Consider the following 72089-nt stretch of genomic DNA (forward strand, 5'->3'; position numbering starts at 1 on the left):
CTCGATGGGAAAGGAAGTGATGACGTGAGACCAAAGGAGAGGTTATATGAGGCACAGAGAAAGGAGAAAGAGAAGGAGTTAAGAGACGAAAGGATAAGAAGGAAAGACAGACTAAGGCCAGAACAGCTATATCGCGAAGAGCAAGAAAAACAGCTCGATCGCAACCCGAGAGCAGCCTATGATCAAGACAGACAGAAACAGCAAAGGTTAGAAGAAGAGCAAAAAGTATGTGAAAAAAGGATAAGGAGGCAAAGAGATGAGGAAATTCGAAGGGCAGATGAACGTAGAAATGAAAAGAGAAGGGAAGAAGATAGGGTCAGAGAAGAGGCGAGGAAGCGCAAATAATTTTATGACGATATTGACAGTAAATGGAGACAGAGGGCACACAATCCAGAATATTTGGAGAGGGAAGTCAAAAAACCTGATCCAGTTGTAGACTGGGAAGACATTGAAGAATTCTTTCCTGCATACGATTCAGTACCAGGCACGTCTAGGGCAAATATTGAAGATGACTTTGACACCAGAAGCATCGGGGAAATGATCAATAGAGTATATGATGAAATCAGGCTAGAACAAATACCCCAAGGAGAGGGGGAGGACGAGCACTTCGAAAGCACTCAGATGTATGATACTGAGTATGTCACCCGAAGTAGTGGAAGTAGGAAACTGTCCCTGGACAGATTAGAAATCAGTAGAAACGATGAAGACACAAGAAGTGTGTGAATTGGGGACAAACAATGTCCGACTCCGAAGGGGAGGAGCACGAGGCAAACGAGGAAGGGAGACGGCACAAAAGACGACTCCCTAGGGAAAGAGGGATACGATGGTCAGACACTAGGGAGTCAGCACCGAGGACATCAGAGTCAGCCGCACAGTCTGACCGACATGAAGGAGTACCTCATGGTCAGAGGGGGGTGTCGTCACCGCCCTATGTAGACAGACTAAGGATATTGCCAGGTAGTCGGCGATGCAGGAATATTACCCCTGCGATAGAAAGGAGAACTATGAGAGAAGAGAAAGAGGGCTGCGCATTCCAATTTCCGCTACTAGAAAAGGGGGGAGCAAGACCACAATATATTCCATGGCTACAGATGGATCGAGAGAACTTGAAAAACAAGCTTCCAATGCTGACATTGGGAGCCGGAAAATGGATACACGAGCTATAAAAAAAATGACAGGAGGAAACACGCTAGCTATACGGGACATTAAAAGTCTCCTGATCGCCATACTTGGTGAGAGAGCAGACGATGTGTGGACACGGGCAGGGTACCTCAGCCTCAGCTTCTCCAGGAGGAAGAGCATCAGCAGGAATGCGACGGTGGAGCGGAAGAACCTTATCACTGTGTGCAGAATTTACAATAAGTGGTATGGTTAACGCCCTGAAGAAGGAGTTACGCTCCGAAATGCATTGGCATTAAAATAACCGTACACAAAATGAAACAAGTCTGCTTCTTATTTAGCAAAACACCCAGCTGTTGATGCTCCTCAGATTTAGGATTATACTCTTAAAATATTTGTAAAGTGGCTCTAAATACGATTTTAGACATCCATGAGCGATGAACTCTAAGTTTATTAAACATTAAAACAAACACAATCTGAACAGTGAGTTCCAGAAGAGCTCCAACGGAGAGCGCCAGACTTAGCTGGATGTGTTCATCCAACTTTTTCTCATAAAGGGTACCCTGGTGTAACCACAATCAAGACCGCGTATGACGGATCTCCATTTAACAATTGCAGAGTAGCAGTATGGAAAGCGCTACGGGTGCTTTACCCAGACACTTCCTATATGGGCGCTATAATGACTCGAAAAATGAAGGAGTCGGAAGATCCGTTAATTTATACACAAAATTTCCAAGACACGTGGTTGCTCGAAACGCATGAATCTTGGACTAAATCAATACCTGTGTTTTACCACATATTGTGCCAAGGGTTGCCAGAACCAGTGCAGAAACAACTCAAAAAATTGGTAGGAGTTGAGGCTAAGCCTTGGGCTGAAATACAGTTGACTATCGCACATTACTGTAGACTGTTGGAAGAAAAGAATCACAAAAAGGAGGCAACTCGAAAGGTTGAGGAAGCGAAGCTGGTGCAATGAAATTATCAAAGTATGCTCTTGAAGGAGTTATGCTAACTAACACAGCTGAACAAAACATGCAGCAGGTGGCTAATCCACAACAGAATAACCAGGGTAACATAGGGTTTTACCCTCGGGGAAGAGGATTTAGAGGAAGAGGATGGCAGAGCAATCAGGGAGGTTGCCAAAATAATCAAGGAGGCTTTCAAAATGTGCAAAATGGTAACCCAGATATGTCAAACGGGCAAATCATCCAACCACCGCCAGTATGTTGGCTGTGCGCAGTGACAGGGCATTTGCCTCGCACGTGTAGAAGTCAAGGCATGATGCAGAATGGCCAAGGAATGGAAGCAGGCACGGCGAATCCACCTGCAGTTTTACAACAGGGTGTTGCACAGAATCACATAGGGCACAACCACAAAACATGGGGAACTTTCCACAAGGACAATCCCAACAGGCACCACCGCAACTACCAAAGACCCAGAACCCTGGAAGGGGAAGCAACACTAGGAATGGGGAAAAGCCGCAAGTGCACAGTGGGCCAACCTTATATATAAACTAGGACAGCTCACTGGGAACCCTGATGTGCTCTATCCTATCAGTGACAACAGACCCTCATAGGGAACCTAGGGTGGATGTCGTTATAGGGGTAAAGAATATTCCTTCCTAGTGGACACGGGTGCAACAAGCTCGTGCATACGTGAAGGCAAGTTTTCATTGTCCGGCGCGGCCATAGATACTCAGAGTTTTAGAGGAGCTCACAGTCGAGTTCCCTTTACAGACGCACTCTCAGTCTCCATAGGAGAGTGCGAAATGAATGTACCTTTATTACATTCACTTCAGGCCCCAGTAAACATTTTGGGTAGAGACTTAATGACAAAGTTGAACATGGCAATTTTGTTCACGGAGGAGGGCATAGTATGCTCCACTCCAGGAATGCACTATTCAAATGTATGCGAAATGATTGGAGCATACTCAGGACACATAGCCACGAGGGCCATACCATTGGAGGCAGAAATGTTCGCATATGGCATGCGTGTGTTTATGGCAGGATTGCCAGGCTTTGCAGACAGAACCATGAGAACCCCTGATGAGTTTTTATTTAGACCACAGATACCTATGCATGAGGAGGAGGGACAAGTATTTCCCTTGAGGACACACACAGCAACAGTGCGAGGGAAAGTAGCATTGGTTGATGGGTACGATGATGAAGACAGACAATGGTGTGTGATTATCACCATTGAATAGGGTTATCGAGTGACTGACGTCACTGATGACGATCTATTTGAAGAACAATCAGACACGGAAGAGACAAGGGTGAAAGTGAGTCTCATCTTTTGGATAAAAATGATCAAAAGAGAAGTGCCTCAGAGAATGATGTTGGCACTGAAGCGTCCGGAATATTTTAGTTTAGTTTAGTTTAGTTTATTCATTTGTATTGCGCACCAAACCTGAGGGTATGAGGGCGCAGGAGCAACAAGGTTATTCACAGCTTGGTTACACGTTACAAAGCATTACAGTAATTACAGTAGTTACAATCGGATCAAAGATAGTTACAGCAGTCACGATAAAGACAAAAAGGTTTGCAGATTTGCAAGTATACATATTTACAAAGTGGGTACCGGGGATGAGTAGGATGGGATTAGCGGTCATTGTTCTTAATCCAGTGTATGTAGTTGCGTCTAAAGTGTGACTAGGTTTGGGGTGTCCTTAGAAGGGGTGGTAGGGAGTTCCAGTGCTGGGCTGCTTTCACTTGGAAGCTGTTGCCCCCCATTTTGGTGCGTTTGAATCTGGGAACTGTGAGTAGGTTGGCGTTGGAGGTTCTAGTAGGTCTGTTGGACGAGTGTTTACTTATTCTGTCGACTAAGTAGCGGGGGGCAGCGTTGTTGAGGCACTTGTGTGTTAGTGAGGCTACTTTGAGCAGGATTTTGTCTGTAGTGTTGAGCCAGTTATGGGCTCTCCTAATGTTGAAGATGTGTTCTTTCTTGGGGATGCTAAGCGCTGTTCTGAGAGCATTGTTTTGTAGCGTCTGTATTTTGTTGGTAACCTGTTTGCTAGGTCCTACGTAAAGGGCATTACAGTAGTCCAGTTTTGATAATATAAGGGCTCTGGCTAATGTAATGCATCTCTGGGTGGATAAGAAAGGTTTGGCTGCTCTTATGAGCTTACATGTGTAGGCAGTGGAGGATGCCATAGAGCTGACCTGTTTATGGAAGGAGAGGGAGGAGTCAATGTATATTCCTAAGGTTTTCACTTCCTTGGCTACTTTAATCAGGTTCCCGTCTATTATTAAGCTGGTGTACTTGTGGTCCAGTTTGGTTAGATTTGCAGTGGATCCAAGTATGATGAGTTCAGTCTTGTCATCATTCAGGCATAGACTGTGAGATGCCATCCATGCCTGGATGATGAGGTACACCTTGTTCACCAAGGCCAAATCATGGTTGTAATCTCCCGTCAACGGGATGAGGATCTGGGTATCATCGGCATAATTAGTGTAGGTGATACCCAGACCATCTAGATCATCAAACAGGGGCTTCGTGAACACGTTGTACAGTGTAGGTGAGACGCATGAGCCCTGGGGTACTCCGCATGTAATGGGAATGGGGTCGGCGGCAACTGTGGTGGAGAAGACACGCATGGATCTGTTGCTGAGCAATGACTCAATCCAGCCGATGGCTTCTTGGGAGAAGTGGGCAGCAGAGTCTAGGTGATTGCATAAGATTTTGTGATTAACTAGATCAAATGCTGCGGAGAGGTCTAGGAGGAGCAATAAGGCAGTTTTCCCATTGTCTCTCAGAGTGTCAATTTGAGCCTTCAGGTTGATAAGGGCTGTTTCTGTCCCGTGTTGGGGTCTGAAGCCTGATTGCCGAATACAGAGGAGGTGGTTTGTTTCAAGGAATTTTTGGATTTGTTGGTAGGCTGTCTTGTCTAAAATCTTGAGCAGAAAGGGGACGGTGGTAATGGGTCTGTAGTTGGTGGGAATGGGGGGGTCAAGAGAGGAATTTTTGAGAAGGGGGAGGACCCAGGACTCTTTGAGGTTTCTGGGGACAGTACCTGAGGAGAAGGAGGCGTTGATAAGTCTTGTGATGAATGGCGAGAGGTCTCTTGCCGCATCTTTAATGATTTGTGGGGGGCAAAGGTCGCCCTGACAGTTGGATGGTTTTAGACTGAGGATGATTTTTTCCACTTCTAGAGTGGAGACTTTTGAGAAGCTAAAGCGAGAGGGGTTGGGCAACAGGAGTTGAGGCGTGAGGTGCAGGGTCGTGTTGGTGGGTTGGTCGGTTTAGCTATGGACTCTTTCTTGTTTTTAATTTTAGTTTGAAGGTTTGTGACTTTATTGTTTAGGGCATTTTGGACACTAGTGCACCATTGTTTGTCCTTCACGCAGGTGTCTGGAATAAGCACTGGTGTTTCCAATTCTTTAATTATCGTAAATAGCTCTTTGGTGCTGGAGTTAAATTGTGCAATTCTCAGGTTGTAGGACTCTTGTTTGGCAGCTATGATTTCTTTTTTGTAGTTGGACCTTATTTTATTGAGCAATGTTTTATTTTGGTCTGTGGGAGATTGTCTCCAGGCTTGTTCCTTTTTGCATTTTTCTAATCTAAGAGTTTTAAGGTGATTAGAGAACCAATGGTTGAGATGCTTTTTGGGTTTACATTTTCTTAGTTTTAAAGGTGCAATGGAGTCTAAGGCTGTGCGCATGATTTTGTTATAGCCTTCAATGAGGTCGTGGGAGTTGGAGGTGGCAGGCAGTTGGTTAAGTGTGGGGAGGATAAGAGGGATCAGATTTTCCACTGTGATCTTTTTCTTACTTCTCGTGGGAATGGCGGAGGCTATCTCGTTGTTGGTGATGGGGCTCGAGGCTTCGAGGGTGAAGGAGATGAGGTGGTGGTCGGACCATGGTTGGGGGGAGTTGTCAGTGATGGAGGCGCAGTTGAAGTCTGCAACCCAGTCGAGGGTTCTCCCTTTGTTATGGGTGGGGTCAGATACTTTTTGGGTAAAGCCTAATTCAGATAGAGTATTGTTGATGAGGGTAGCGTAGTGATCTTTGGGGTCTTTAAAACCTAGGTTGAAATCCCCTAAGAGAAGGCTCTGGAAGAGTTTTTTAGGTTGTTGGTGAGGATGGTGCTAAGGTCTTCCTCGAAGGATCCTAGAGGTCCGGGCGGTCTGTAGAGTAGGTGGATGGATATTGTTTGGGAGTTAGTAGTAGGCATCTTGGCTGTAAGTGATTCGCATGATGGGAGGTGGGTTGAGGAGTCAAGTCTGATGTTGAGATGTGTTTTGGCAATTATAGCCAGGCCACCGCCTGTAGATTCTGTCCTGTCTGCTCGGAGGATGGTCTAGTCATTTGGGATGGCTAAGAATAGGGCTGGTCCAGCGGCTGCGTGGAGCCAGGACTCAGTTATGGTTAGGAAATCTAGATCTGCTGCTAGAATGAGGTCCGCTATATCTGTCGCATGGGCTATTATAGAGCGTGCGTTAATGAGGGCGCCTTTTATAGGTGTGTCAGTAGTCTTCGTGGGGGTGGGGATGGTGGCTATGTTGTAGGTTTTGTGTTTGGGCGTAATATTTGGTGGGGTGGACTTGGGTCTTTCCAGCGTAAGGTTGGCGCAGGTGCTAATGATAGTGGAGCAGTTAGTGAGTTTGGGTTGGGTCAAGTCCCTGGCTCGCGGCTCGTACAGTTTAGGCAGGTTGGACCGTAATCTGGTGTTTCTTTTGGAGAAGCTGCATGGTATGGATGATTGAAGCAGCATGGTTGTGGCGTGAGGATCTATGTTACTCACCACTCCGAATAGGTCAAAGATGCGGTGAACACGACCTTGGAGATGTTGGTAGTATAGAATTCCGAATTCAGCCTTCCATCCCAGCTCCCCTGAGTACAAGACTCAGGCTTCCTCAAAGAGGGGCTCTTTTCCACAATGTACCTCTCTGCTGTTTCAGTAGAACAGACAGAGATGTCAATTGAATAAAAGAGCGGGGAGAACACACACTGCCAATACCAATGCTGCAAAAGAATACCAAGATATTAGACAGTGTTAATGTGTTGATGTTATAAACAAGTGATTAGAACAGTAAATGATTGAACAACTACCTATATGAATATTGGAGTGGAATTGCGTTTCCCCGGGATAATCTACAAAGAATAACACGAATGAGTGGAATAAATCTAAATCAGTATCGTTTCCCACTTTAGCTATAGTATTGATAACAACTGACCTGAGTAAAGAATATTGGAGTAGGAGGAGTCCAGGATAAGGAGTTCAGAATTCTGGAGACAACGACAGGAGAAAATAACAAACAGGGAAGTTAGTATAGGTAAGTAACCCCGGACGGCACGAGGGACGCACTAGGGTCGAGTTGGTGCAGGTCAGGAAAGCGTTCATATGCACTGAAGAATAATCTCACAGGAAAGTCACTCAATGTCCCAGAATCCAACAGAAAACAATGTCCATGGAAGACAATAGATATGTACCTGAGTACACGATTATGGTTGAGTAGTTGTCGAGATGATCCGGATGAAAAAACAGCCAAAATTGATGTGCAGAGGGGCAACCAGGAAAGAACCGCAAGACACTGAAGAGAGCCGTATCCAGAAGCGTTCCGAGTCCAACAACCAGACGATCACAACAAGAACAAGGGAAGAGACGAAGCAATCCAATTTCAGGCAGAAGGTCAAAACCAGGAGTTCAGATAAAGATTTGTGTAGGGATACACGAAGAAGAAACGGATGAAACCGCGTGTAGCTGGTAACGCTAATTAGCAGCAACGAGCCCCTTGGAAGACGGTGGTTTTATAGTCTTCGTAAGAGGGGCGTGGCTTGCTGTACGTCTTCCACGTACAAGGCGTGTCAGGTGACCTGGAGTACGTCGACGTTTGTACAGACGCCATGGTAGCTTGTACCTGGACCATAGAGGAGCCTGTAACGAAGATGAATTCTGCAAGGATGCGGACGGGGAAGTCTGAAGTGTAACAATCTATGGATGGTGGTGGGGTGGTGCTAATGGTGGCCAGGCTCACGGTGGAGCTAGGCAGGCATGAAAGATTAATGAGGTGGAGAATAATTCTCAGCAGTATTTAATAGATCCCTGGTAGGAACATTATATAGATGGTGAGTGCTGACACAGTGGCTAGGTTCAAGATGCAAGGTAAGCTGACACAATGCCTAGGTTCAAGATGCAGGTAAGCTGACACAATGCCTAGGTTCAAGATGCAAGATAAGCTGACAAAGCCTAGGTTCAAGATGCAGGTAAGCTGACACAATGGCTTAGTTCAAGATGCCAGGTAAGCTGACAAATCCTAGGTTCAAGATGCAGGTAAGCTGACACAATGCCTAGGTTCAAGATACAGGTAGGCTGACACAATGCATGGGTTTAAGAGGCAAGGTAAGCTGACAAAGCCTAGGTTCAAGATGCAAGGTAAACTGACACAATGCCTAGGTTCAAGATGCAAGGTAAGCTGACATAGGTTCAAGATGCAAAGTAAGCTGACACAATGCCTAGGTTCAAGATGCAAGGTAAGCTGACACAGTGGCTAGGTTCAAGATGCAAGGTAAGCTGACAATGCCTGGGTTCAAGATGCAAGGTAAGCTGACAAAGCCTAGGTTCAAGATGAAAGGTAAGCTGACACAATGCCTAGGTTCAAGATGAAAGGTAAGCTGACATAGGTTCAAGATGAAAATTAAGCTGACACAATGCCTAGGTTCAAGATGCAAGGTAAACTGACACAGTGGCTATGTTCAAGATGCAAGGTAAGCTGACAATGCCTAGGTTCAAGATGCAAGGTAAGCTGACAATGCCTGGGTTCAAGATGCAAGGTAAGCTGACAAAGCCTAGGTTCAAGATGAAAGGTAAGCTGACACAATGCCTAGGTTCAAGATGAAAGGTAAGCTGACATAGGTTCAAGATGAAAATTAAGCTGACACAATGCCTAGGTTCAAGATGCAAGGTAAACTGACACAGTGGCTACGTTCAAGATGCAAGGTAAGCTGACAATGCCTAGGTTCAAGATGCAAGATAAGCTGACAAAGCCTCGGTTCAAGATGCAAGGTAAGCTGACACAATGCCTAGGTTCAAGAGGCAAGGTAAGCTGACATAGGTTCAAGATGCAAAGTAAGCTGACACAATGTCTAGGTTCAAGATGTAAGGTAAGCTGACAAAGCCTAGGTTCAAGATACAAGTTAAGCTGGCACAACACCTAGGTTCAAGATGCAAGGTAAGCTGACATAGGTTCAAGATGTAAGGTAAACTGACAAAGTCTAGGTTCAAGATGCAAGGTAAGCTGACACAATGCCTAGGTTCAAGATGCAAGGTAAGCTGACATAGGTTCAAGATGCAAAATAAGCTGACACAATGCCTAGGTTCAAGATGCAAGGTAAGCTGACAATGCCTGGGTTCAAGATGCAAGGTAAGCTGACAAAGCCTAGGTTCAAGATGAAAGGTAAGCTGACACAATGCCTAGGTTCAAGATGAAAGGTAAGCTGACATAGGTTCAAGATGAAAATTAAGCTGACACAATGCCTAGGTTCAAGATGCAAGGTAAACTGACACAGTGGCTACGTTCAAGATGCAAAGTAAGCTGACACAGTGGCTAGGTTCAAGATGCAAGGTAAGCTGACAATGCCTGGGTTCAAGATGCAAGGTAAGCTGACAAAGCCTAGGTTCAATATGAAAGGTAAGCTGACACAATGCCTAGGTTCAAGATGAAAGGTAAGCTGACATAGGTTCAAGATGAAAATTAAGCTGACACAATGCCTAGGTTCAAGATGCAAGGTAAACTGACACAGTGGCTACGTTCAAGATGCAAGGTAAGCTGACAATGCCTAGGTTCAAGATGCAAGGTAAGCTGACAAAGCCTAGGTTCAAGATGCAAGGTAAGCTGACACAATGCCTAGGTTCAAGAGGCAAGGTAAGATGACATAGGTTCAAGATGCAAAGTAAGCTGACACAATGCCTAGGTTCAAGATGTAAGGTAAGCTGACAAAGCCTAGGTTCAAGATACAAGTTAAGCTGGCACAACACCTAGGTTCAAGATGCAAGGTAAGCTGACATAGGTTCAAGATGTAAGGTAAACTGACAAAGCCTAGGTTCAAGATGCAAGGTAAGCTGACACAATGCCTAGGTTCAAGATGCAAGGTAAGCTGACATAGGTTCAAGATGCAAAGTAAGCTGACACAATGCCTAGGTTCAAGATGCAAGGTAAGCTGACACAGTGTCTAGGTTCAAGATGCAAGGTAAGCTGACAATGCCTAGGTTGATGAGGATATAGCTAAAGTGCCTGTCTCAGTGTGGACTACAGGACCCTATGACGTAGGCCTCTTGAATGGGGTGGGAGAAGTGAAAATTAAACTAAAACCAGGAGCAATTTTACAGAGAGTCTGACAATATCCCATGTCCAGTGAGGCAGAATAAGGGATTTTTAAGATAATCTATGCTATGATGGACCAGGGCATCTTAGTGATGTCAGAACCACCATGTAATACGGCAGTTTATCCTGTCAAGAAATCAAAGGGGGGGTCTTGGCATTTAATTCAGGATTTACGAGCAATAAACGATATTGTTGAAGCCGAGTTCCCTTTATTCCCTAACCCATCTACTATTCTATGTAATATACTCGTTGAGGCAAAATATTTCACGGTGATTGACTTGAAAAATGCCTTTTTCTCAATCCTGTTACACCGTGACTCACAAGATCTGATGTCATTCACGTTCAGACAAATGCATCTGAAAAGCACGAGGCTGCCACAGGGGTACTGTGAGTATCTGTCTATTTTCAACAGAGTCCTGAAGATGGATTTAAGCAATATTGCATTACAAAGTATCATCTTGCAGTATGTGGATGACATCCTAATCTGCAGCACCACAGAAGAACAATGCAGGCACGATTCTGTGCAGCTACTGACTATACTGGCTGAGAAAGGTTATAAGATTGACAAGGAAAAGTTACAATATTGTCAACAGGAAGTGCTGTACATAGGCCAGCTAATCTCACATGAAGGCAAGAAAGTGACCCCAGAAAGGGCTGAAGCCATACTGAACGCGGCTAAGCCACACACGATAAAGCAAATGCAGAGCTTTCTAGGCTTGTGCAACTATGTTAGGGCATGGGTTTTCCATTACAGCTCTTATACTAAGCCTTTTCTTCAGGCCCGAAAGGAGGCCCAGGTGACAAAAGAAAAGATTGAATGGTCTGAGACAATGGAGAAAGGGTTTACTGAACTCAAGAGAGCGATTTGTACAGCTCCAGTTCTCGGAATTCCCAATTATGCAGAGGAATTTAACCTGTTTTCGCACACAGATGGCAACGTTATGACGGCAGTGCTCGCTCAAAGAACCTCGGTGGGGTACAAGCCCTTAGCATATTTCAGCAGGAACCTGGACCCAGTAATGAAAGGCCACGTCCCATGCGAACAAAGTTTAGCTGCCGCAGCGTTCACCATAGAGAAAGCGGCAACCATTGTAAATGGGATGCTCCATGACGTTATACGTCGAGCACTCATTATTTGCCATTTTAGAGAAACCAAAGGGCACACTGACATCTCAGAGAGCTTCTGCCTATGAAGTGATCATATCAAACCCATCGATTAAAATAGTCCGATGTAAGATAGTGAACCCAACTATGTTTATAGCAGAACCGGTCACCGAAGGAGAACCGATACATGACTACACGAATTATGAAGAATTCTATGATGAAATCCCCAGGGTAAAAAGAAAATGCCTTGGCAGGAGGCAAGATCGTCTTTATTGACCGGTCTTTGAGAATCGACCAAAGTGATGGGCAAAGATACATAGCCGTCGCTGTGATGAAACACATAGCAAATGGAGAATTTCGAGTACTTGTTAGTGCGCGAAAACCATCCCATTACTCAGCACAGGCTGTGCAGAATTATTGGCATTGATACTCGCCATTGAGAATCACGCAGACCAGGAAGTAACGGTGTATAGGGACTCCGCCTATGTGATGTCAACGGTGCATGCAGGCTTAGCGTGCTGGAAAAGGAGGGGCTACCTCTGAGCGGATGGCACGCCAGTACAGCATGCAGCCTTATTGGACAGGCTGACAAAGGCACCACAGTTCCCAGTGGGCATAGCGGTCTTAAAATGCGCCGCTCACATGAAAGGGACAGATTTTGTCTCATGGGGAAATTACGCAGCAGACACGGAAGCCAAGCATATGGCATCCAAAAGTGAGATGGTTATGGAAGTGGAAGTGGCAAGCACCCATGAAAGAACTATGGTTGCACGAACCACACCAGAAGCCTATAACGATCTTTGGCAAACACAATTTATGGAGCTCCAAGGGGAGGCACCACAGGAAAACCCCTCTGACAGCTTGTGGCAACAAACCAGCACTGGTAAACCAGTAATGTCTGTAGCCCTACTAAAAATAGCGCTGGAACAGTTGCATTACCCGACGCACTTGACAAAGGAGAATCTAGCAGCAACGCTTGCAGAAGACTAGTTCATACGAATTTAGCTGAGCATGATGCATTCTTTATGGTGAACTGCATAATCTGCCAGCAATTCACCGCTGGGCACACATTAAAAGTAATGAGAGGAGTCATCCCCAGGACAAATGGGCTTTTTCAGCATTTGCATGTCGATTACGTCGACATGATTCAAGTATGCAATGGGTACAGATATTTAATTGTCGTGGTGTGTCCATTTTCTAGATGGATAGAAGCAGGTCCATGTACACACCCAAACTCTACCTGTGCGGCCAAATTCTTAGTGAGGGAAGTGTTCCCCAGGTGGGGGGTGTGTGAAGTCATGAGATCAGATAATGCATTTTGTAAATGCAGTGTTTGGGCAGATCAGCTTGTTGCTTGGTATAAAGCACAAGTTCTCATCGGTCATCCAGAAGGTGATGGGATCTGCGAGAGGCTCAACGGCTTGCTAAAGGAAAGCATAGCCAAGTTGAAGCTTACTTTAAAGAGGCGATGGTTACACTGCATTCCTCTGGCACTGTATGCTCTTCGGAAACAACCTGGCTCCGACCATCATCTTACACCACACGAGATAGCCACAGGAAGAAGAATGAGAACTCCTCTCACACCCCGAGATAGAGCTAGATGTGACGCCCAGTCAACAGGAGAGGTTCTAGGATCTGAAATGCAAAATTATCTGAACTGCATGACATCTTGCCTTACTGTAATTTCAGACCAGCTGCAACAACGACGAACAGGGTGCAGTGCAGCTCAGAACACAGAAACATACACTACACCAGACTCAGCTCAAGGTCTAAGCGTTGTGACTTCAGTGCACCCACCTGATGATACATGCATGAAACCCACAAAAGCACCCAGACAGTATATAGTCATTCCAGTCCCTAGAAAATCTGATGGTAGAGTAAATGAACTTGAAATGAACATGATTAATAGTGATATGCACACCCTTATGGTAACAAACAAGCAAGAAAGCCGGAGACAGGGTCAGCATGAAATAAATGAAGGCAAAACACTGACATGCACACACACACTGAATGCACACGAACCAGGCCTAGTGTCAATGACTACAGAACCTCAAACGAAAACAGCAGAGAAGATGAGAGTGCCTACCGGAAAAACTTTCACAGGTGATAGTGAGAAAAAACGAGAAGAATTAAGAGAAAGGCCAACAAACGCAATCATATCAGAAGCCCTCAAGAAACAGAAGCGGCCTCAGAAAAACTCTCTGCAAGGACACAAATGTTAGCAGACCTTCTATTTCCACACATAGCCAGAGGAAGAAAACGACAAGAGGAGCTGAAGAACAAAACAACAACAGAGGCTGTATTACCCAGCACGTATATTCCAACACAAGGGACAAGTACCAGGCCTACCATACAGCCATATACCAGACCAATGTTAGGCTGGTTAGCATGGGCACTTGCATGCAGCAGAGATAAGATGCACAAGGACCAGGAAAGAGCAGCCAGACTCTTGTCCATTCAAATTGCGCAGATGAAGAAGCCTGCACCATGGTTCAGGATACCTGAGAACCCTCCAGCAAGAAAAAGCCATACAGAGGCACTCAGAGATATAGTTATAGCAAACTACAGGAAAACATTAAGAATCAAGAGAAGCCTACATGAAGATAATAATGAACTAAACGATTACCTGGACAGTACAGCACATCCAGGGAACAACATTTGGTACCAGCACATGAAAGAAGTTGGAAGACGAAACTCAGAAGGAGAATGCTTTGTGTGTGCACTTCTACCGTACAGCATGGGGAAATCCAAGATCTTTGTGGCTGTAGAAATTGATGTCCCCACTGCACTCTCTATGTCTCACATAGCAATGTGCAACACCAGAGGCCAGTTCATGGGAAGAGATGCCTCATTGATATGGGCGACTGAAACAGATTATCCCGATGAAGATGATTATGTTCAGGACACTAAGACGAGAAATAGAGCCCCTACTAGAAATCACGTGATCAGGTACGAGAAACCTGAAGTAAAAGGAGCAGGCATAAGATGGGAAGTAAACCTGAGACTCAATGTCCAATGAAAAACTCCAGAAGAGGCTCAAATTTGGAAAAACAGAGGCCATTTGGGGAACATTACTTTCACCAAACTGATGGGAAGAAGGAGTAGTGATCTGCCGAACATGGATGGTCCTTGGAGCCTGCAAGGAAGCAATAGAAAACTCACAGATACTGTGCAAACCACTATGGCCAAAGCTTACAAGATTACTGACATGGGTCGAAGACAGAGGAGGACCCTTGCAAATAGTGCCACTAGAAAGCCCGAAATTGTGCTTCAGGAACAATGGCACAAGGAAGATGGGGGAGAACCAGAACTGCGGACGAATTTTTGAAGCTCCAGGAATGACTCATGGGACTGCAGTTATCATGGATCATTATTGGGCATGTGGATCCAAAGCATACATCAGACTGCCGATGAACTGGGGAAGCATATGCACAATAATGAATGTCCATGTTCCAGCACTAGGGATCCCGAAAAGGGACCTGAATATAGATAGTTTCCTGAAAGCAGATGCACATCCTGTCACTTTACCAGAAACATTTACCAGTGCCAGAAAATTCTTTATATAGTGCTTTAGCAGAAGTCATGGAACATTCACAGGTATCTACATTAGAGGACTATGCTGAGCGCTGTAAGCAATTGCTGTTAGAGTATGGCTTTTTGGATGAAGACTTGGTGAATGAGCCAATCAGTGTTAAATAAAAGCGCTATTAAAACAAGACTGGTGTCAAACTATCCCATCTTTACATGGTTATATTAGTCTGAATCACTTACAGTTGGAACACAAGTCTAGCGGTTCCATAGCCCACTGTTTAGCAAGATTTCCGAGTGCAAAGATTACAATGGATATTATATGCTTCTGCTGGAATCTCTTTTCAATGAGAGAAGTATTGTTTTGATTTCAATTGGTGGATGAGACCAGGATGTATTGTCGATTCTGCAAACAATAGAAAAAAGAAGAAAACCTGAGGCATCTATTGGTGGAATATACTACTCTCAGATCTCTGATGTACTTGCAATTCCAAACATTTTTTCATGTATGCATTAATATGGATCAGGATTCGTTTTGGGAAAAATGTGTTAATGGATGTCAGAAATCGATTGTAGTATAAGTGTTGAATTTTCTTGATAGTCTGAAGCTGAATGAAGTTGCCTCTTAGGGACCCTTTTATGGGGGGGTGTCAAACACTTGTATACTGTTATGGATATTAACATTTGTATACTTTATGACTATTAGAATTGTTGTGTGATCGAATTCTTAACATTTGTATATGAAATTCTTTTAATATGTATTTGAATCTTTTTATGAATTGAATATTTTGTTGAGGTTGAATGTATTTTAACCAAACAAAAAGAAATTGCCCGTCATTCTTTTGAGGACCTGACTTCGAAGAGGAGTGTTTTGGACCTTTGTCCTTCTCATTATTGTTATATTTTTTGTCCGAAGATTTCTCTTCTAGTTCAGGTATGCTCATCTGAGCCTGTTTCTGGACTCGAGTTCTTACAAACCTTTTGGCAGCATTTGCAAGCTCTTTAGGGTCTGTAATAGTCTTGTCCACAAAATGCTAGTGTATGTCAACCTCACAGTTCTTCAAACATGCTCACCCACAATCAAATTGTACATCCCTTTAAATGTGTCAACTTTGTTACCAGAAACCCACCCGCTCAGATATTTCAATGAAAAGTGTGTGACGCTTCAAATGTCTGCACACTTTTGTTTCTGAGCTCTCTGAAGCTCTTGAGATGCTGTTCTGGGGTTCTACAGAACTTCATGAGGAGGACCGCCTTCATGCTCTCATATACAGGCCTTTCCATGGGAGTTAACTGAAAAATTGCATCAGTCTCTGGTGTCGGTAAGCGACTCATAAGGACAGCACCCCACAGTACCTCGTCCACCTCCTGTAGCTGAAAAGCGAACTCAAGTGCTTCAAACCAGTCAAAAATATCCTTCCCCACTTTGTAAGCATTCACTAAGTCTTTGGGGATGTGGTGCCGGGGCTTATCCCGGGAACCCTGTTTTGAGCCACTTCTGCTGTTTTGGCTAGAGGTCGATCTGTTGGCCTCCTTCCTCTCTTGATGTGCCAGCTTGCACAGCTGTATGGTGACCTTGTCCTGCTGTTTTTGTTCCTCCAGCGCTAGTCTCATCTCCTCCAGCAGGAGCTTTCTAGCCGCTACCTTGTTAACAGCCATAACAATTACACGGCCATGTAGAGACTGTGCCGAGGCCTAGGGGATTGTTGGCGAGAAACACTGCTCATATTATCTTCCTCGTCATCTTTCACTATCCCTCCCGGAAGGTCTTCTTCATTCAGATTGAAGACGGGGGTCCAGATATGGCCCTCATGACCCCCACACAACTCTCAGCCCAAAGACAGAGAAATGACAGATGCACATCACTTCTAGGCCCTTCATCGCCATCGTCAATGTATCACAGGTGTGAGAAATGTTACACTCTCAGCAGCCATTCAAATCATACCCAGTCGATGATATGGAGGAGATGGAGATGTCATCAATCGAACATGTCGACTGACCGCAAAACGAGAAATCAATAATGTCATCACTGACATCACGACGTAGGTGCACTTAGACATGAAGTACACAGCCATCCACTCACAAAGCTACACAAACATGCATACATATCGCTATATATATATGGGTCCTTCGACTACCTGGTTTGCACACGCTTGATTGCCACTAACATGGAAAGCCGTAAGGATGAATATGGAAGCTATAGGCACATTGAGGTAAATGAGGAAGGGCAGGCATGCTTCAAATACATGGAAGGGCTGACAAGATTGCTGCAGCCAGAGGCAGGCAGACATGATGAACCCCGGCCAAGGATGAGTGGAGATAGAAAGTTCCTGGTTACCAAGACGATAAGCCACCTGCAAGAAATTCATGCTAGAATCCTCACAATTACAAGCAGAGAGCTCCATTTTGGGGTCCGAATACACGTGACCTAGCAGAGAAAGACAATGTCCATTCAATTGAGGTAAACAGAGAGGAGCTGTTCCCATCGAACCAGAGGTGGAAAGATACAAATGTTGCTCACGAGTTAACAACTGAATGCACTCTCCCAGGCTTAGGTGATCAGAGATGGCAACATTAGGGAACATACAGCACCTCCATGTTCATTCCCATTGCCTTGAGAAGGTACTTCCAGCCTGGCAACCTTCCAGGGTCCCAGGGCTGTGAATGCACATTCTGCCCAATTCAGAGTCGCCTTTCACATGAAGGCATAATATGTTGCAGGAGCCAATTGCTTACCCATGACCCTGCAACTTTGTATTCTTTGTATGTAGATGTGGTCTCAGGAGGAGCCACCAGATACGGCTATCCAATAGTAGAATTAACCTGTATAGAATGTGCATATGGCTCACCTAAACTGACCAATCTGCATGTCTGATAGGTTTCAGGTACAGAACTTGGTTTTGTGACATCACTCTCGAATAAAACCGGGTGACATACGTTCGGAAGACGAGAGCTCTGGAGACTGTATGTTTTTTTAATGTGATCCCTGTCATTTTGTTAGATACTCTTTCCTAAAAGACAGAGCAATGAAAGTCTTCACTGACTCTTCATGCGCTGACCCCGGCACCCTCAAGTGGGGGTCCCGCAAGGCTCATGCACGGCCTCCACTCTCTACAACCTCTTCATGAGACCACTGTTTAAAATCCTGGACTCCCTGGGCATCTCATATACAAACTATGCAGATGATACCCAAGTACTCATCCCCCTCTCGGGTGACTACCTGTCTGACCAGAACACTCTGAATTCCATCTACTCAACAATCCAATCTTGGGTGGCAGAAAACTGGTTAAGCCTCAACAGTGAGAAAACCAAGCTCCTGCTGGTTGGCTCCCCCTCCACATTGAGCAAATTGGACAACCAATACTCATCCTTCACCATTGACAATATTCCCATCACTGTGTCACCATCCATCAAAACTCTAGGTGTCTACCTTGAACCTGACTTGACCATGAACAAGCAGGTTAGCGCCATCGCCTCTACCTCCGCCTACCACTCTAAACTCATCAACTCAGTAAGACCCTTCCTGTCACAAAAAAACTGTCTCACCATTGCAAGGGCCATAATCGGCTCTAGGCTTGATTGCTGTAACGCTCTGTTCATAGGCATGTCTGCCAAGAATGTGGCCAAGCTGCAAACTGTACAAAACAATGCACTCAGAGCCGCCACTGGATTTTTGTGGAGAGAACACATCTCAGAAATTAGAAGACATGTCCACTGGCTCCCAGTCAAGGAAAGGATCATCTTTAAAGCCCTCTCCCTGTCCCACAAGTGTCTACATGACCTTGCCCCACCTTATCTGGCACAAAGGATCACTAAACCCACCACCCTTAGACCATCCAGATCCCTCAACTCCAACCTGTTATCTGTTCCCAGATCACGCAAGGCCCGTGCAGGAGGCTCCAGCTTCCCGACGGTGGCCCCCACACTATGGAACGCCCTACCACCCCACATCAGGCTTATTGAGTCCCACTCGGGATTTCGCAAGGCCATCAAAACAAACCTCTTTGTCCGACTTTATAAACCTGTTTCTGTGATACCATGTAACCCTTGACTCTGCAATGTAAACAGGTTTTTCACTGGGCGGCTTCTTTGTAACCCTTAATCAAGCCCATCTTAAGCTCTGATACAGCGCCTAGATGCCTGTGGGCTGTAGTGCGCTCTACAAATCCAAATAAATAAAATAAAGACAGTCAACTTTGCCCTATGGCTGTGTCTTCCGTTCTTATGACAGGGAGTTGTTTATGGGCCTGAGTGTCTCTCTGCTGGTAATCAGGGTGACTGCTAGAGAGCCCCTGCCACTCCTTGTCAGGGTACACAGGGCCTAGCCCATCCCCTGGGGTCTTCTCCCTAGCCAGCCTCACTTCTACCAAAGCTTGGGCACTGTCAGCATCTCAGGTTTATTAACCTTGGTGCTGCGGAAGTCCAATTTCTTGACATAGGACACACAGGACATCCTTGGTCATGCCTTTCACAGTCTCTATGTCACGATCCATGATTATAACAAATACCTAGCAGTGTCTAAACGTTACTTGCAACAGCACTATTATTGTTGGGTGACTCAGCTGTGTGCAAGGCTCCAACTAGATCCAACCATCTGCCTCCAATGTGACAAATCAAAGTCCGTGGTAGCAGTGGTCCAGGGGTGAATATTGTGTTCTAAACCATCAAACAGCCCCACATGTCTGATACATCAGAAGGGATCCAAACAGATTGGAATAAGAATCAAATTATAAACCTCCTTGTCCAATCTTGGTAGCGTGGATGGAACAGCAGCCCTATGTAAGGAAGGCATGGTATCAAAGTAAGACAGACACAGTGATTACAGTTCAAGGGTTTTTATCAATCTGTAAAATGGGTGAGATAAACGCCTAATCTAAACCTAGATCTAAGATGAGAGCAAGCTACGACCATCCAATAATAATAATACTGTCCTGGTGGAGTCTATTCAAATAAAAAGGACCTATACTAAGAAAACCTATTGCCAATCCTTACCACTATGCTACAAAATAGTGTGGGATAGTGTTCACAAGAAAAGAAAGTAGTCTTCACAAAATTATAAGTGAGTATGTTATGGCCGGGGTCTCCCTTCTCTGCGTTTTTAGCATGGTCCAAGGGGGGCTCTTGAGTACAGCACACTCCTGGGCTTTTCCAGCACAAGGTGACAGTACAATATCAGGACCTTCTGTGTCCAAGTCTCTTTCATGCAAAGTCTCTTGCTTCAGAGGGCCTGATGTATCATAAACAACAAAACAAAAGTTACTTCTCTTTATCTTCACATTGGGTGATTACTCTTTACCCTTGGATCCCCCTCAGCCGGGCTACGATCCTTCTCTTAATCATCAGCCTCCCTCAGTCGGGCTCAGACCAACCACTCGCTGTGGACATTCCTCGGTCAGGGTCATACTTGTCGTCTCAATGTAGTTCACTTAGCTTCTTCACAAAGTGGGATTCACTTCCCTATGCTTTTCTCTTGACGTTCCTTTGGTCGGGTTCACTAAAGCCTTCAATCATATCTTCATTTGTAATATTCAAAAGTCTCAATGTCTTTTTAAACAACCTCACAATGTTCAAGTTAGGTCCCCCTCATCCGGGCTCAGACCTTCCAAAGCCCATGCCAATTTTAAATAGGGACTTCCGAAGGGTGATCACGTCTCACCGGGTAACTCTGTTAGCCTATGGCAAATGCGGGCTTCACAAAAACACAGTTTGCACAGCGTTCCCCTCAGCCGGACGCAAATGCCTGTTTCACAACTCCCTCAGTTGGGTTCAAAATTTAATAATCGTTCAAACTTCTACAACGTGTCGAGGACTTTCGATTGTACAAGGGGTTTGGCTTGACCCTTGTATGACCACATTGACACCTCACCCAGGCCTTCCCTATGGCCTCTTGGTACTTGTTGTTTAATCACTTTTGTACTTTCACATTCTCTTCATTCAGCAGAGGGGTACAAGCTTAGACCTTCCGACGACCGCCCATGTGGCACCGGGCCACTCTATCACTGGTACCAAGTTCATTTACAACAAAGACCTCTGTCTATTTATCTTCTTAGTGTTGCCACTGCAACCTTGAGCCTAACACAGTCCGGTCCACTATCAAGTTCTTCCGACTCACATGCTGTGCTGAGCTTGTTGGAGTTTATTTTGCCGCTGGAGTCAAGGACGGTACCACAATGGCAACCGTGTCTCCCCGCCCTGGCTATCGGTGCGGGAGGGTTCCATGTACCGGTGACATTCGTCACACCATTCGCCAACTGCGATTCCTGGTCTTATGTTTCCTTTGTCGGAGGCTTTGCAGGTCTGGTTTGAAAAGGGCAAGGGCAACTCCCTCCTTGACGTCCTTTCAGGTCTCGCCACCTTTTCTCCTCCATTTAAACTGCCGTACTGGAATAGCTGTTCCCTCATGCATTTGGCCTTGCTCAGAGTGTGCTTTTGTGCTCCGTCTTTTATCCCTATGTGGAAGGGGGAGGGAAGTCAGCTGTGTGTAATTCTCGGCAATTACCTGACTCTGCCCGACCCTTGTGTTGGGACATGTCAGGTATACGGCTCTGGTGTTAGTCCGTCGTCTTTTGTGGTAATCAGTCTGTGAGAAAGTGTGTGTGTCAAGAAAGGGGTGAGGTTCAGTTTTTAGATATCCTACGGGGTAGGATGGGGAAAAGTTGTAATAAGGAAGGGGGTACCGTGTCTCACCCTTCAGCGTCCCACTTCCACTCCCTGAAGACCCCTCACCCAGGTGATCCTCCCGCACTGGTCCACTACCAGGAACTGGATCCAATAGCGATGCCCGTGTCCTGACCACCAGGATGACAGATCTCTGGGGACTAGTGAGTGAGACACCTTCAGGTTTCTCACACTTATCTCTGAAAGGACATGGATTGTTGGTTAATTGCAACAAAGCGAAATACAATTATTACCCAATGATAAAAGGGACTGTCCAGTCAAGTTTGTATAAAAATATCTGCTTCATTATTATCACAACAGACAGTTCTAGCAAGACTATGAAATACAACCCACCCTGTAAAGGAATGCAGAAGACAGACAGTTTCAAAGAAGGAAAAGGGATGCACTCTGGATACTGACAGGATGGTGGTCAGTATAATAAATAATTGCAACAGTTGCAGTCGATTGCAGCTTGAGGGACTCAATTGGCCTGACAATGTCCTTTAAAGCAGACGTTGGTAAATGCTTGTTGATGTACTTCTCCTAGCTTCTTCACTGGGCTTGTGTCACCCTTTAAGGTGGACAAGCCAAAGCTGGGGAGTGTGTTGCAGGCAGCTGCCTTGTTCTTGGTTTCGGTTTCCTGGCATTCCTTCACTGGCGGAAGATGTAAGGCAGACTGTACCTTCAGCCAGGGTCCAATGATGATTTATTTCCTCTGCCTCTGCTGAAGCCTTCAGATGATCTTCCAAAAGAGGGGCTCAGACCTCTTTTAAAGCCGAAATGGACCAACGGAATTGGTGTAAGCTAAGCCTACCTTAAAGAACCAATCCTTGATCCCCGCCAACAATCTCCTGTATGCGTGAGGTCCTAAACGGAGTGCTTTGCAACAGGAAAGGCAAAGGGGTGAAAACATGTAATACTAAGTCCCACCCATCTTCACGTCTGTTGTGGATCAAAGGGTATCTGTGGTTAATGGAGTTCTTTGTGGTTACTGATTAAAGCGGCAGGTGTCCCATTAAGCTGCAGCAAGGTCAGACTCTCTGGCTCCTGTAAATCACATTCTTGTACCTTATGAATGGGGTCCCCCTGCAGCGTGAACTACTGTAAACACGCAGTCCCAGACATGACAGGTCACTGTCAATCGATATTGAGGGTGGGAGCTGGTTTCAGGTTGACACGGTTTGATATGAAAGGTTGTTGGGGTTTCCTGTCTCCTTTTTTAGCCTCTGCAGCCGGGCCCCATGTGGGCCCGTTTGAAGTGCACTCTATCAGTATGTTATTATGTTAATCGCTGCCATCAGCTGCAGGGCCCAACAAAAGAGCAGGGCGTATCAATGGATCCTCTGATAGTTAATCAGGCTGGCCATGGCAGGGGTAAGCTTGGTCCTCCCACTTTCTGGAGATAACATGGTGTACTCCTGACTGTCATATCCCAACTAAATATGACAGGGTGGACTGTGCTTGTAGGCTGTGTCCACCAAGAATACACGGGTCTATGCGTTTGTCGTGGTGTGAGCACATGAAAATGTGTGTGGATTAGCCCCACACATTTTCCAGAGGTTGGTCATCATTCCATTTAATTAAACATTTCAAAAAAGCCCAGGGGAGCGCACACCCACCGTGGGGATGGTCGAATTCCCCACAGCGTGTCAGATGCAGTCACTGGCACACTGGCATGGCTATCTTTCATCATTCATGCACAAGGCCTGTCCACCAAATTTTGCATACTGAGGAGTAGAATCTTGCAACTACCTCAGCGTGTATGATGGCTCAGCAAGCATCTGGCCCCCAACTGCATCATGCAAGATGGGTTATGGTTGCTGCACATCTGGGCACATCACAATCTGCAATCCATGTATCAATGCTTTACTATGTAGCACAGCACATGCAACCCCCCAATGTTAGATGGTCAAGTAGCCATACAGTAACACCACTCCCCGAGTGGTCCAGGCACCTTAATCGTGACTTCCTAATCCCAAATGTATGCTCAATTGGATTTCCAGTAGGTATGTGTTCTGCATTTTCCTGTTGCTGTCCTCTAGTCAGTGGGTTCCTATAAGGGGTGAGTAGATGTGTTCTCTGAGTGTAACCCTTGTCACCTGTAGATTAGAAGATAATCATGTAATATGTAATTCCATATGTACCTATGGATGTGTGTGGGAAGTTGTAGGTTCTGACTTTCCAAGCCCACTGCTATAGCAGTAGTTTCCACCTTCAAATTTCTGTGTGATGTCAGAGTGCTGGTAGATATAGCTGTCATGTGTTGCTTCAGGAAAGTTGGCATTAACATCCAGGACAATGTTGACGGCATCACAAGCCATCTGTATGTTCTCAGGATGTCAGTGTCTTATGTTTCTATTGTTCGAAGCCGCCAGTATTTCATTTTCGATAAGCCCCGGATGTACATGAGCCACTAGAAGAGCAAAACTACAACCACAGTAGGGAGGATGGTACGGCGACCGCACCCATGTTTGGGGACTAATTGCTTGTCACGTACACAATAGCCCATAAAGCAACCAGGGCTGTCGGGATTCCAGCACAGTCACTCGAGCACTCGCTAGCACTAGGCAGCAGCATCATGGACAATTGTTGAATTATGCAGACCTCCCTGCCATCCGGCGCAAACATATTTAACAGGACTTTATCCTCCCCTGATATCTTACCTGTCTTGAGAAAGACCATTTTTGGGTTGAAACACGTGTCGGCGGACCACACTCTCTAGACAAAACATCTACACTATAACAATTGTAATACACTCTGAAAACACAGCAACACGCGTCAGATCCTCTATTTTAAGGGTTGTTCAATTATTTTCTCATTGCAAGGTAACCAGCACTTTTTCTGCACTTTGTCTACAAGAGGTAATGGGTTTACTTCTTCTTACCTGTGACCCTGCAGAGATAAAACCTTATGCAACACATAAATACAGAGCCCAGCACTGGAGTGTTAATTTTTTAGACCCCCCCTCTACACCATCTTCCGGATGTCACATTAGCCCTTGCTGAGGTCACAAATTTATCCCCTAAGGCAAAATACGTCACTAATGAATGCTTGTTTCTAATTGGGACATTCCTTCCGCAGATCGCTCATGTTCTGAAATATCCCTCCTGATGCAATCAACACTGGAAATCTTTTTCTTAGTCACGTTGTGGCACTGTGCATCTTCCGCCCAGGTCCCCTAATTTGCACCATCTCATGCTGGGATAACATCAGAGGTATATATGATTGGGCCATCAGTGTCATTTTCCCTTAGTTTCTTTTGTTCTGCAGCAAAGTTCATGAACGTTTGAGGTCAGGCCTATGGCCATACCATCCTCAATGCACCCAATCTCATCTGATCTCAGAAGCTAAGCAGGTGTGGGCCTGGTTAGTACTTGGATAGATCTTTTGCATTTGTTGTCTAGGTAAAGAGTATGACACAAAGGAGTGTAGATCCATTCAGCCAGTGACCCCTGAGGCAGTTGGAGAATGGGTGGCTAGACTATTTTTGGCCTCCACTTAGACTGCTTCCAAAAAGATTTCTAAGAAAGACTCCAGCGCCAAGCTTGCCTTTTCCGGACCACCATGGCAGGTCAGAAGAAAGAGAAAAAAGAAAGAAGAAAAAGAAGAGACATCACCTCTCTAGAATGGATTAATCTTCCTCCCGAGCACATTCATCACCCTCTTCTAAATACATAAGATGCACTGTTCAAGATCAGAAGGATTGCACAATAAATTCCCCATTTCATCTTCAAATGCAGCAGAATGGGAGGTTTTTAGGGAATAAATGTTAAAAATGTTTAAGCAGGCTCTGGAAGAGTGAACAAAGTCTCTTCCACGGAAAGGTACAGATAATAAAAGCCCACAACACTCCTGCATGCCTCCAAGGGCCTTCGCAGGTGATGCCATCAGCACTGGATCATTCAGAGCCAGGGTTGTCATCTGGGTCCGTTGGAGCCAACTGTGCTGGGATGCTTGATGGTGATGGAGATAGTGTCAGATCCGCAGATATTGTTTTCTGATCCATTGGTTCTGGACAACTTCACGTATCAGCCTATTGATAAGATGATTCACTTTAAAAGATTTTCAGAAATGTTTTATAAATCTTCTGAAAAAGGGCAAGAATAGGAAGTAACCTCTGGTTTACAATTATCAGACATGCCTAGAACTTTATGGCCAGAAGAGAGACTTCTTGCTGCAAGTGAAAAAAGACCTTCAGGAGGCAAGTGAGCTTGACACCTCTGCTGATTTGGAGATTGAATAGGACCCTATTACTGAGTTAGGACCAAACCTCAGCTCTTATAGATCCGTGGTATCCAGATCTATTGACACATTAAATCTTGTATCTGCTGAACAAGTAGTTCTATTACTATTATGCTTATTATTATTACTGCTTACTATTATGAATATCCTGAGGCCAACGACCCCAACATTTCCTTTTTTGCAGGGCTTTGATTGGTAATTAGAATTTGTTTGGGACAGACATGCATCTACTCCCATTGTAGTTAAAATCATTGCACAGAAACACATGACTGGAATGGGAGATCCTCAGTTTCTTATTCTTCATCCCCCAACAGTTAGTCTTTCAATCCAGGCAGTAACCGTAGTTTCTTATTCTTCATCCCCCAACAGTTAGTCTTTCAATCCAGGCAGTAACCATAGACTCTCTCCTGACAGGAAATAAGAAAACAAGAAGCACAGCGGTACGGATTATTTGCCCCTGGAATTCTAGCAATGAGGACTATTAATGCATCATGTACTCTGGCAAGATATACCCATTCTCTATGGGAGTCATCTGAGGCTGCATGCACGCATTTATCTCATGAGCTTCAGGGTCCATACGTGAAACTAATACAGGCTGGAAAGGACACCACAAGGAATATCCTCGGAGACACAGCAGACTGTGCTGGAAGATTGAATGGCACAGCAGTGACTATTATCAGGCAGCCCGAGCTATGCCCTTCCACCTTTACCCAGAATGTGCAAAATAAACTGTTAGACAAGATGTTTGGTGGCTCAGACATTTTCAGAATTAAGGCAGATGAGAGTTTTCAAAATGTAAGGACTCATGTTAGAGAGCTAGATTGTAAGGTCTTCCTGCTTCAACAATGTCTAATGCTTTTAGAATGGGGAGATATAGTTCATACATGTTCCCACCTAAGGGGAGAGGCATGTCCCAGCACCAGCAACTCAGCAAAAACATAATTTCTACAGACCCTTCAGAGGTAGAGGTGCGACAAAGTAGAGGTTGGCTGCTTCTGTTCTGTCTTGACCTCAAGCGGCAAAGGCACGTAAAGTTGTCAACTTACTGTGCCAGGTGTCTCCATTCGGGGAGATGGGGGTGCAGGATTTGACTGCTCCAGGAGGAATGGTCGCAAATTATGACAGACAGATGGGACCTACAGTTGGGTGATCAGTGTTACAGCCTGCTTTTCGTTTCAAAGTGCTCTGAAAACTTCTGCTTTGCCTCCTCTGCAATCACCCCTATTGGAAGAAATAGATTTGTTTCTGCTGCAAAAAGCAGTGAAGTTTGTTCAAGCAGAGGAAGTCGAGAAAGGATTATATTCCCATACCTCCTGATTCCAGAAAAGGATGGAAGGCTCAGACCATCTAAGATGTGAGACTCCTCAACAAGTTCCTCCGAAATGACTGATTCAAGATGGTCACCTTGGCTCAGTTCCTATTAGTTCTGGGACACCAAGATTTGGAATCAGAGATTCGACTGTTGTTGTCTGTGTGAGTGGACCTCTGATCTCCATAACCCAAAACAGGCCCACTTCTTATGTAGCGAGCGCATGTTTGTCCGTAAAGCGAGTTTATTGTACAAATGGCCGTGAGGGGCTAGAAGATGCTGTAGCATCAAACTAACCAGAGTCTTGTCAAACCACAATTATGGTAACAGTTACCACACTATAGCAAAGATCCAAATGTATGGGAACTCCCGTCCCCTGCACACTGTCAAGGGCCTAATAATGTGTATTTAAATTTGTATCCCTTAACAACATGTGCAATGACGTCATCACGTCTCTCGCACTCTGTTTATACTTATGGTGGCCCTTTTGGAATTTGTCTGATTTTTGCCGTGATTGGAATGCTATTTGGATGAGAATCCTTTATAGTTTCTGTCTGGGTGAGTTCTTTTATAACTTTACTGGAGACCCTTGCTCCCCTACACTCAAGAACAGTCCACAACCAGTAGCAAGCACTTGTATCATTAAGACAGTGCATTTCGTCTGTCATTTTAGGTGGCATTTTCGCCCACTGAGACCCTCCATATATAGTTGTCTGAAGACTGTGGGAACATCTCAGACCCATTCTTGTACCAAGATATTCAGAAATATTACATGGGTAAGACTATGGGTTTCCCATAAATTTCAGGTTTCTGAACCCTTTCTGACTATTAATGACCAGCCATGTGATACCTGGGTTTATGTTTCTCCTACAGAAAACAGCCTAAGACTTTTTCAACAAATTATGTTATGGTGGACAACATACATAATATGATAAGGATCCAGGCTGTTATATTTCTCTAATTGCTATTTCTTTAATTCGATCCACTTGGACTGAATATCATATTCTGGATGAATACAAGTTGGAGATGTGAATATGCCTTTTACATCTCCTTTTATTGACAGGCCCACAGTATTTTCTTTGGGAATTTTACATTGAGTTTCCATCTCAACATCAGATTAATTTTTGTTCTTATTTTTATGATAACATATACATCACCAGAAGATTTCTGGAACTATCATCATACAAGGTGATTTAGCAAGCTTAAGGTGGTTTTGTGAAAATGTGGATTTTTCTGAACTATATGTTTGAATACTCATTTGAAGTTTTCTGTTAAATCGCAGTGCCCCTGATGAAGAGTGTCTTAACTCAAAACGTGTTGTGCTTCCTAATAAATCAGAACCTTTGAAGAAAACAGTATTTAGTGTTAAATCTTTTTTTCTTAGAAGTCGTTCATTTAACTGTTTTCATATATGTACATGAGACCATTGCTACATTTTCTACCTTAATCCATTTCTGAAGATTTTCATATTAATGTTTTGACGATTATTAGACCGTTGACAGTGTTCAGGGGACGGGAGTGCCAGACATTGGGATGTTTGTTATTGTATTGCATAAACGTACAGTCCATATACCAGGACCAGGTTTTCTCCCCTGCACCTTAAGTTTCACATGTTACTAGTTTTATTATATCATTGGGGACTTTGAATTCGCTAATATATTATCCATAGATAGTGGTGTGTTGTCAATAACATTTCTTGAAACAGTTAGCACACTGCCACATATTTTGTAACAAAGTCATCCTCCCCAAACATGATTGGTCAATCCTATACAAAGAAATCTAATCCCCTTCAGTTCCTACACTCTCATTGAATACATTTATTTAACTACCATCCCCTTTTAACATACATTTCCAATATCTCATACTTACAGCACACTCCTTTCCAGGATCTTTCTGTGGTAGTTTGTGACATCGTCACATGGTTACACATTCACAAACAATTCTGCTTTACTAAAAGTTCCTACTGGTCGGGACCTCTAACTCTGGATGTGATGCACATGGCTTTTTCAAGGATACTTCAGCAATACGAGGGGGGGTGAAACAAACAGGTTCTCTTTGAACTGGGATTAAGCATCTTATCCACCCAGACTTGCTGGCGTCCTCATTTTACCCTAATCTCTAATGACTACCATGTCATCACGCATGGCCTCTGGCCAGATCCTGGTAATTCCTGAGAGCATGATCAAAACCCATAAACCATTTTGTCCATTATGCCCTTAAACACCCCTTGCAGCAGGTTTATTACTCAGCCCTAAACTGTCCTTACCAGGTGGTCGGACTTCCTTGGACACTGAATAACAGGTTCCCACGTACTTAAAAAGATTACATCTCCACTCCACAATAGTACCAGGTTGTAAAACTCTTGCCTGGCTGCAGCTGACCATTTGATGTTATCGTAACTGCACAAATGCAGTTTTAGTGCCTTCCCCCAGCCTTCAAACTCGATCAACCAGCTTTCCGGGTCGCACAGGTTTCTGCAGCCTACACAAACCCTAGCTATGAAGGGATCTGCGGTACACAGATTCATGTATTCACAATGTATCCCTTGTTCTACAACTGTCCCAAACACATCTCAATGAAACCCCCATGTATGTATGTCTGTGCATGTATGTTCAATAGTCCCATCACAGTAGCTTCTCTATCCGCAATTCTCCTTTCTCACGTGTGCATATGAAGCTCATCACTTCCTATCTTTATGTGGTACATAGCACGCCGTGCAACTACATAATTTTCATATTCCATCGGCAGATTTGTCATTAGGATGCTATGTGGTAATACATCTAAAATGTATCAACTATACAGTATATAACTATACACAAAGTAACACTAATAGGAACACTCATCTCATTCTCATTAACTACACTATATAAATCACAACATTGCATCAACATCACTGTCACCCCAGTCACAATTATGGCGCGTGCAATGTGAACCCATCTTTCCCATTGAGACCATTATCGACCACACCAACATTCCCTCCCTTTAGTTAATACATTAATTAATAAACCGATTCCTTGTTCCTCTAGCTCGTCTTCTTGAGGAAGCAAGGCCCTAAACACATCTCTCATGATAGTCCCACTATGGGCATACTCCTCCGCTGAACAATCCCACCTCGTCCTCCCACCATTTTGCAATCTACCCTCTATTCCACACAATCATCCCAATTTGGTGGAGGGCATAAGACCGCACCTGGAGTCCCAACCAACCCTGGATCCATTTCTATCTCAGTCTGAGTACCCATTTTATATGAAATGGTAGTGGTCCTAGCCTTGGACAGGGTCACAGTCATCATGGCAACTGTTTTAGGTATCTGGCCAGAGCAGCATTGTAAGAGCATCGGCAGGTACAAAAGATAATGAGGAAAAGCATAACTTTTGGCTTGAGGATCTTTACAGCTATGCTCATCCATGAAGGCACCCAAGAGAAAAGAGAGTCCAACCAAGGGTCACTTTCAATTCCCACTTCCTTCTCCATGACCCCCCCCCTTAGGTTATGCAAAGCGGCAATTGTCTGTGTCAGCGACCCATTTTACGAATCATTAGGAGGCAGAAAGGTGCAGCAGGAGATCCCAATTTAAAGACCATGCCCCCTTCCATAGCTGTGAGGAAGTCGAGGGTGTACTTATTTTGCAGTGCTGTGAGCCTCAAGGCCCGCAGTTCTTCTTTAATTGCACTAAAATCTGCCTCAGAAAAATTCACAGTCAAAGTTTGCAACGGGTGACTTGAAGTCACTTCGCATTCGCCATGGCTTGACCACCAGGGGCAAAGAGAGAAGAAAATAACATCACAGTTCAACTGAATAGCTGATACACCTCAGGAATGTTCATCATTTTGGAGACGCCGATGAGATGCAGTTTGATCTTTTCGTCCGTCTCAACAATTCTGCTTCATGCTCAGGCAAAGGCATTGAATTGTCCATATCTGATGACACAAGGGACCTAGGGGATACAGGGGATAGAATGGGCACAGATGTGGCTTCAGGCGTTGGGCTGGCAAGTGTTAAATGGCTTTGGGGAAAAATAAGAACAGGTACGTGCAGTGTAATGAGACTGCACACATCTTGCCATGCTGGAGATAATTGTCGAAACGCAAACTGTCCACAAGGCCAAAACACATCAAGAAGTGGTGATGTACCTATATACAGGTCAGCAATGTGAAGCGTGAATATACAGATCCCATTTGTGCCAACAGGCAATGTACCATCAGCTTTAAACCACAGAGAAACCATGCAAGTAACTGGATCTTAGCAGGTTTCGCTGGCTCCTTGAGCCAAGTCAGATATTTTAGATACTTTATCCAGACATTTCCACACTCTTGATTGACATGACATTTGCCAGCCCTTCTTCTGAGAATCCCCTCATTCCTCCAGCTCTTCAATTCTACATCCCTTGCTCTCATCGATTATTCACTTCTAAGTTCAACTGGATTCTCTGCATTCATCGTAACATCCTTCTGCTCTTTACAATCTATGCTGAACACTTCTCATCAATAGTCAGGACAGAAGCTGTAACTGACTGCCCTTGAAACTGACCAAGGACCCTGCACCAGGCTAGATGCACCAATCACTGTGCTTCTACTAGTCCTATCTCAACTGGAATAAACAGTCTGTGGACACCAGAAGCATCAGGGATAAGAGAACAAATGTAGCAAGATCCCACAGATCTCTCTCTCTCTCCCCACCCTCCTCATATGTTTGTACAAGACAGTATCTGCTGCAAATCCATGTGTGTCCACTATTGGATCTGAACCTATATTGTCATAATCTCTCTTGAGGTCGTAACCAATGCTTCTTTGTGGCCTCAATAAGATTTAATTAAATCTTGTACTAGTTAAAATATTCACATTCATATTGTTTGTCACACCTGAAGCAAATAACAAAAAACCCAAAAGAAACACATAAGCAAAATCCTAGTATTCATTTTAAATCCAAGTCTCTTCTTTGTATTTACAATAACAGTCCCTGGTTTTGATTTGCTCAACCCCTTTTTTACTGAAACGACTGTGAATCCTTAGGGTATACTCAACTTTAAGCCTGCTCTTGCTCCTGCACTGGTGGAGGGGTGCTGGTATCCCTTTGCACGTCACTGATGTGAATCCAGCTATTGTTGCCCACCACCTTCACACCAGTCGGATTCACGAAAATCACTTTGTGTGGGTCATGGACACACCGCTTGTTCCATTGTCAAATGAAGAAATGGATGCAAACCAGCTCCCCAGGGAACAACTGTGGCTGGTGTGGATCTTCAGATTTTTTGACATTTTCTCCCGTTGACTGTTAGTGAAAGACCACAATCTGTGAAGATACAAGTCTGACACTCTTGGTTAAAACCCTAAGGTATTCCTTAAAATCCTCATCAAGAATCTTTGCTGACTTGTTTGGATCTGATGCTGTGTGTGCAGGTGGTAGTGGTGTGTGTAATCTGTGCCCTGTTACTATTTCATGAGGACTAAGGTGTGTAAGGGGTCAGAAATGCGAGATGCACAAGTGGATAGAGTTTTCTCACAAGTAGCCCTTTTATTAAACAATAAGGGTGAGACAAACGCCTAACTTTCCCTAGCCTAACATGGTTTTGCCTACCTATCAAACCCACAGCTAAAGTAAATGACCTAATGTCCAAAGATTTCTCTCCCTCACACTCATACATACAACACAATCATACAGGAATCATCTGGCTCCATAAAATAACATTTAGATTCAAATAGAGAAATTATTAACATAAATCCTTTTGTCCAGGGTTGAATACCCTTCCCCTGGATCAAAAGGTGAAAGGGAAGAAAGTTATTTCAATAGCCAAGTTCCACTTGCTATATTACCCAAATTTCTGTTCTTTCATTTGATTTTTCACTTTGCAATATAATTTTATGGCAAGACGGAGGCGAGCATTATGCTTTACTTCTTTATTACTGCTCCTACAGCAATTCAACTAAAACACATAATTTACATTCTTTTAAAACTTGGTAACACGTTTTGTTTCCTCTCCACTCCTCTGGAGGACAAAAACTGGGGTAACGTAGTTTAGAAACTGAGCTAGAATTTCTCAATAAACTACAAGTCCCCATAATCCTCTGGGTTCATGTAGTCCTGGCCAGTCCACTCTGTTCAATTAGGCCTAACCCAGAGCTATAATAGAGACACTTGCTAATCCCAACTCCTCTTTCTTTGTTGCTGCTCCAACAGATAATTACCATTTCACAACATTATCATATTAATTAATTAATTAATTAATTAATTTGTTTCAGTTTACAAGTAAACTTTTCACATTACATGAATATTAAAGACATTCAGTTATACATTTCATCATAATATAAAATATAAGATACCAAATTAAAAAAAAACATAATTTTGCAATATTTAAACACTAGATCATCTAATCAGTCACAAAATCCATCAATATCCAATGATCAATAAGAATTATATACAGATACAATATTCTCAAAATATATATTCACAGTTTTCCAAGTTTTACAAACTCCTTACTATTCTATTGTTTTGAAAATGGTGACCTGTTTCTGATTCTATATGGTGATTCCCACAATCCTCTCTATTTTTGCCAGACATTATACAATGAAATATACACTTTCATATTCTTTGTATTAATGCACTATTGCCAAAATGCCAGATCTTTTATCGTGTCTGGGTTATATACATATCTACCATACGATTTAAGATACAACTCAGACAAATCGGGGCATTCAAATAATAAATGCTTAGCAGTCTCAGTGATGTCCCTGTTTTTACATATGCGACCCCATCGATCAATCCATGGTATTTGACTTACAGTCCCCGTAACTGACAATACCGGCAGATGATCCAATCTCAGAAGCAATATAAAGCGTCTCAGTCTTGGAGACGGAGATAGGTTCAGATACAACTGCGGCTTCTTAAAAGTATAAAGCAAATAAGACCCAGATTTATACTTTTCCAAACTATTCATATGAGCATAGTTCTCAAGCCAGTCCCACAGCTGAACACGCCTAACAAGGGCGCGTTTCTTTTTGATGATATAATTTCCCTTACTCAGTATCCAACATATCTCCTCAAAGAGCATTTCCATGCTTTTTTTAATTGACAAGTCGTAGATTCTTTGAGTGATTCCTGTTTCATGGCCCTTAACAGACTGTTATTGGTATCATTACTCATTGTGATATACAGTTCTGCCTGTTTTTTTAACACAATTGATTTAAATGACATAAGGCCTAACTTCAACCTGATTATGTCCATTGGGACACAACCCGGGAGACCTAAAATCCTCCTCCAATATTTGCCCTCTATGATCTGTAGCCACCTTAAATCAATAGATAATAGTGACTCCAAACCATAGGTTATCATAGGTGCCAATGCCTGGGTGACCCAAATGGTATATCCCCCATAGTCAATAGTGAATCGATGCACCATGGCCATAATCTGCGCAGCTCTAGTAATGCGCGTTTTTTTACAAGAGGGATAATCTCCCTTATCATCAAATTCAACACCCACATATTTATACTGCGGAGTATAAGAGATCTCTAAGTCTTTGATAGTCAACCTCAGGCGAGTTATCCTCCTGTTGGTGAAAACCATCAGCTGTGTTTTTTCGCGGTAGATAATTAGGCCATTGGTGTCTGCGTATGCCCATAATGCTTCTGTAGATCTACGTAGGCCACTGAAGGTGTGGTTCAGGATCACCAAATCATCTGCGTAAGCCAGGACCGGGCAATGATCAGCGCCAATCATAGGTGGACAGTTATGAACGGACCTTACAGCAATTGATAGGTCATGTACAAACAAATTATATACCAGTGAGGCTGTAACACACCCTTGCTTGACCCCTCTATTTTGGATCATTTGCTTTGTCATGTTCCCTTGCAAATCTAATTTAAGGGATACACTAGTATTGTGGTGCCGTAGCCTAAGATAATATAACAGACCATCTGGGCAGCCCACTAACATAAGTTTGGCCCACAACTTTTCTCTAGGAATAAGATCGAAGGCTGCTTTAAAATCCACAAATAGGGCATACAGAGGGGGATTGCCCTTTGATCTCGCTCTCATACGTAATGTATCCATAATGATCAGGTTATGTGAGGTCGAATATCCACGTCTAAATCCTGATTGGAATTTGCAGAGAAGACCCGACTTATCTACCCATGCCTGTAGTTCATCGAGCAATCAAGCATGGAAAGCAATCTATAACTGTTAGGGTCCATTTTATTGCCTTTCTTGAAAATAGGTATTAAGAAGGCAGTCTGCCATGACGGTGGTATGCCTTCGGCTAAAACCTTATCAAGCAGGATTTTTAACAAGCCAGCCCGGAACTCTGGCTTGCTCTTAAGTGTTACATTTGCCAGGCCATTAGGCCCGGGCGCATGTGAGGATTTGAGTCTCTTAATCTTAGCTAACAACATGTCATAGGTCACTTTAAAGGGAGGTCTAAGTTGTGCAATGAGCATATCCACTTGACTGTCTTTCCTGACAGGGTCATTTCGTTTTTTCCATAAATATTCCCACTGTTGTGCTCCTATGGGATTGATCAAGTGTGTTTTTCCTTTTCCTCTTGCCTCTCCCAAGAGCACCCAGATATTCCTGATATTTTAAGTGCATAGTATATGGACCGTCTTCTGCTAGCGATTGATCTTATCTAGATGTCTCTTTCCCCTAATAAGGGATCTACATTTGTTTTTAATAACCTTGCAGGCAGAAAGGAAGTTCTTAAGTGTTAGACATGATTTCTTTCCCAAGTGGATTTCTGATCTTCGCTCTCTTTTTACATCTCTTATATACTGATCATAAGGATTATCTTTGGAGTGATCATTTCCTATATTCCTTACAACTGAGGTCCCATGAGTACTTGAAAATAGTGCAATCCAATGTTCTATGGTAACCATCGGCATGGATCCAAACACATCATACTTAGGAACATTCTCAAATTTTGCTGCATTTGCAGCATTGATTATGTTTCCTTCTGACCAGCGTATACAAGATGCAGCCTGATTTACTACCATATCACCCATTGGTTTAGGATCAGGGAGAATATTATTTGCTTCAAACGTGAGATTCAATGATTTATGATCGCTCCACTCATTCGGATTGATCTTCATATCGTTTACACAGGTGGCAACTACTGGACTTATGATAAAATAGTCCAGCGTACTCTGAGAGTTAAAATTTTCCCACGTATGTTTCCCCGGGCAATCACTCATTGTTCTCCCATTCACCACTTCTAGATCCCAAATTCGAAAGAGATTCAGCCAACACTGTCCCTCTCGGTCAACTATGGAGTGAGTCATCAAGCTCTTGGTTTTTAATAGGGAATTAGTCGATGTCCCCTTCATCCCGCCAATATGACAGTTAAATCTCACATAATTATAATGGCATTGTTCCCAGGGACTAATGATCAATGTGCCAAAAATTCATGTATAGCATCTTGCAAAGACTCTCTCCAAGCAGCCCCAGGAGGGTTATAAAGATTAACCAACAAAGTCTTCTGCAATACTCCCCCAATACATCCTTCAATTTCAACAGCTATCACATTGTCATTGCAACCACAAGTTTTACGACATGATTTGACCACTTGCGAAACACCAATCACTAGGCTCCCATATGGCAGCCTCGTATCCCTTTTTTTGCCATTGATTGGTAGATCTGATATCCATCTAATATCATGGGTACAGTCAACCATATTTCCTGCAGACAAAAGCAGGTATGGCTCACAATATGTGGAAGCGATCCCTCCGGAGTAAAAAGGTGACTAAAACCCCTGCAATTCCAAAAGACGATGGTATATCTCAAGGCTTGTGCATGATGATCGACAATGATTCTGCTAACCATTGAAAAACATTCTGAATTTCTGTCATCTTGATCTCTTTTCCTTGCACAAGCAGAGGAATAGCCTGCACCTCTATGATCTCATTGTCATCATTCTTAGTGCAGTTCAGATCTTCTTTCTCTGGGTCTGCATCAAGCTCAATGTCAACTACCATCAAACTCTCTTTGTAGCTACGCAGTAATTGGGCAGTAACCAAAGATTTACAGTGTATAGCAGATACAATTGGATTAGGGCATTTAAGGGGCTCCACATATTCAAAGTCATCCGATTTAAGTACCCTTAGTTGTGGAACTGAATGCAATCTGGTGAGTAATTCAGTTCTTGTTAACCATCTGGGTACCATTTCTTGATATAAGTTCTTAATGATACTGATGCGAATGCCAGTTTGCTTAGTAGAATCAGATTTCTTTTCCGTTGTCAATAAATCTGGCACCCTTTCCAACGGCGCCAATTCAGGGGAGTTATTTAGGATGGTCAAGTTTGCGTCCGAGGCATCATCAGCCCGAGGCAGCACAGAGTTGACACTTACTTCTCCTACGGGTATACTGACTTTATCCAAAATTAGCCAGCTAGTAAGACAACCCACACCCTTGGTTGCACTTTTCCTGGCTCTTGCTGCTCTTTTCTTTGACTTTTTACTCTGTTTAGTTTCATTAGCTGTTGCAGGGAGTGATGCGGCAACAGTACTTCTACACCTATTCATTGGTTCTCTCCTCATATTATGAGTGAAGTGTCATAACTTTAATAAGCACGACCACACAGTTATTTAAGCATTAAGCACCTGCTTCTGGTAAATTGAACGTGATGTTAATGATTCAATGAGACGCTTCAAGCTTACTTTGAGGTATGATGTTATTACCAAATTAAGAAGCATTTTGCTTTGTTGCGGCAGCGGCATCCAGCGACTTCCCGCCACGTTGCTTAGATTGAGAGCATTTTCTCTTCGGGAGCCGGGGCCGTAGCCGTGAGTGATCGTGCTCTAACCAGGCAGCCGGCCCGCCTTCCTAGGCTCGTGCACATTTGCTCATCGAGTGTTACTCCCAGCTGGGCTTTAGGACCCAGCCGGAGCGAATTGAGAGCAGTCACACCCCAGCAGCCACCGCATGCGTTCGTTCCGTTACTTCACGGATTAAAGTAAATGAGCGGAAATAAACTAGGGATACCTGCTACTTTGTGTACAGATACCTTGTGGGCTAATATTTAAACTGAGGTCCCACATCTCACCAAAATCATGGCAGATTATAAGGAGCCCAGAGGGTCAAGATCCACATTCCCAGAGTGGAGCACGGAGGAATAGGCGGTGGAGCCCTTAGGAGAAGATCAAGACCTCTCCCTCAGCTTCAAAAGAGTTCTAGGAGACCTTTATCACAGGTTGTATCAGAGGGAGTTCTGCCTTTCACACAGAGGTTAGACCATCTGGAAGCCATGCTGAATAAGCAGAAGGCAGAGCAGGACAAGTCCAAGAAGAGGAGGGCGCTTAGCCCCAGCGAGGGGACCTCAGCTCGACACCCCGAAGTAGGGGTTGAACTGCAGGACTGTAAAAGTGCTCGGAAGAGTAAAAACTCCATGACGCCCCTCAGCCAGCCAGAAGGGGTAGATTTGGGACCCCAAGAGCCAGGCGACCCAGTAAGAAGGCTGAAAGAAGCCTTTTTGAAAAGGGCGACAGTACCGGGCTCTCCACCCCCTACCCCAGGTTTGTACAATACAGTGGAGGAAGAGGATGCCGGATACACTCCGGACGACGAGAGCAGGGAGGAGGATGAGCCCCCTCAACAGCCCGAGATATTGGAGCAACTTCCTCAGGAGGAAGGCCTAGGAGATATGTTTGATCCAGAAGCGCTAAGGCATCCTAGATCTACATACTGGGTGCCTTCACCCAGAGTTGCTCTGTACATGACACAGCACATAAGAAAACGTCTGGATAGAGAAATAAGATCTAAAAATAAATAAAGATAAAGTAAGCTACAAAACCATTATATTAAAAAAAGACCGTCACAAGGGTAGAAGAAAGTTAAATCACCACTTGTTTCATAGATACATCTTTTGATTTCTAAAAACCACAATGGGTTAATAATTTCTTTTACAAGGATGCAGTAAACATTGACAATGGGCTTCATTACAAGTTTGTGGGTCAAGAAACAACGGTGCCGGTAAGGTTACGGCACCGTTGTTTCTGGACAGGCAAACTACGAGTCTGCTGGCAGATGCCGTTCCACCCACCAGGTCTGACCTTGGCAGGCGGAACAGCTCCCACCAGCAGACTTTCATGGAAGCACCAGCAAGTTATTAACGGTGCCGGTGCTTCCGTGGTCCCCATTCCCGTGGAGTCCCATGATGGGGATCAACATTTTACCGGTGCCTGACTTACCAGAACGCCGGGGCTGTAATGCCCAGGTTATTCTGGAAAGTCAGGTGCCAGTAAATCACTACGGGTCCAGCGGCTACCTGCCGTTTCTTTCCGCATGGTTACCGCGGGACTCGTAATGAGGGCCAATGTCTTTCACACTGATACATATTCCTCGGGCAATGCAGATTATATTTCTCTTCCCCATGATAACTGTCACAAGGATGCCTGCCTTCTTTGGTTTTCTTTAATTGCCTTTCTTTAGCTTAGGTAATGTTTGTTACAATCTTCTTCTATAAGTGATCTTCATAAATAAATTCACTTTGTATATCTTTAATTGTCTTTCTTTGGCTCAGAAAATGATGCTTACAATATTCTTCTACACTGTGTTTAAACATTGCCCCCTTATGGCTTTGGCAATGGTTGTTGCAATAGTCTCTAACTCAATCTCTCATGCATTCATATTGGTTCAATTTAATAGTTCAGTGATCGAAAGGTTTTGTTTGAGCCAGCGGTCTGTTTCGGAGCGCCCGAGGGTTACCTGACAGAAGCCAACTCACTGGTTTCTCTATGTGTCCCTGCTGGGCCCCAGGCTCCTGTGCCTTGTTACGTTGGGTTCGCACAGGCGTCTGACAGCTCAGGTAAGTTTCCTGTTGCTGGTGCCTCTGGTAATTGGACCTAGTTCTGCTCTGTTCACACTCCGGTTAACAACACACACCGGAGTAACACACAGGGCAAGGAGAGCTTCCCTTTCCCATGGGACAGCTACTATTAGGGTTGTTCAACGCAGCATCACACTTTCAACACAGCGTGGTGTCAGCATTTCTTTCTCCCTACTGCTTCTGCTGCTTCCACTGCTTCCTTCTTATGGCCTTCAGCTAAAAGGGCTTTCCCATTCTTCCTGACCTGAACCTGCCCTCATGTGATCCTACCACATAATACAGCCGTGGGGGTCTTGATCAGGTAGTGGCTGTGTTTTCCTTGCCATGATCCTCTCTGATTCTTCACAGGTGGTGCTCCTTTCATGGCTGATTTCACAAATTAAAATAGGGCCAATGGCAAGCAGTGAAGTCGGTTCTTACTTATGTCACTACACAATTTTGATGAACAAACTTTAAGAACTCTATTCAAATGCTCCACGATCCTGTTGGCCTGAGGCTGGTACACTGAACACAACCTGTGCTTAATCCCCAAGAGCAAACTGAAAAAAGGCATTAAAGAAGTGGGGCCCATCCTTGGACTTCAGGACCTCACAAATTCCCCACCATAGAAATACCTCCCTCACCAAATATTTTGCTGCAGACTTTGCATCAGGGTGTACACAGAGACCAACCTCAAGTCAGGAAAATGGACAAACCATTACAATGAGGTATCGAAAAATATTATTACACCTTTGTATCATATCAATAAAATCAATTTGGAGCTTCTGAAAACTCCTCTTTGTCGTGACTTGCCGCGTAGTGAAGAGTAAATGAGCCTCTGTCCACAAATCACCCACGCTGAGGACCCCAGAGGCTGTTGAAAGGAAGTTAGGGTTAGCACAGGCAAACACAGTACTTTGATATGAAAGAGTGTGCAAAACTTTCTTACCTAAGTCTAGCGGGATGGTGCTAGGGTGCCTGGGGTCAGATGCGAGGGAGCATCAAAGATCCAGGCAGCCGTGTCCCAGATGGTAGGTACCGGCTGATACCTGTAGCCCTTCCATAGCCGAAGGGAACTTGAAACTGATCACGAAGCCTATGGTCGGAAGATCAAAAGCCAGAAGGGGAAATCCGAAAGCAATCCGTTGAGCGTAGTAAAAGAGACCAGAGTACCAAAATCCGTGCAGAGTTCCGAGTGACAGTATCCGTGAAGCAAGAAAGCCAATCCGTGGTTCGTAAGCAGCATCCGATGCAGCAAACAACGTAAATCCTGAAAGCGCCAAACAGAGTTGTGAAACAGCTGTGAAGCAGTGAGCAACTCGAATTTCCCGGCTTTTACGTGCGCCGGCTCCCAGTCACGTGAGCGGAACCTTGAACACGTGATCGGGAAGCCGTTGCGGAACCAGGAAGTAACCGCGATCGGGTGCTCAAGCCCGAACGCAGTCTCCACGGGAGTTGCCAATGGAAACGAGGCAACAAACCGGGTCGGCCTCTGCGCACGGCCCGAATCCTCCGGTGATGACGACTCCCTCGCACCATAGGTGAAGGGATGGCTTGGGAGGCGGACTGTGACTCGGGGAGTCTAGCAGTGTGTGTCGGGGTATCAGGCAGTGTGGTGCGTAGTTGTGTAACTGATTTGTTGTGCATGGCACTGTCTTCATGGGGTTTCCAGGATTGAATTCCCTACAAACTTTACAGTTCCCTACAAAGGTATTCATCTGTTCCTGGAGGTTTGGATTAAACCATTCCTCCTGGAGCTCTTCTCTGACATCTCGCAGAGAAGTGTGCGACAGGTAGTGTAGTTTCTGTAGAGCCACAAGAACTTGCTCTACGTGCATTACTACCTTTTCTGTATGCTCCTGTCTCCACAGCAACTCCAAGGGTGAAAGAGCACATCCCTTCTTTACCCAGAGCTCCTTCTCATCTTTAAGTGGTCTTTCCTGCATCTCTACAATCTGAAGCGTAGCGTTTGCATTATACGGGGCTAGCAACGTTACCTGCTGGGACACGATTTCCATTTTCTGGGGATCTGTAAATGGCAAATATGAGGCTTCTTTTGCTGCTCTGTCTGCAGCATCATTTTCCAAGCGATATTGGGTCAGTACGATAGAATAACTTCATACCCAGAGACTGTCTGTGTCATCCAAGTCGCACAACCATGGAAAATGGGCCTCATTACCAGGTTGGAGGTAACCATAGCGCTATTAGCGCCATGGCTGCCTCCAAACCCATACCGACTCCGTCCTGGTCAATGGAGCTCTTACCACCCCATTCCAAGGTTGGTGGGGGCGGTAATTCGCCATTCACCAGTGCCCTTCCCCATTCCCATTGAGCCCCCATAGGGCTCAATGGGAATGGGGAAGGCGCTAATAACGGTACCGCAAATTTCGGTACCTTTATTAGCTCCAAAGTCCCTTTGCGGGTCCCGTCCTTAATGCCTGGTAAAACCAGGCGTTAACGGAGGACCCGCAAAGGGACCTCGAAGGGACCTCGAAGGGACCTCGAAATAGGGCGGTAAGGTATTACTGGCACAGGTGCCCTTACCGGTACTGGTAATCCCTTACCGCCCGGGTCGTAATGAGGCCCAATGTCTTTGAATGTCATGTAGATAGAAGAGACCTCCATCCTCAAGTCCCACACAGAGAGACCCTAAAGCCACTCGCTGTGCGCCCTTGAGCCCACAGGTGGGAGATGTCGAACTCCGGAACCACGAACCTCTGAAGACCCCAAAACCGCTGTAAAGGAAATGGCAATTCAGTACCAGGCAATAACAGTTAGCAATAATACAGCGGAATCAGAAAAGGGCTTACCAGGAAAGGGCAGTGACGCTACTGCTAACCCTATGGGGTCGGGGCTTCCGGGACTCACGTGAGCAGCAGTCCCCACTTTGATATATGCTGTGGTAGGGCCCACTGAGTGGTGTGGTGTCAAAGCCCACCTGATAGAAAAACCAAGATCCAGGTAACTGTGGAGCACCTCAGAGGAAGCCAGGAGCACAAGGTGCCAACCAATAGGGTAATCCAAGAGAAGTCCAGAAGGCAGTCCGAGGTCCTTTACCAAAAGAGCACCAAAGGTTTGCCAGTAGCCAATAAGGATAATCCCAAAGGAGTCCGTGAGTCCAAAAGCCAAGGTCGAGTTATTGAATAGATCCAAAAAGGTACGTGACACCAAACAGAGTTGCAGTGAACAACTGTGAAGCGGTGATCGTAACAACAAGTTGCGTTTAAATGCTTGTTACTTCCTGGTCACGTGACACGCGACCGCATCACGTGGGGAGAATCTTGGATCACGTGAGCAGGAGGCTGCAGTCAGGCTATGCAGAAGTACACGGCTGCTTTGCCGGTCTTTCAGGCACCAAGGGAGTTGCCAGTGACGAAACGGGCACAATCAGGAATGCGTGCTGCTAGTGGCAACCCGCGCCTGCACACGGGAGGTGATATGCTGTAGACGTGAGTCCCGTAAGTTGAGAGAGGAATGTGAAGAGATCGGGGAACAAGGGCGGGCCAAGGGGATCTCGGGGTTGCTGACAGAGATGTGTGATGCAGAGTGCGTGGTGTGTGGAGCGAAGTGCGTGACAGAGCCCCCCCAAAGGCTCACGACCCGTGGGCAGGACGGATTGTCCCGATGAAAGCGGGCCACCAACTGGGGGGCGTGAACATCAACAGCAGGGACCCAAGACCTCTCCTCCAACCAATCCACTAGATACTGCAAACGACCCCTACACACACAGGAACCCAAGTGCCAGAGACCTCAAACACATCGGGAGCATCCAAGGACACCGGGGCGACAGGGTCATGGAAAGGGGAAGGACCGGGACACGGCTTGAGCAGGAAGGCATGGAAAACAGGATGCATCCACCAAGACCTCGGGAGCACAAGGCGAAAATCCACCGGATTAATCACCTGGGAAACCACATAAGGCCCTACAAAATGGGGCAAGAGTTTGCGACAACCAACTAACCACAGATGCCGGGTGGACAACCAGACACGAGAACCCACAGGATAAACCAGGGCATCCACCCGTTTCCTATCCACCAGGGTCTTCATGGATGCCTGAGCCTCACGAAGGTGAGCAGTGGTCTGAGAGTGGACAGAGGATAGGTCCCTAACACAAGCATCCACAGCCGGATTGACAGAAAGAGGGAGGTCAGGGATGGGCAGGACACGGGAATGCTGACCATAAAGGGCCTATAGAAAGGGAAGAAATCAGTGGAAGCAGGAACAGCATTGTTATAGGCGTATTCAGCGAGGCGCAAGACGCGCAGCCAGGTGGTCTGTAGCTGCAGTGTTAGGCAACGCAGGTATTGTTTCATTGTCTGGTTATCCCTCTCGGTCTGACCATCCATCTCCGGATGGTAGGCCGAGGAGTACCGGACATCAACCAAGCAGTCTGGTCAAGGCCCACCAGAAGCGGGATGTAAATTGAGACCCTCTGTCAGAGACGAGAACCATAGGCAACCCGAATAGGCAAAAGACGGTCTCAAAAAACAACTTGGCCAGCGTAGGAGCAGAGGGGATCCCCTTACATGGAATAAAGCAGGCCATTTTAGTGAAGGAGTCTATAACCACCCATATGGTATCGAAACCCTGCACCCGGGGTAGATCCGTCATAAAATCCATGATCAGAGTGTGCCAGGGCCTTGCGGGTATGGGTAATGGATGCCTACGGGTATCCCCTGCGATGTTTGCATTGAGCACATATTGTACAGGTATTAATGTAACAGTCCACGTTCCGCTTCATGGAAGGCCACCAGCACCAACGCTTTAACAAGTCCAAGGTACGGCGTGGGCCAGGGTGACCATTAATAGCAACATCGTGGGACCATTCTAGGGCCATATTGCGGGTGTCAGAGGTGGGTAGGAACAATCGGTTTTGCACGAAAGGAAACCCATCATGATACACTGGGCCCCAGTCTGTCAAATGATCGGGGTGGAGAGTTACCCAGTCCTGTACCGCGTCCAACAATGGTAAGGATGGAGTACATAGGCAGACAACATTTCTCTCATCCAATAGCGTGTCAGGAAAGACAGGCAAGGCAACCCTCCCCCAGGAGAACGTGATGAGGCATCAGCCTTTCCGTGGGCAGAACCAGAGCGGTGCTTAATCTGGAAGTCAAACGCAGCAAAAATCAGATGCCATCTAACCTGTCTGCTGTTGACGCATTTAAGGGAAGCCAGGTCTTGCAGGTTTTGGTGATCGGAGAACACAGTAATCCGATGTTTGGCACCCAAAAGGTGGTGGCGCCAAACACGGAAGGCGTCCATTACTGCCAAGAGTTCTTTCTCGGTTACCGTGTAGTGTGCTTCAGTGGTGTTGAACTTGCGGGAATGGAAGGCCACAAGGTGTAATCACCCATGGTGGGACAGGCTTGCGAAAGCACAGCTCCTAAGGCAAAGGATGAAGCATCCGCCTCAACAATGAAGGGAAGTGCCGGGTCGGGGTGTTGGAGAACAGGTGCTGTGATGAAAGCCGTTTTAATGCCTCGAAAGCTGTCTGATGTTCCTCCAACCACTGAAAGGGTGTGTGAGGGCTGGTTAGAGCAATGAGGGGAGCCACTATAGAGGAGAAACCGGAGATGAAACGCCTGTAGAAATTTTCAAAACCCAGGAAGGACTGCAGGGCCTTTAAAGTGGTAGGAGTGGGCCAGTCCAGCACTGCTCGGACCTTCGAATGATTCATAGCCAACCCACCAGGCGTGATATGGAACCCCAGGAACTCAACACTATCCACATGGAACTGGCATTTTTCAGGCTTAGCAAACAAGGAGTGTTTCTGTAAACGGGTAAGCACCTCTCGGACATGCTGTACATGTTAGTCCAGATTCTGAGAAAAGACCAAGATATCATTCAGATAGACGACTACGAACACGTCCAGGATGTCACTGAAGATGTCATTCATGAATCTTTGGAACGTGGCCGGGGCATTGCACAGGCCAAATGGCATGACTGCATACTCGTATAAACCATACCGAGTACAGAAGGCGGTCTTCCATTCGTCTCCGGTGCGGACGCGGACCAGATTGTATGTGCCGCGTAAATCCAGCTTGGTGTATATGGATGCATGTGTCAAGCAATCGAGTAACTGTGTTATGAGGGTATAGGATATCGGTTCTTTTTCATGATGGCAATGAGCCGATGATAGTCCACACATGGACGTAAGTCTGCCTCTTTTTTGGGAACAAAGAAAATGGACTAGCAGCCAGTGAGGTGGAAGGGCGTATGTGACCTAGACGGAGGGATTTCTGAACGCATTCTTTCAAGGCTAGTTCTTCTGAAGGGGAAAGGGAATAAATCTGGCCTGTAGGTATAATGGAGTCGGGGATCAGTTCAATATGACAGTCGTAGTGGCGGTGTGGTAGGAGAATCTCAGAAGAACCACGATCAAACACCCTTGCATAGTCGTGATACTCCTTAGGAACACCCGTGGCAACCATCCCTAGTACGTGAGATTCTGCCTCTGGGCCTTCAGTGTCTTCTAGGGTCAGATGGGCAATAGTCCCCAAAGCCTGGGCTGGTGTTTCGTCCCCTGTGATTGTGGGTAGGCAGAAATGTTGACAGATATCTAACTCGAAATGTACCTTACCTGACTTCCAGTCGATAAGCGGATTATATTCCTGCAGTCAAGGTATCCCCAAAATGAGACCAAACTGAGGCATGGATATGAGATCAAAGCTTATCGTTTCTTTATGGACAGATTGGATCGTCAAGAGCAATGGTGCAGTCTGTTGTTTAATGGGACCGGACACTAAGGCTGTACCGTCAACCGCTTGCACGGGTTCTGGCCGTGTCTTGGTCAGTAGGGGCAGGTTCATAGAACGGGCCAAGGAAATGTCAATATAATTGCCCATGGCCCCTGAATCGATTATGATGGTAACTGGATGTGTGTTGTCTGGTGTGGGTTGTAGGACAGCCTGGACATGGATAGGCCTGATGCGACCAAAAGCTGGAATAGGGTTCGGGGAGTAACAAGAGGTGCTCGATCCAGTCCCCGGTTCTATGATCGAGCAGTCCGAAAAACCTGTGTCTTGGGCTTTGGGCGACGAGGTCCCTCCTTAACAAAAATGGCCGTTTAGGCCGCAATAAAAGCAGGCGTTGTCTACCCTCCTGCGCTCTTTTTCAATTGAAGTGATAGGGCTCCTTATACCCCCGATCTGCATGGGTTCGCCAGTGGTGTCAGAGGAGGACGAAGAAGCAGACAGGGCCGTTGACTGAGTAAACCCGACCTCTGCTCTCCGTTCAGACATCTGGGCATCTACCTGGAGGGCCAAATCCACTAGATCCGGGAACTGCATTGGTAATGATGGAACAACAGAGAGGGCATCCTTCATGGAATTGCTTAAGCCTCTATAGAATACCACTGCCTTCTTGCTCTCGGGCCAAGACGTTTCCGCTGATAACTGATTGAATCGTGTTATGTATTCGATAAGGGACCCCCTCCCCTGGTTCAAGTCTAGGCGCTCTAGATCACGGGACTGGACGTTGTGTCTGGTGTCGAACACCCGGGACATTTCTGTCACAAGCAGATCAAAATCATAAAGAGCGGGGCTGTCGTTCTCCAGTAGGGGGTTGGCCCATGCTGTGGCCGTGCCGGTTAAATGCGACAGCATAAATGCAGCCTTAGCAGTCGAATCAGGAAAGGCCAGGGGTCTGCACAAGAAATGCAGCTTGTATTGGTTAAGAAAAGTCCTACATTTCCTAGGATCCCCATGATGCCTCTCAGGGGCCGCTAAAGGAAACGGAGAGGGAAGGACCACAGAGGTGGGATTTTGGGGAAGTGGGACAGAAGGTGAAATGGGTTGTGGGGCTGGGGTTGTATCCCCAAATTCCGGATCTGCAGGCAGGTGGTGTCTTGCACTTTGTATTGTATCAAGCCGCTGATGGATGACTGTGTTAGCAGCGGCTATATCAGCCCGTAGCACTGTGATAGCCTGGACCATAGCAGCCATGGGATTGTCCCTGGCTCCCTCCATCATAAACACGACAAGAAGGCTTCACAGTCTGTCGAGACTTGAATGTCATGTAGATAGAAGAGACCTCCATCCCCAAGTGCCACACATAGAGACCCTAAAGCCACTCTCTGTGTCCTACCCTTGAGGCCACAGGTGGGAGATGTCGAACTGCGGAACCACAAACCTCTGAAGACCCCAAAACCTCTGTAAAGAAAATGGCAATTAAGTACCAGGCAATAACAGTTAACAATAATACAGAGGAATCAGAAAAGGGCTTAACTGGAAAGGGCAGTGACGCTACTGCTACCCCTATGTGGTTGGGATTCCGGGACTCACGTGGGCAGCAGTCCCCACTTTGATGTATGCTGTGGTAGGGACCACTGAGTGGTGTGGTGTCAAAGCCCACCTGATAGAAAAACCAAGATACAGGTAACTGTGGAGCACCTCAGAGGAAGCCAGTAGAACAAGGTGCCAACCAATAGGGTAATCCAAGAGAAGTCCAGAAGGCAGTCCGAGGTCCTTTACCAAAAGAGCATCAAAGTTTTGCCAGTAGCCAATAAGGATAATCCGTGAGTCCAAAAGCCAAGGTCGAGTTATTGAATAGATCCAAAAAGTTACGTGACACCAAACAGAGTTGCAGTGAACAGCTGTGAAGCAGCGACCGTACAAACAAACCGCGTTTAAATGCTTGTTACTTCCTGGTCACGTGACACGCGACCGCATCACGTGGGGAGAATCTTGGATCACGTGAGCAGGAGGCTGCAGTCAGGCGACGTGGAAGTACATAGCTGCTTCGCCGGTCTTTCAGGCGCCAAGGGAGTTGCCAGTGACGAAACGGGCGCAATCAGGAATGCGTGCTGCTAGTGGCAACCCGCGCTTGCACCCGCGAGGTGATATGCTGCAGAAGTGAGTCCCGTAACTTGGGAGAGGAATGTGAAGAGATCGGGGAACAAGGGCGGGCCAAGCAGATCTCGGAGTTTCTGACAGAGATGTGTGATGCAGAGTGCGTGGTGTGTGGAGCGGAGTGCGTGACAGTCTTCAGGTTTCACCGGTTTGGCTACTAACGCCGCTGGATTGACTAGGCAACACTGTACTGGATGGATGGAAGAATTTGATAGAATAACTTCATACCCAGAGACTGTCTGTGTCATCCAAGTCGATTTGGACGATGCTACACATACAATTTCACTGGGCAACCCATAGTAATGGTTGAAGACATTTGTATCGCAAAAGCCGCTGCCACTTGAGCTTGTTCACACAGAAACTAGCCTTGCATAACTAGGTCTAGGAAAAGTCAAAGGTTTATGGCCTAGTGATGTTTTCTCAGCCAGGACTGCTGTCACCCCCTGCCCATCAGACTGTGAGAATAAATAAAATGGCTTTTGGTAGTCCAGTGTTGCCAAGACTCGAGCCTTGAGCTCCCTAAAGCAGGTCACTATCTCTTCGGACAATTCAATCAGAACTTTCACCTTCTGCGCTCCCTTAAGTCCCTGCAGTAAGGGCTCATGTAACTAGATCCATGATCTACAATAGCTCCAGAGTCCCCAAAATGCTGCATCTATTTCATTGTAAGTGACTGGGGTGGATTCTGAAGTGCAGTGGCTCCCTCAAGTATTACCTTTATTCCTGCAGCAATATCATGTGCCTCCTATATACTACCTCTGTCTGGCAGGATTGCAATTTTTCTTTGTCCACTTTGTATCCCTTCTCCACAAACCATGGTGAGGAGTGTTATTAAATCTCCTTGACACTGCTCTTCTGAAATACTACAGACCAGTAAATTGTCCGCATACTGGATTACTGTACTGGACATATGTACATTCCTCAAATCCATTTGGACCACCCTATTGAAAACACTCTTTACAGTACCCCTGGGGCAACCTTGTGTGCCCAAATCCGTGGCCATGATACGTGAACGCTGTAAGGTACTGAGATTCGGGGTATAAGGGACAGAGAAAAATGCATTTTTTAAATCTATCACAGTAAAATGGGTCAACTAAGTAGGGATATTACAGAGAATGGCAGCAGGATTTGGCACCACTGGAAACTCTGCCTCAACAATGTTATTCAGAGGGCGCAAATCCTGGACCATCCTCCAACTGGACCCCTTTGCTTTCTTCACAAGATAGATGGTTGAATTACATGGGGACATGAAAGGTTGTATTATGCCTTGCTTCAACAACACCATAATGGTCTCAGAAATCCCTTCGTCAGCCTCTCTAGACATGGGGTATTGCTTCACATGTGGCAATATCACATAAATCTCTGTCATGACTGACCAAACCCTTGCACCTTCTCTGTAACTCATGTGAAAGAAAATCTGATGTATGTTACCTGTATGCTTATATAACTCTATGTATTCCTCTGTTAAGGTCTTCAATTAAGATGTTGTTGCCCACGGGCTTCATGTAACTTGTTTTTTTCACAAGCGCCCTGATGCCTCAGGGTTTGCATGCGTTACACAAATGCAAAAAATAAAATAAATAAATAAATAAAATCGCACCAGGTTTCAATTTTATTTGTACTGTTCTAACACTCTTTAAAAGCCCCACATCATGAGGATTGCTGTTCCACAAGTGGTCTGGCACTACTTCCAAATCCTTCTTTCAATTATGTGATATATTTTAAATGATGAACAAGGTTCTGTGGTATTTCCCTTTGCTTTATCTCTATCTGGCAAGGCACCCCAATTTCAAAAACCTCCTCACCTGTGTCTTCGGCATCCTCAAACAATTGCTCGTCAAACACAAGGTTGGATCGATGCACAGGAATGTGCACCACTATACGTGTATTGAGTGCCCGTCCCTTGGGGTAAAGGATTTTTCTCCCGTGCCTGTAATGGTGCCTGCGCTGGCACAGTTGCCTGAAACGTATCGGACTGTACAGACTCAGATGCCGGGTTCTATCCAACCCGTACCTGCTATGATTGCATAAAACCTAGGGCATATGGCATGGTCGAGGTTGCATTTGCTGGGCACCCTGGTTGAAATATTGCGACCTAATCCAACAATACATGACTGACACTGGATCCCGTACATTCCTCCATAGTTACCTCTCATCGGCCTGCTGAACCAGGGCATCATTCCTCCGAACCCTCCAAATGGCACACCTCCTCATGGAAATCCTCACCTTCCCCTGGGAAACTCTCTCATTTGCTGTTGATAAGAAAGATACCCATCCATCCAACCCTGTGCCATACGTGGTTCAGTATGTCCCTAATGTCCCAATTGTCTCTGCTGTCCCTCTGTGGAGCTGGTAATCACTGCTCCTTCTAAACAGATCTTAGCTAGTTTTGTTCTGAACGAGCTTGGCCTCTGCCTTTTGCCTGTTCAGTACTCTCCTTTTCCTTTTCCTGCCTTTTTTTTGACGGGCCCCTGGGGGACCCTCATGCATGGAAACAAGGCACAATCACCACACACGAACAAGTTTCAGTTCCCAAAATCTAGGGTTTACTGCAAAGCAAATAGTCTCAGTCGGCCGACCGCATCTCACGTCCCGCAACGTGTGTTACCCAGACTTCGTGGGACGCAAGAGAGCGAACATTTTACATCAGTTACATACATACAAAATGACCATCATATTATCAGTAGTGACACATCCAAAACCGCCCATAAGGTATCTCCCTTAACAAGGGTTCGATGATTGACAATTATATCGTATATGACACCCTTAAAGACATTTATTCAGCAACAGTTGCAACCTGTGAAGGTACAGACACTATTCTTTGTTACCGACAACATAGTACTCTTGTTCTGTACGCAAGCTGTGTTCGTAGGAGGGACACATTCCAAGCCTTACCATCTCTTGGTTTCTATTTGTGAGCTACAGGTCGGCTCGATCTAAAGGTGCCCAGGAAAGGGGGGCCGTGAAAGAGAGTATAACTCAAGCCATTAACTGTTTATTTTCTACAGTTTCTGACACTCCAGCGAGACTAGCTGGCACCTGCTTGGTGATTAAATGCCTTTCTGCTTACTTCCAATGACTTGTGAGGGAGGAAAACGGTGCATTGCTGTCTGGGCTATCTGGGCTGTCTGGGCTAGTCTCTCAACATGTAACTTGTGGCCTTTCTATGTGCATGAGGAGAACGAGATAGAATTCACTTTTAGCAAAGCATTTGAACAGAAAAGCAAAGAGAAGCAAAATAGCAAAATAGCAAAATGGTGAAATCTATTCTTACAAAATGGACGCTCTATGGTTATGCTGGTTATGCTGATGATTCTGCACTGATGATGCACTGATAATGCTAGACATATGATGCGGTTGGTTTTCGGCCAACATAATATACCTTCTATGCTATGGTAGAGTATTTTCTAGACTAACAAACCCTCCTCTTGGCCATAAGCCAAACGCATCAACCATACATCGCATCTTCCTCTGACCAGGTATCTGAGTCTGAATTCTGCATACTGCTATAATCGTCATCATCATCATGGATATTAATAGACATGAATTCTTTCACAGTCTGCATTTTGTGCTTGTATTTACTTCATCTTTTTTGTGTCATCATGTGTATGCATTCATCACTTACTTCACACTTACTTCAGTGCAAATTATTGGTAGACAGTGTATGCAACAACAACATGTTAGGAAGATTCTGAGTACTGCTGCTAAAATTGCAGCCAATTTCCATCCCCATGAACGTAATAATTCCCAAAAGCAGGAGCTTATGTTCAGCTCCCAATTACCTGCGGGGGGGGTGGAGGTCAGAGCTCAAGACGTATAACTTTTTTATTGCCTCAAAAATTGTAGGGAAGGAGTCACTCACAAATATGCAACACGATGACCCCACGATTTTGCAAATTCCTCCAAGGTCAGCAAAAATTATGTCAAGAGCCATTCTACTTTGAAGTGTCATTAATCTAATTGCGTTTTCCTCCAGAGCCATATTATACAATATATCTGCTGTTCCATTTATTGTTTTTTCTAAAATTCTGGACAGTTGTCTTATATTATATGAATTTATTGCTTGACCACAAAATGGTATAAATCATTTTGCTATATCTTCTGCAATTAATCCTCCTTCCTCATCTCGTTGTGGCCTCGATCTAAAAAATGTTGCTATGTCTGACGTCTTTGAAAGGAATACCCCCTTGAAAAGAATCCCTAAGTAACAAGTACCTCCCCAATTTCTAGGTAACCAGGGATAAGCTTTTTCCCCACCTATGAAATAGACAGGGTCACCTACATATACTGGTTCTTCCTCTCTCTCGAGGACTGCAATATTCATGCACCTATTGAATGTCCCTACTGAATAGGAGCCTTTCTTTCGAAAGCTAAATGGAACGGTGCGAGGACTGTAATTTATTGTATACGAGGGGGGCGCTGCATCTTTACTCCGTAGTGGGTTCATGTGAAACGTGATTACAGATGATTTATTTATATGGCACATATAGTCTATCTTGTGGCGTCACTACTGATGTTATCATTCTTGCTCTGTGAAATATGGAGCAACCTACAGGTTTCATTACCACATCTTCAAATTCGTCCATGTTTGTCTTATCTAATCAACCCTTTTCACTCTTATTCCATTTCCCATGATATAATGCACTTAATGATGCATAACATGCTGAACTTAACGGCAATGGCTGCGCATACCAACCTATTCCCTTTCCACCATGTTGTGGTATATGAGTACACACCCAACAATTGTTTTTTCTCAGGATTGAGTGTGTCATATTCATTATCAGCAGTAACGTGTTATTTCCACAGCCTTCCCTGTGTCTCTCTTCCATTGGGGACAAAGTATAAGAGATTATATGGACTGGGCTTTCGGTGACAGAAACATTACTAATAGGCAAAAACACACCTAATAGATGTATTTCCTCTAAATACCATAACACCAGGACTACTGATATGGGCGCCAGTACACTCATAATGCACATGAATATTGTAATGATTAGCATACATCTTTTATGGCAACTCTTTATCAGCAATTTTATAGTCTCTATATTTACTACATCATCAGCATTGGTGCAGGAGGGGGCAGGAGCAGGTATAGGAATCTTCTTGATTCTTCTCCTCCAGCAATGTTTGTCGTGAATACTTCTTACCGCTGCACTCGTTGAAACACCAGTACATTCGAAAAGAAAAATGTTCACATGGTGTTTAGGCCAGTTCTCGACAGCCTGGATTGCTAAACGTATGGCAAGATATAGCGTGCTCCTGCACTTTGCTCATAAGACTCCAGAGCAAACATCAATTGCCTTCGTACCATATGAGCCCCGCTCGTTCACACGGGGTGATCAACAGATGTTTTTTTTTGTTTTCAAAGGGTAGCACCATTTTCGATTTTGAGAACATAGGTTGTACCGTATTGCTCTGGGTACTGTGTGATCGATGAATAGTGCAGGTGCACTTCCAGATTCAGGCTCAGAGTCAGCCTGTGGCGCAGTCAATGATGGTGGGTGCCAAAGTGTTGTTGCGGGTTTCGTGTCAACCTGTGGCGATGCAGATTCAACTGGGCAAAGTTGGGGCACACTTAGCCCTTTCTCCTTTTTAGCAATCTTCTCAGGCTTTGTCTCAGACTCAGGCAGAATTTGCGGCAGAGAACTGGCAATGATGTACTTCGAATCGGAGGCAGCTGTTTCTTCCTTGTCGTCTGGATCAGGCAGTTCTTTCAATGGCAATGGAATTCTCTTAGTGTGAGTGGCATGTACCCATGCCTTCCGACCATCCACACGAACTGCAGTTTGTGATGCCAGGAGAACCTGATAGGGTCCACGCCATCTTGGTGCAAGCAATGATTTCCTTTTGAAGTTTTTAATGAGGATCCAGTCTCCCGGCTGCAGACAATGCCCCGGGCCAGAATATCTATCAGGAAGAGCCTCCTGCACCTGCTGATGAATCAAACGAAGCTTCTGTATTAAAATGTTACAATATGTACTATGCACAGGATATTCTATTTCACTCAACTGCCTCGGCTGTGGCGCACACCAAACATTAGCAGGCCTCCCCATCACGATTTCGTATGGGGAGAGTCCAGTCCTTGCTTGCAGAGATGTGCGCATGCACAACAAAGCTAAAGGTAATGCATCCGTCCATCTCAGCTTGCTCCCTGCGCAAATTTGACTTATTTTACTCTTTAATATGCCGTTTTGGCGCTCAACAAGCCCAGCACTCATCGGATGCCTGGCGCAATGAAATTGTTTATCAATCTGGAGGCCTGCACAAATCTGTAATATCACGGCACCAACAAAATGCGGGCTCTTATCTGACCATATGACCCAAGGCAGGCCAAATCGGGAAAAGTACTCTTTTAACATTACTTTAGCAATGCTCATGGCTGTGCAGTTCTTCAGCGGATATGCTTCTACCCATTTACTGAACACACACACTACCACCAAGATGTATTTTAAGTTCTGACATCTTTCCATTTCTATGAAATCAAAATGGATCACCTCAAAGGGCATAGTGGGAGGGCCAAAACTACCTGTTGAAGTAGCTCTTCCTTTTCCAATATTCTGTTGCAGACATGTTATACAATTCTGAACTAGTCTTTCTGCATTTTTTTTTATGTGCGTGTTCTGCCATACTGTAGTTAAATGCTGAACCATTTTTTTCACACCAATGTGCGTGGCAGTGTGGGCCATGGTGACCCTTGCAGTTACGTAGAAGTTGGGCAGCATCCATTTTCTACTCTCTTTGTCCACCCAGCAACCTTCAAAGTCTAATTCTGCAGAGCCCTTAGCCCACCCGCTTATTTCATCAGCGGTTGCATCCGCCTGCATTTCTTTGACTGTAGCAATCCCATTCTCTATCATGCAGGGCACCTCTTCAGACTGTACTACCAACATTTTTGTGCTCAAGTCAGTGGCAGTTTGTTTTGCAATTTTGTCTGCAAATGCGTTTCCTTCTCTCACCTTACATGTTATTTTTTAATGCGCTTCGCATTTCATTATTGCCAGCCGCTTCAAACACGTAGGTGCAGACAACAATAGCGCTATCAAAGGGCCATGTTGAATTCTAGTTCCATGTAATGTTAGGAAACCCCATCTCAGCCCAGAGTCGGCCAAAATTATGCACCACCCCAAAGGCGTACTGACTGTCAGTATATATATTTATATTTAGAATTTCAGAAATTTCACATGCTCTTGTCAATGCTATTATCTCTGATGCTTGCGCTGAATTGTGTGGGGTCCTTTTTCTCTCTATAATAGTCTTTAGTGTCATTATGGCATAGGCAGCAGTTGACGTGCCGTCAGGTAATTTGAAATAGGAACCATCACAAAACAGTTCTCCATCTGGCTCTTTCTGATCGGTGTCTGTTAGGTCAATTCTTCCCTTCGTTTCTTCTTCAGTAGCCATTGAACAATCATGAGTAGGTGATTCATTCTCACCTATTTCTTCACTGGGCAGGGGCATTAATTCTGCAGAGTTCAAAGTGCAACACCTCTGAATTTGAATATGTGGTGCGAACAGGACAATTTCATATCTTGTCAATCTTGCTGATGTAAGGTGTTGCGTCTACGTTCTGTTTAAGAGAACGTCTATTGCGTGTGGCACCATCAAAATTAAGGTGTGCCCCAACACCATCCCTTCAGTTTGTTTCACTGACGCAGCAGCGGCAGCAACAGCTCGCAAACAACGCGGCAAAGCACATGCGACAGGGTCCAGCGCGGAAGAAAAATAACTGCATGGTCTATTTCTTCCGCCTTGTTCCTGTGTCAAAACAGCCAACGTACAACCTTCATTTTCATGCACAAATAATTTAAAACTCTTTCATAATTTGGTGTGCCCAAACTGGGGCTGAGCACAACGCAATTTTGAGCAGATCAAATGCATTCTGACATTCCTCACTCCATGGCAAAGGCAACACAACATCCTTCTTTGTCAATGCCACCATTGGCTTTACAATCATCGCAAACTTTGCTATCCATTGGCGGCAATTGGAAGCCATGCCTATTATGGCTCTAACTTCTTTCTGTGTTTTTGGAATAGGCATACCAGAGATACTCTCGATTCTTTCTGGTGTCAGTCTTCTCCGCTCTTTTGAAAGTAGGTAGCCCAAATAGGGCACCACCTTTCGACAATACTGGAATTTTTTTAACAACGCTTTATGCCCATGTTCTGCTAAATGTGACAACAACAAAACAGTTCCCTTCTTCCAAATTTCTACTGTTTCAGCAGCAAATAACAGGTCATCTATGTACTGTAATAGTACGCAACCTGCTGGTAGTACAAGCATGTCTAGTTCTTCTTTTAATGCTCTGCTATAAATACTTGGGCTTTCAGTGTAACCCTGTGGAATTTGTGTAAATGTGAATGAACGCCCTCCTAGTGTGACAGCAAATAAATATCTGCTATTTTGGTATACTGGAATGCTAAAAAATGCATTTTTTAGATCGACTACACTGAAATATGAAGCCAAAGCTGGTATCATTGTCAAAATGGTAGTGACATCTGGGACCAACGGGAACTGGGGATCAACTACTTTATTCAATGCGCGTAAATCAATTATGAAATGGAACAGTATCTCATTACCTCCTTTCTTATAAACTGGAAGAATAGGGCTGTTACAAGTGCTACCAGTAATCTCTTAAATCACATTTCTTTTAATCAAATCTGAGACAATACATTTCAATGCTTTCTCACCTTCAACTGAAATTCTATACTGGGGAGTATGTGGCAATGTTACTCCCTCTTTCAAAATAATTCTCACTGGCTCTATTTTCAAACAACCAACATCATTATCATTTGTTGCCCATATACATATACAAGTCAGTACCTTACTTATCTCTGTTGGCAGGGGTTTGGACAGGAACTCAGACACTGGTATATTCTGTGGTTATATTGTCAAAAACACTCCATCAGGGCTACAATGGATAATTGCACTTAGTTTCTTTAACAAGTTTAAACCTAATAGATTCTCGCCACAATGTTGTGTCAACACGAACGGGCAATATTCAGTGAATGGCCCTAGTGTTATTGGTACTGATTGGGACACGGGACTAATTACTGGGGTGCCTGCGAACCCTACTAAAACTTTCTTTTGCCCTGACAGTGGTATTCCTGGAACCAAGTGGAGGTCTATTGAGCACTTCTGTGCACCTGTGTCCATGAGAAAACTGTGCTCTTTATTCCCAACTTTCATTTTACGTAGGGTCCTTTCTGGTCAACGGGAATACACACTGGTTCCAACCCCTGTCTTGGGCTGTCCTAACAGGTGAACAATACGTCATCTGATGTATAATCACCAGAATATAATGTATTTGGTTGAGTATCGAAAACATTCCCGTCCCCACCTCCATGGTGCTGATTCTGATTTTGGTTCTGGTTCTGGTTGCTATTTCCTTGATTGTTCTGATTTTGTTGTGTACTATTGTTTCTATTCTGCCCTGTGCTCCTAGGCGACCTCTGTTCTGTCTTCTCTGGCCATTCCCATTCCTATTCTGCAAGTGTGGACACCATGCTCGCCAATGACCCTCTTCCCTACAGTATGCACATTGGTTTAGTCCAAGTGGACCTCCATGCATGTTCGAATAATTTCCTCTCCCTGTGCATTTCCTCTACCTCTATTATGACTCACTACCTGTTGTAGTAACATTTGGAACAATAGGTAATCCCCCATTATGGATGCGCTGCCAGCAAAACAATTATGAAAATAGAGAAGTCCTCTCGCACACTTCCTGTGCGATAATTAATCTGATTAACACAATAATGAAAATTTTGAAAGTTTAATCTTCATCACATCCAATGTGTGTTGTGACGTAACAGAGTACAACACCCTTGTTTTTCGATTCACTATGTCTTTTACTTCTTTTTCTTTCTCTGTATTTACTCTGTTTTCATAATACTGGCCCGTGTAGTACCTCACTCTGTGATTTGGCTTGCCATGCACTTTCAGATGTCATTATCAAATTTTGGATCGGAGGTAACAATCCTCTTGCATATTTGTCAACAAATAGTCTTTTCCTAGGCTCAGTGCTTAAATCCTGTCCACTAAAATCTGTATACACTTCTTCAAATCTGTTAAAATAGTCTGTAGCCAACTCATCTTTGCCTTGCACGCATGCAGTTAGTTTGTCCCATACAATTCTCTTTTCTGGAACTATAACCTTCAATTTCTGTATTACTCGTGCTGGTAACGCTGGCATATTTGACGATGGCTTTTTGCCTGCTTCCTGTCCGCATCCTCTTTTATTAAATGCTCCCACGTATCACCAAAACTCTCCTGATCATCTACTTTCCTTATTTGTTTCCATATATCTGCTGGTAGAATTACTGGGAATAATAGGTCAATATCGTTCATAGTAAAAATGGACAATCTGAAATAGGACTCAATTTCTTTACAGAATCCCGCCGGATTTGTCCTCAAATCAGGGATTGTTTGTTTTATATTATTCACTTCTTGTCTGGAGAAAGGGACATTTACATATTGTGCTGTATAATGTGCTTCTGTCACCCGCGTTGGATGCCCATTTGTGGCAGCAATTTCTACTTTCGGTACAAAAGTGGGTGGGACCTCTCTTATGGGAAATATCATACTCGCTCTTCCCTCTCCCTCTCTCATATGCAGCACTATTGCTAAATCAAGGGATAAGGCAGTTTCTCCTGTATCTCGTGAAAATGCTCTCTTATACACTGCCATTAATTCAGGTGGACAACTTTGCTTATTATCTACATATTTGTCCTGTAAATATTCAACCATTACCTGCAATGCCTTTCTTTGCATTCCTAATGTATATTGATCAAATGTTTCATGCACCTCCATTGTAGGAATGCTAGCATCTGTAATCCATCTAAGCGCCTCTTGTGTGCATATTTTCATTTCTTCACTAGCATGTTTTGACGACGGAAAGAATCGCTGTTGTACATGTGGTACGCCTCTTGCCTACCTCTCCTTACGTCCTTGTTCCGAAACCCAGGCATGGAAAACATTTCAGCATACTATTCATCAAGTTAATTTTTAAACTCAAAGAGCCTATCCACATGTTCCTTCGTTTCTGAAGCACTTTCTCTTATGCGCGCAAAGGCATTCAAGTCCAGCAAACTTCTGCGACGGCACCATACCAATTAATTGCTTCCATCTCTCCATCAAATATTTCCCCATGCATTCCAACAATACCTGTTTTTCACTGAGCTTCTTATAATCGTACATTGACCCCTTTGTTGAGGCCTCATCATTTCCATCGATGTATATTTCTGCCTGTTCTTTCAATTCTGTTCTCCTCTCGCTGCTGACCGCACTATGGTTATTCTAGCATACGCGCTTTATGCAGGCCCCGCTCCTCCCATACTGTCTTCTCTTATTACTGTGGATTCAAGGTCGGTAGCCGGAGGGGGGAGTGAGATTATGGGCAAAGGAGGGGCTGGTGCAGATGGAACAAGTGGAAAGGGGAGTGGTAGCTGAGGCTGTAATGGAGGCTGAACTTCGGGGATGGGCTTGGGGAACAGCTGAGCAATGGGCACTGGTGCAATTATGTCAATCTTACTTTTGGGACGTTCTTGTCTCTTTTCATTTAGAATCTTATTGATTAATTCATCTGATGCATGCAATTCTTGCTGAGGATATATTTTATCTATTCCCATTTGGAGACTTCTGTCTTCCTTTCTAATTTGCTCATCCCATTCTTTTTCTTCCTGTTCTAGCTCTTTATCTTCTCTAGATTTGTGCCTATGCGCATGTTTCTCCCTGCTTCTCAAGCGGAGGATAGCTTCCTTCCTCCAGTCTCTAATGACATCAAATGTCGCAGGGCGTGCTTTCTTGCACAGCAATACTGATTCCAAATAATATGCACCATCTCATAACTCCCATTTTTAGGCCATTGCAAATCTTCTATGTGTCTGATTTGCCTATGCCAAATTTCACAAAACATTATTGCCCCTATTCCATACTTCACATACATCTCATACGCTGGCGACGCTACGGGTGGCGCAGCCTGGCCAGTTTTCAAAGATTGTCTACCGCAGTGGAAAAATCCCACTAAACAGGAAGACAATTTCCCAGGCATGTTTAATCTTGTTTGTACCTTACCCTGACCATTTGATCTTGCAAGAGCAACTCTCAACCAATATCAGGACTATTAGAATCAGTACACGACTCACCTGATCAACCAATTCGTCTCTCAAAAAGACGCAATTCGTCCATATACTGATGCAACCAAGGATCATTGTGTCTGCGTATCTGGCTCAATCTGCCTCGTTTCGGGACCCTCGCCTTCTTGCTCTCTGGCCGGACACGTCGATCAGGGACCGGTTGTGTACAGATCTGCAAAGGAGTCTGTCGTCACTTTCACAGGGGCACCCCGAACATCTCTCGATCCCGGCTCGACGGCCTCGTCCTCGATTCGTTTTTACTGCCTTCTTCAAATTACAACGCACACGATGGAGCAAATGGGGGAGGGTCCCTATTCGGGTGCCATTTTTGACGGGCCCATGCGGGACCCTCGTGCATAGAAACAAGGCACAATCACCACACATGAACTGATTGATACTCCAGACACGAGGCTCAATTCCCAAACTCTAGGGTTTATTGCAAAGCAAATAGTCTAAGTTGGCCTACCGGATCTCACGTCCCGCAACGTGTGTTACCCAGACCTCATGGGACGCAAGACAGCAAACATTTTACATCAGTTACATATATACAAAATGACCATCATATTATCAGTATTGACACATCCAAAACTGCCCATAATGTATCTCCTTTAACAAGCGTTCGATGATTGACAATTATGACGAATATGACACCCTTAAAGACATTTATTCAGCAACAGTTGCAATCTGTGAAGGTGCAGACCCTATTCTTTGTTACCAAGAACATAGTGCTCTTGTTCTGTAAGCAAGCTGTGCTCGTAGGAGGGACAAATTCCAAGCCTTACTATCTCTTGGTTTCTATTTGTGAGCTACAGGTCGGCTCGATCTAAAGGCGCCCAGGAAAGGGGGGTCATGAAAGAGAGTATAACTCAAGCCATTAACTGTTTATTTTCTACAGTTTCTGCCGCTCCAGAGAGACTAGCTGGCACCTGCTTGGTGATGAAATGCCTTTCTGCTTACTTCCAAGGACTTGTGAGGGAGGAAAACGGTGCATTGCTGTCTGGGCTGTCTGGGCTGTCTGGGCTAGTCTCTCTACATGTAACTTGTGGCCTTGCTATGTGCATGAGCAGAACGAGATAGAATTCACTTTTAGCAAAGCATTGATAATGCTAGACATATGATGCGGTTGGTTTTCGGCCAACATAATATACCGTCTATGCTATGGTAGAGTATTTTCTAGACTAACACTCTTACAAAAATGCACAATGTGCACCTGAATTTCTGGCTAACCCTGGGACTCCATTCCCACTACCTTATCCAGATCATATTGAACTTCTTTGGGAAGCTCCTTTTTTAGCATATGATAGAAAATAGCCACTTTTTAATCCCCCGCTTCTCTCATCTCTACCCTCCACATCTTCTGAATTAGCTGAATATGTGTGGCAGGATTGTCATCCAATTTTATCATTTTAGCCAGAATTGAATGTATATCTGTCTTATCAGGATACATAATCCGTATGGCTCCACATACATGTGCCCTGTAATTATTGCAGAGTGCGCCATCATGGGTATTTGTATCTAACTAAACTCCTGGATTCCCTGATTGCTTACACAGTTCAATTCACCTTTCCCCCATTAGATCCGTGAATAAGCTTTTCATGTCCCATGTCGCAATGAGCGAAGGGAGTATCTTCATCAAATTGTTCTGGTTCATGTGTGACCATGGGACATAACATGCTTTCCCTCGTCCCTTACAGAGCAACGCAAATGGAGTTACTCTCGCTTTTACTAAGGCTCTTTCTGTCTTTCCCTTACTTCTTATTATGGTCATACAAGCTCCAGAGCATGTCCTAAGACCCCATGGTGTGATTTCTGTAGCCACTGTTGTTGGAGTGGGACATGGGGCTGCTGCACCCTGTTCTCCCTGCTCAATATCCAATTGCCATTCATCCTCATCCTTCTCTTCCTCTGCTATCACATCCCCTAGCCTTTCTATGGGCACAGAAGAATAGAATGTTCTGCGCTAACGTGGTATGCTGGTTCCCATTCTCCTTGTTCAAGTCCTGTGCCCAAAGTAACACTTTCCTCTTCAAGGTCCACTTATTGAGCCTAAAGAGGACTTGTCCATACTTTCACCTGCCTTCTTCTACACCCTTCACCTGCCTATTCGCTTCTTCCTGCTCTTCACTTTGCTGCTGCTGTAACACAACTACCTCTTCCTCCACTTATTTCAATGCTTCCTTATTTCTCTGCTCTTGATTTTCCACCGCCATTCTCAACCTATCGTCTATTCTAGAGATAGGATGTATGGTCCTTCCTTTGTCACTCATTTTCAGCCCTTGTCGGTCTCACTCTCTCTCACTCTCACTTTCACCCCTCCACCCTTAACATCTCTGTTAACCTAGTAGCAGGTGGAGTTATTCTCTTTTTCGCCTCTTGTTCCCAATCACTCTGTGGCCCTGACCATTGAAGGTTACCCTCCCACTTTCCTCGGTATTCCAACTTTGGAAATTGTATATATGGGGTTGGTGTGGAAGGAATCTCTGCACCCTCCTTTCTAGGCCTTCATCTGCAACTTTAGTACTGTGGGCCTGTCCGCCCTTCTCATACATCTTCCATAATTCTAAAATATTTAAACGTGTTTCTAACTTCAATATATTGTGCCTAGGGACTAAGAAGGCATACAAGTTTTCCAACATTCCTTTATCATAGGTCCCTTCTTCCAGCCATGAATTATGCATTTTACCCTTTGTTTCTCACTGCCATTCTTGATAGTATTTCAAAATCTTTACCTTTTACCCATGGAACACCTGGCACAAGTGATACAGTGGAGTCGCCATAGTCCAAACCAGCCTAACTCTGACAATTGTATTCCAAAAATCGACAATCTAAAACATGGATGCTGAACCCAGGGCACAACATTTCAAACCAAAGAACCATGTTTCTTCCCCTATCCAATTTCATGAAAATTCCCAACAGCCACTTATTTGCTTTCCCCAGGATCACCTTACTAGCTATTCATTTTTAATTGTGCTTCCCACTCTTAAACAAAAGATAACATATTATCAAAAAACACAATGCCGGGCCAAATCCTCTGTACTTCTTCACCACTTCTTCATCTTTTTTACAACATTTTCTACTACAGTGTTGTCTTTTTCAGACTACATAAATATACCCTTCACTAATTTGACTAAGAAAAGAAAATAACAAGCTAGGTACAAATATTGCTTTGGTGGCTCCAACCCTACAGATAAGCAAAAATGAAGGGTGCCAAGTGTATACTACAGAAAGCTATCTACGGCTGGGTTTACCATAAAGATGCTACCTCACCCCAAGGTGGGGGCTCTAGCCAACCAGACAAGCAAATTGAAGTGCATCAGGGCACACCCCACAAAGTTATTTACAGAAAGACTTACTATTGAAATGCCACCTCACCCCTCCTTGTAAAATAACAAACTAGGTAAAAAATATATGGGAAAAGGACTTACAACAGGTCATCCACTGCCTCAAAACACTGACCCTTTCAACCCACCTACCCTCATCTGACTCCACACATACATGCCTAATTTTACACTACCAATAAACCCCAGATCAAAGAAAACCCCTCTTTTTCCCTAGCACCCTCTTGCTTTAGCTGCCAAAGTGCACTCACGTAAAATGTTCTCCAAAGCGCTCTGAAGTGGTGTTCCTTCCATTCGTCCTGCACAGCTGGACTGCGGTACCACGCCTTTGGGGAGCAGACAGACCTATAACCAATATGGTGCCTCTAGATCTCTACTTTTATCGTGCACAAAAGACTGGTCCCTGCAGAGAAGCGCTGGGGATCTCGAAAAGCCTGGAGATCACCTTGGGGTCACCGAATGTGGGGATGGACCACCGATCTCCTTACCAAAAATAGGCCCACCTGTTTAAGAAGTGAGTGCACATTGGTCCGTAAAACAAGTTTATTGTATAGAAATGGCCAGGAGGGGATGGACGACTCTTTAGAGACCGAACTAACTAGATTTTCCTCGAACTACAGAAAGAATACATCTTATATACATTTTGTAATATTTGACACACTCCCTCATATTCCATTACAAAGTCATCCCCCAAACTCGATTTGTTAACTCGGTGAAAGGACACTAATCCCCTCAGTTCCCACAATCTCATTGGATACATTCATTTTATCACCAACCCCTTTCGACATACATTTGCATTATCTCATATTTGCAGCGCTCCCCTTTTTGGGGAAATTTCCGTAGCAGGTCATGACATCATCACATGGTTACATATTCACGCACAACAATCCTAATACATTACAAGTTCCATCTGGTCAGGGACTTCTAACTACAATTGTGATGCACATGGTCTTTACAAGGACACATCACCAATATGAGGAGGGAGAGAAACAAACGTGTTCCCTTTGAACCAATAAGCATCTCATTCACCCAGACTTGCTGGCATCCTCATTTCACACTTATCTAATCACAGCCTGATAATTCTTGAGAACCTGATCAGAATCCACAAACCATTTGTCAAGTTTACCCTCAAGCACCCCTTGCACAGTGTTTATTACCTGGCCCCAAACCAACCCTACAATATGGCAGGACTTCCCTGGTCACTGCATAATAAAACACCCATGTGCTTAGAAAGATTACCTTGCATCTCTGTGGCCTCTAACAACATGGATGAACTCTTTACAATCTGCAAGGAGATGGTCAATCCTTCTGTAGTCTCCACCTCTCCTGTTCCTCCCAGGCCCTCTGTAAGGATATGGCCTCTCACTTCAACACTAAAACTCAAGATATCCTGTTATCTCTCTCCTCCTCCTCTCCCTCTATATCTCTCAGCCCCCTCTGGCCGCCTCTCCCTCTCCTCCTCCTTTCTCCTCTTTCTCACTGACAACACCTGACAATGTTTCTAGACAAGTCTGATTGATGAAAGTGTCGTTCAAACAGGTGATTCCCTACTCCTCCAGAACCATCAAAGACCACATCGACACCCTCGCTCGAGCCTTGGCTGATTTCTGCAATCACTCTTTTGCCACTCGATCTTTGCCCTGTCTCCCCTGTCTCCTCAAGCACCACATCCTCAAAATGCCTTCTGCCAATCCTATCTGCCTGGCAAACTATCACCCGATGTCTATCATTCCTTTCCTGGACAAACTCCTGGAGAATCTGGCCATTTCCTAGCTTACTCTCCACACCAAAACTGTTGGTTGTCTCCATGACCATCAGTCTGGCTTCAGAGCAGCTAGAGGCAGGGAAACTGCTCTCCCGAACACCTGTGAAGATCTGCTCTCTAATTTTAACTGCAGGCTTCCTTCTGTCCTCATCCTCCTTGAGCTTTCCTCTGCCTTTGACATGGTCAATAACATCATCCTGATCAATCGAACCTGGGCATCATGTATCAGGCCCTGGAGTGGTTGACCTCATTCCTCCGGGACCGACCCTCCGAGGTCCAATTTGGGTCCTTTCTCTCCACCACCTCTCTCTCCACACGTGATGTTCCTCAATGCTCTACCCTCTCACGCTGGATCTTCAATGTCTACTTTGCCCCTTTGGCCCACCTGATCTCTACCTTCTCTTCTAACTTTCAGTGTTATGCAGATGACACTCAGCTCTCTCCCAGGCTCACATCCGCTTCCTCTCCTCTGTCACTCATTCCTGACTGTCTGTCCACGTTTCAGGATTGGTGCACCTTCAACAATCTCTGCATTATTGCCAGTATGATGGACATCCTTCTCATTGGGATCCCCTGCTCCCTCTTTCCCTTTCTCACTCTGGCCACATTCCTTGGCCCCCCTCCCACACCTTCTTGTGAGGTAAAAAAACCTAGGTGTTATCTTCGACTCCACTCTCGCCTTCTCTCCTCACATCATGGACCTTACCAAGAAGTCCCACTTCCATGTGCTCCTCCTCATAGGTATTCTTCCTTTTCTCACTTTCCTCCAGAGGCTCACTGTCTCAAGAGCCCTGGTTCTCTCTAAACTGGACTACTGCAACAGCCTCTTTCTCAATCTGCCTTCCTCTACCCTCCGCCCTCTGCAACTAATCCAGAATACGACTGCAAGACTTATCCTTAGCCTCAAGCCCAGAGACTGTATCTCTCCAGCCCTGAAATTTCTCCACTGGCTAACGGAGGCTGCAAGGATCAATTTCAAGACCCTCTGCATCATCCACAAGGGTATCTGGGGCCAGGGCCTGCACTACATCCAACTCTCTCTTCCAAAATACCTTCCTTGTTGTGCTCTTCGGTCAGCTACCTTCAACTCTTTAAGGGTGAAACACTTCTCTAGGCAGTGAGTGGGGGTAGATCCCTCTCCTCTATAGGTGCTTTCCTCTGGAATGGCCTCTCTGCCCATCTCAAACTTGAGTCGGACCACCTGGGGTTCCAGAAGAAGCTCAAGACCTTTCTTTTCTCCTCTGCTTTCTCTCACTCCCTCCCCTGCTGACCTAGATGTAAACTGCACTGACTGGTTACTTGACTACCCTCAGAGTCTCACTGGGTACATGGCTCCACCAGGATCAGTCTCCCCTGCACTGCCTCTGAGCACACCGCACATTTAGGGGGCTGCAACTTGTAGTGTCCTAACATTAAGATATTGCACTGTCTGCATGCGCCGCGTGAGCGAGAGCATTCACGAGCGTTCCTCGTGTCGGGAGCACGAGGAATGACAATGGAGCTCGAGAAGGAGAGAACGTGTGGAGATGACGGTTGAAGAGAAGACGGAGAAGGAGCAGCGTGCGATTTCATATCCCCTATGATAGTTACTAGTTAATATATCACATTATAAGTGGTTATTAAGTCACATAAATAAACACACGTTTATTTACTTCCTCTCCTGTCCACCCTCACTTCAATGGCGACGAGGATGTTCGAACCTTGCGGCCGTTGAGAAGGATCTCCGGCTGCTGCAAAGGTAGGAGCGGCACCCACCTCATCCCGACTCGCCTCGCTTCAATCGCCCGAGGACTGCATTACATTTCATTTCTTTCCGAAGCCCATTGGCCACGCGAGCTATGTAAGGGGTTGTGTCTATGTCGCTGGGGACGCCTATTGGCGAAACAAGCAGGAAGAAGCTGGGGGTGTTACTGGAAGACTAGAAGGCACTCCCCTTTCACCACCGTTTCCCTGCCATGCAGGCAACACTGATGCTGTATGTGACTACGTCAGATAAATAAAACAGGGATACAAGCAACAGCTGTTGCTGGTGGGCGTGTCAACGCTCGAGGGGAGCAGGCAACACCTCACTACGAAGTATACGAATCTGCATTCCAACTGTACAAGGAATATAAACAACGACACAAACGGGCAGCCGCTCCTCCATTGTGAACACTGTTTAGTCTACGAGAAGTCGTGAAACCGTTATCTGCAGCAAATCAGCACATTTACAGTCAAGCCGTGTATGCGCTGCAAACGAAAACACATCTCTGCATATTTCAGTTGCCCTCAATCATACATATATCAAATTCATAAGTCTAGCATTCCGCATTTACGATCCAACATTTAAACTTATCTGGCCCTCAAGTGCCATAGCTACAACAGTCTTCCAGTTTGAGAGCCAACAAGATAAAATACTACCTCTCCTCAACTTGCTACGTTAATCAGGTCACCCAACTCCGTTTTCTTTAACATGACAATGCAAGGGGTTAATCCCCCAAATATGTTCCTTCCAGAAGTAGCAGAGCCAATTCTGCCCTGGAAGCGTTGGCTCAAATCTTTTGAGCACTACGCGCATGTGGTGTGTGGAGCCACTTACAGTATTGAAAGGAAGATGTCCTTACTTTTACATTGTCTGGGACCGGCGGGTCAAGAAAAATATGAGGATCTTCCAGACTTAACAGATGATGAGATAGGGGACATGAATGAATATGACATTGCAATCTTCAAACTCAATAAGCATTATGAAAAGAAGATCAGTACCATATTGGAGAGGTACAAGTTTGGGAAGAGAGTCCAAGAAAAGGACGAGACAATAGAGAAATACATCACTGCATTGAGAAAATTGGCCTGGAATTGCAAGTTTGACCAACAATTAGAGGAGAGAATCAGAGACCAATTTATGCTCGAATGCAGAAGTAGTAAAGTCAAAGAAAAACTCTGGAGCGAGGATGATCCCTCACTTGATGTGGTCTTAAGACTAGCCAAAGAAGTTGAACACACAGAGACTTGTGGGCTCGCTTTGGAAAACACTGTGAGAGAAGGTACGATCAAACCTTCTATCAGCTCAATACAATCTGAATAAGATGAGGCAGTAGGAGAAATAAGCGGCAGTAACAAGACAATGGCCCCCAGGTATAATAAACCTCAGCCGAAATCCTTGAAAGGAAGACCCACACAGAACCTTTGAAGATACAAATCAGATAGAGATGACGCCAGAACGTCTATCCAAGGGGGAGAGAACCAACATAAGGGACAAAGTTCCCAAGGAAGAAGGAGTAGAACCAAATGGAGGTCATGTTATAGATGTGGTAGTCCCTCCCACTGGGCGAACAGCAACACTTGCCCCGCCCTGAAGTTGATTTGTAGGAAGTGCGGTGGCAAAGGTCATTGGGCTAAGTGCTGCAGGAGCTCATACTGTGAAAATCCAACACTCGAGGATAGTGATGCAGAAGAAGAATGTGTATTTGTAGTCTCTGATGAAGGTGTACAGATTGAAAGCCCTAGGGCAGAGGTGAAGGTGAATGGTTGCCCTATTGAGATGATGATAGACTCGGGGACCAAATATACTCTCATACCCGAGAATGTCTGGAGAGCCTGTGGCCCAGAATATTTGTGCAAAGTCGATGTAAAGCCCAAAGCCTATGCTAGAATAGACCTGATTGGTTGGTTCATGGCCACCATAGAATTCAAGGACAGACAAGCAAATGGTTGCATCTATGTTTCATGAAATGGAGAAACTTCTTTACTCAGTTGAACCCATCAAAAGCTCCTGAGGGTGCGACTGGATCCCAATGCTAATGATACGGTGTACCAAATTGATGGTGAAGCTGGGGATAACCTCCAGAAAATAAAAGACAAATGGCCTCATTACACGTTGTGCGGTAAAAAATGGCATTTACCGGCATGGCGCTATTAGCGTTTCCGCCCTTGCAAGAGGCCGCTAATTGCGTACCATTACGAGTATGCGGACACGAGCATAGCGCCATGCCGGTAATGGCCCTACCGCCATGCCGTAAAAGTCCCCAAAAAGTCCCTTTCCAGCTTCGACTAAAGTGCTGATAGAACCTCCGCCCTCATGCTACATGCAAATTGCGGTCACCGCTATTAGCAGTCACCGTTAAAATGCGGAACCGGAAATAGCGTCATCGCACAGGAACGGGAAAGAGCATGGCAGCCATCTTTAAAAACACAATCCATTGCCATCCTCTGCATCCAGGACCTCTTTCCAGGAAACTCGAACACAAATTCATCCCGGATAGCCCAAAGATGCCGAGGCTGTCAAAAAAGCTGCTGATCGCCAGCGAAAAGAAAAATTCAGCAATGAGGAGCTGATCATGCTCACTGAAACACTTACGGTTAATGCCAATGTAGTCTTCAGCAATGACATGCGGCGGGAGATCCTCCTCAAGAAAAATGCCATCTGGGCAGAGGTTGCCCACAAAGTCAGTGCGTTGGGCACAACCACCCGCACTGTCAAGGACTGCCATAAGACCATAAGTGGTGGGACGACCTCCGGGTCCGTGTCAGAAACATACTGTCAGTGAGTCGCAAGCTGGCAATGGGCACAGGAGGTGGCGACGATTCCCCTCTGAAACTCCGGGAGTGGGAGGAGACCTGCGCCTCCACAATTGGTGTGGAATCGGTAGAGGGTGTTCGAGACATGGAGCATGGTGTGGCCACTTCATCCGATGGAGTTGAGTGTATACATCAAACAATGAACAGTGAAGGGTGAGGGGCCCCCCAAATATGTGTCCATATTCAGGCCATGGATCCAGCCACAAACATACATGCATGCATCACCACATACACGTGCAACACAGACCCATTCATGCACCCGACATCCCCATTACCGGAATCCAAAATAAAGAGGCCCCAATGAATAGAGCGGCATGACGTAAACATTCTGCATAAAGCACGTAGAACCATAAACGATTATATTCCCTATTTTTGACCCCTATAGGATCACAGACAGAGACTGAAGACCCACGCACTGCGACACCTGCTCCCCCAGTAATGAAAAAGCCCAGGAGAGATGAGACAGGGGACACTGCCACCACCTCAAGGGGAACCGGGAGGAGTGTTCAGCAGCAGAGGGCCAAAGGCAGCAAGAGCACCAGTTCTACGCAGCCTGAGGCCACGGCTGTTGCTATTGTTGGACGCACGGCAGTATGTCCCATTACATGTGAAACCAGCACGGAGGGCACGCACTCTGCTGCCACCAGTTCAACTGGTGAGGCAGCAGCCACCGCACCGCTTTCGGACGAGGAGGAGGCAATTGACGTTCTGGATCGAAGCCAGACCCCCAGCCCAACACGGTCCATTGAGCCAAGTCCAAGGCCATCATCAGGATCAGGTAGCCATGGAGAATCAGCCACCCACACCGTGGAAGGGGCATGGAGCCCTCAGGTGTCCACACCTGATGCCAGAGGCATGGACCAGGGCGCAGCAGCCACCCCAACAGCTCATAGCACGCAACATGACCTTGCAACCATCAGCCAGAAGCAGGTAGAAATCACTGCGCTGGTTGGGCAGCATGTGGCCGAGGCAGCCCGTCTGAGGGATGACCTCAGTATGTATGCAAGCCAGACAAGGGAGGGCATGGAGGCCTGCATGAACAGGATTTGCGAGGAAATGGCCCAACTCAGGCAGGCCATGACACGTATTGCGGCACCATTGAGCGCCAATACCCACCCCCAACACAGGATAAACCGGACACCTCCTCCTCTGCAGGTTCCCGGCAAACAAGCCCCCTGCGCCGCTCTATGCATGAGGTGCACGACATTCCAACCACCCAATGGCGGAGGAGGCACTGAGGATTAGGGCCAGCAAGGACTAGGTGGCACATGTGGAGCAGAACATGTACACACTATAAGGCTCACATGGGGGTGTTATGGGGGAGGGGGAAAGGGTCTTTTTGGGAGTGTTGTGTGGTCGAGGGGGGAAAGGGTGTTTT

The sequence above is a fragment of the Ambystoma mexicanum genome, chromosome 8 (genome assembly GCF_040938575.1).
Source record: "Ambystoma mexicanum isolate Mex_15411 chromosome 8, UKY_AmexF1_1, whole genome shotgun sequence".
NCBI classification, from domain to species: Eukaryota; Metazoa; Chordata; class Amphibia; order Caudata; family Ambystomatidae; genus Ambystoma; species Ambystoma mexicanum.